General features: G+C 43.8%; 6 non-coding genes across 6 annotated transcripts; all 6 read left to right on the top strand.

The window, feature by feature from the left end:
* The first annotated feature begins 25,856 nt into the window (after nt 1-25,856).
* On the top strand, nt 25,857-25,931 carry Trnas-cga (transfer RNA serine (anticodon CGA)). The gene has a single exon. It is a non-coding gene; the product is annotated as a tRNA-Ser (tRNA).
* A 527-nt stretch (nt 25,932-26,458) lies between these two features.
* Trnas-cga (transfer RNA serine (anticodon CGA)) lies at nt 26,459-26,533 on the top strand. Its single transcript has one exon. It is a non-coding gene; the product is annotated as a tRNA-Ser (tRNA).
* Nucleotides 26,534-26,759: 226 nt separating this feature from the next.
* On the top strand, nt 26,760-26,834 carry Trnas-cga (transfer RNA serine (anticodon CGA)). The gene has a single exon. It is a non-coding gene; the product is annotated as a tRNA-Ser (tRNA).
* A 226-nt stretch (nt 26,835-27,060) lies between these two features.
* Trnas-cga (transfer RNA serine (anticodon CGA)) lies at nt 27,061-27,135 on the top strand. Its single transcript has one exon. It is a non-coding gene; the product is annotated as a tRNA-Ser (tRNA).
* A 226-nt stretch (nt 27,136-27,361) lies between these two features.
* On the top strand, nt 27,362-27,436 carry Trnas-cga (transfer RNA serine (anticodon CGA)). Its single transcript has one exon. It is a non-coding gene; the product is annotated as a tRNA-Ser (tRNA).
* Nucleotides 27,437-27,662: 226 nt separating this feature from the next.
* On the top strand, nt 27,663-27,737 carry Trnas-cga (transfer RNA serine (anticodon CGA)). The gene has a single exon. It is a non-coding gene; the product is annotated as a tRNA-Ser (tRNA).
* Nucleotides 27,738-72,089: the final 44,352 nt, after the last annotated feature.

Genomic DNA, 72,089 nt, shown 5'->3' with positions numbered 1-72,089 from the left:
GAAGTTTCCAACTGCTAGATGCGTGCCGAATATTCTGAGCAACCCAAGTGAATACATTAGTCCTGGGGAAACTTACAGCTGGCTGCCAGCGCACGGAAACAGCATTGTCAGATACTACCGGGAAGTAACGGAAATGCATGTCGTAAATTTTTCCGAATGTTTGATATTCTAGAGTACTAAATCACTACCTTCGCTCTCCTGCAAATATAATTAGAGAATTCGATACTTTATGTTTGAGAAAAATAACTTTTTCTCTCAAACAGGAAACCAATATCAATACACGTGAACTGTTCTTATGTAATGTCACCGGAATAAAATACTCTGACGGGGACTGTTCTTATGTAATATCACCGGAATAAAATACTCTGACGTGAACTGTTCTTATGTAACCCCACTGCAATAAAATACTTTGGAGTGCGAAACTTAGTGAATGACTATAACTTTCACATGAAGTGTCATTGCCAAGTAACATTGCTCGATGAAACTTCGACCATACATAGAAAGAACTGCTACAGTATAGTACAGAAGATAACTGAAAACAAAACGCAACGAGATTATCAGAAATGACATTTTTGTTCAATGAGCCAGCCGCTGTGGCCTAGCGGTTCTAGGAGCTTCAGTCCGGAACAGCGCTGCTGCTAACGTCACAGGTTCGAATCCTGCCTCATGCATGGATGTGTGTGCTGTCCTTAGGTTAGCTAGATGTAAATAGGTCTAAGCCTAGGGGACTGATGACCTCAGATGTTGAGTCCCATAGTGCTTAGAGCCATTTGAAGAATTTTTTTGGTTCAATGTCAATAATTACACTGAAGCCTTCGTCCATTGGAAATGGCGGCACATGATACACAACAGGGCGTGTGACCACCATTGACAGTAACACATGTTCTGTAACGTGCTCCCATAGTGATCACCAAGTTGGTAAGGAAATTTTGTGATAAGGCGTTCCATTGCTCCACCAGCTCATTTGAGTAGTGCTGGATGGTCACTGATAAATGTCGCGATGCTTCAGTACGTCTCTCCAACATATCCCATACCTGCTCGATGGGATTTAAGTAAGGGAGAGCAAACTGTTTCATAACTTAAGCACTTGCTTTTAACGCGATTAGAACCACAAAAAATGGTTCAAATGGCTCTGAACACTATGGGACTTAACATATGATGTCATCAACCCACTAGGACTTAGAACAACTTAAACCTAACTAATCTAAGGACATCAGACACATCCATGCTCGAGGCAGGATTCGAACCTGCGACCGTAGCAGTCACGAGGTTCCAGATTAAAGCGCCTAGAACCGCTCGGTCACAACCGCCGTCGAATACAACCACATGTCGAAACCATTTTTTTCTTCAAAAATGTTTGTTGTCGTTGTTTAATTTCCTTTGAGTTATTAGCCAGCACGGCATTCACTTCAAAGTGAGTGAAGAAACCGCCTAAAAATCTAACTTATATTCGCTAGCAGAACCGATTGAAAGACTGTAGACAAGTTTCAGTTGCAAAGAAACAGCCCATAAGTCAGGGAGTACGTAAATTTAGAACAGATTGTGCCCATTGTTCTAAATCTGTTGCTCGCATAGTCTCGTTTCAGTCGAAGAACTTATATAAATAGTAATTCAGTCGTTACATAAAAACGACAATCACTGAATCGATTGCTTTCATTCGGCTCTCCTCAGACTGATTTAGCCGGAGGAATGAATTCGTAATTCAGCCGACACGTAACACTAGAACAGAAGGACTTGATTGTTTTTCCAACAAGCGACTAAATCGATTGTTCTCATTCGGTTGCTCCATCACTGCGATTTACAAAGTCCAAAACATGTAGCCGGTAGTAAATTCTACATGTTAGCGTCCCTGGTAATGAAACTGAACATACTAGAATGAGAGATATTTAAATAGAATACAAGGAAAAGGTGACTGTATAATAACTTCTTTTGATATAATTCACAAACTGCGACACCTTCCTTGCTTTGCTCGCTATATAAGGCCACAGAAGAGTCTTAGCAGAATGTGCTTCTTACGGAAATGCGATTCTAGTACCTGGAGTCGGCGGTTTTCTGTTAACTGTGCCTTTCGAGTTCTTGTGGCGATATTTCCAAAGAAACTTTTATCCTCCAACACATTTCTCTTTATTTGCAACCGAGAACTCAAATACTAGTTTTCATACATTTAGCTTTGAAAATGTTTTAATAGAATAAACTATTTCACCCCCTTTCCAAAAACACTGAAACCTGTATTTTCTTATTTTCAGCCGAGAAGCAAAACACAAATTTATACAGCCATACCTTCAAAAATGCATTCAAAATAAAATATATTCATACAACCTTTCAGCCGCCATTTTACCCCCATTAGACAGTGAGTTTCCAGAAATGCAGAGAAACACATGGTTTTTATATTTGTGGCTGATGAAACCAAATAGCAATTTTCGTAGTGCTAGGTTATGCATTAATTTAATAGCGACATATTTTCAAAAACCCTTTCATCCGCAAATTCTCCTCCTTACAGGAGGAATTTAGAAAAATTCCTTCTTAAACGATGCCTACAGTATGATAAACACACTCTCCAAATTTCAAGTTTCGGTCCGATATAGAAATTCAAGTCATTTACGAATAAAATAAATAGGAATTGCAGGGAAGCTAAGGAAAAATGGCTGTATGAAAAATCTGAAGATTTTTTAAAAAGAAATGGTTCTCGGAAGGATTGACTCAGCACACATAAAGGTCAAAACGACCTTTTGTGAAAGTAACAGCAAGGAAGGTAACATTAAAACTTCAAAGGAAATTACACTATTAAATGCAGAAAGTACACGAAGATTCATGTGAGGGGGAAGAAATGTCTCATAACAGGAGTCGATGAGGAAGAGATGCGGTAGTCGAATCAGAATTTAAAAGAGCTTAGGAAGACTGAAAAGGTAAAGCAAAAGGGACAGATAACATTCCATCAGAATCTCTACAACCACTTGGGAAAGTGGCAACAAAACGATTTTTCACGTTAGGGCGTAGAAATCCTGAGACTGGCGACATACTATCAAACTTTCGGAAAAACATCATCCACAAAATTCCGAAGATAGCTAGAGCCGACGAGACCTGCCGCACAATCAACTTAGCAGCTCATACGGGTACATCAACGTTGCTAACAAGAATAGTACCTACATGAAAAATGGAAAATAAAAATGAGGATCTGTTGGATGCCAAACAGTTTGATTTTGCGAAAGTTAAAGGCACCATAGAGGCAGTTCAATCAATGTATTTTTATAGAAAGGAAATAAGGAAAGGAGATAAGGATCTTTATTGTCTATAATATATCATACTATCTCCACTGATCTTTATTTTACAATTTCCATTACCAACTTTCGCCCATATAAAAAGGTACTCATCAGCATTTAATTTTTTCTTATTCCTCGTACTCAAAGCAAATGGCATGCTTGGAACAAGAGTACCATAAGGCTGTTTAGCCAACAGTTCTGTAGTCTCCGAAATACTCCATGTCTTCCAAGTGAGAATGTTAGCATCAGGAAAAGCTTCCAGGCCACCATAATCCGCTTGATTGCACCACACAACAGCAAGTGTGAGCCACGTACTACCTCCAAACAGAGCTTATACATCACAGGTGAAGTTGAGATGGAGTCCACGAAAAACATTCGGTCCTCCAATTAATTGCTGTTTATTAAATTGACCAGCAAGGTCAATATCAATTGCCTTCAAACTGCGATACACAGGTACACTGCGCCGCCAGCAACGACGCCATGCACGTCGCAGAGGCATTGCTGTGGCACGTTAACACAAGTGAACGTAGCAAGCCAACGCCCCCCCCCCCCTCCCCCCCCCCCCCCCCCCAGCGGGGGCTCGAGTTCTCCTTCGGGCATGGGTGTGTGTGTGTGTTGTCCTTAGCGTAAGTTGGTTTAAGTTATATTACGTAATGTGTAAGCTTAGGGACCCATAAGACCGTATCACAAATTTCCAAAAGATTTCAAGACATGTTTATAGAACATGTCGATCTGGAAAAAGCGTTCCGCAGTGCAAAATGGCACAAGGTGTCCGAAATTCTGAAAAATAAGGGTAAGCTGTACATAAAGACGGGTAATACACAGTAGAAAGCGGGAACATCAGGGTTGGATGACTGAGAACAAAGTGCTCCAATTAAAAAGAGTGTGAGGTGTAGTCTTTCGCCCTTAATGTTCACTCCATTCACCGAAGAAACGATGATTGAAATAAAAGAAAGGTTGGCTAGTGGGTTTAAAATTCAAGCAAAAAGGGTGCTGGTGATAAGGTTCGCCGACGACATTGGTATTCTTAGTGAAAGTAAACAAGAATTACAGGATCTGCTGAACAGACTGGACAGTCTAATGAGTACAGATTGTGGAAGAGAATCAGAGTATTTGAGATGTGATGCTATAGAAGAATGTTGAAAAACAGGTGGACTGATAAGAGGACGGAATGAGGAGACTGTCCACAGAACCGGCGAGGACAGTCCTAAATGGCTCTGAGCGCTATGGGACTTAACTTCTGAGGTCATCAGTCCCCTAGAACTTAGAACTACTTGAACCTAACTAACCTAAGGACATCACACACATCCATGCCCGAGGCAGGATTCGAACCTGCGACCGTGGCGGTAGCGCGGTTCCAGACTGTAGCGCCTAGAACCGCTCGGCGACCCCAGCCGGCGGCGAGGAAAGTAATAAATGGGAAAACCTGAGAATAAGGTCAGGAGATACGGCATCTGTTAATGTATCAAGGAATAATTTCCATAGTACTACAGGGAAATGTAGGGGATAAGAAGTGTAGAGGAAGACAGACTGGAATACATCGAACAATTGATTAAGGCTGTAGGATACCCTGAAATAAAACGTTTGGCACAGAAGAGGAAATCGTGGCAGGCCGAGTCATGGTAGTCTGACGACTGATAACGAAAACATAAAAAAAAGTCCACGACTGCTTGAGCTGGGCGATGATGAGTCAGTCAATCAGTCAGGACATTTCCGTTTATATATAATGGTTAGTAAATATCAGTGTGAGATTTCGCGCTCTAGAATAACTTTCCATTTGCTGTCGCACCAACTAATCGCATTAAAGGACTAATAAGATGGCGCAATTTCTCACTGAATTTTGCTCGTTGACCTTCTGTGGTTTGCTGGTCACTCCACTTTCTTATATCGTATATCAGCTAATGCATTCTCTCGCAAATATGGAGTGAATCGTGGGATTAAATATCATGGCTCCCAGAGCCAGAAAAGTTACAAGGTTCATAATTTGTGTTGTTATTATTATTATTTGCTATGAAACGACATCGCTATTAATATTCGATGGTGACATTCAAATGTTGTGTGAAAGAGCTTTAGGATTTACTGAATTATCTGTCTACTGAATAAAGAGTACGAACTGATAGTAAACCGAAATATAAGGAAGTACTGACGAGCAGCGGAAAAAGATTCGCAATAAAAATATCAAAGCTGAGGATAATGTCGTAGATGAACTGAAAGCTCCTGTTTTGGAAGGAAAATCGTGTATGACTAACGACGAGAAGAACATATAAGAGAGCAGTTCGTTTTGAACTAAATCTACTGATAAGAAATACGGGCCTCAATTTGACAAAGACTTTCTAAAAATATGCATCTGGGGTCCCGTAGCATATGGAATTGAATCTTAATTTCTTAATTTATCGTTCACATGTTGAACGCTCCACAAGAAGGGCGTTTGCAAAGCAATTACAACCATTCTTTCCACTCCTCTGTATCTACTAAACTGTATACAAAACATTTGCCTGAAGCTCAATATTTAAACGACAGTTAAATGTCTGATCGTTACAATACGAATGATATATGAGATTGTGGAGATTTTTAATAGTCTTTCCACTGCTGAACTAAATTGCGTGGGTAATTATTAATCAATGGTTTTGATTAGAGGAAAACAACTGTAAGACTAATTATTTTTCGGAAGAGGAATGAAATTAGCATTTAGGATAGTGCAGGTCAACATATTACAGTTTTTGTATAGCTGTAATTGCTACTCAGTTTGTACTCTGTGCGTTCTGCTATTACTAGGTAAACTGTAAAGCAATGCCGTATGCGCAATATTATTTCTGTTTTCGTACGGATTATCCTTCTGAGAACCTCAGTCAACCCACAGCGCTCCACAGTAAATTAACACAGCAAACAACGTCATAGTACATGCTGTTACGCAGTTTAATAATATTACGGTTTTCAGTTACTTAGAATCTTGTTAATAAAACATAGTATAAACTAGTTTTTGACCCTGAAATATTTGCGTTATTGCGAGCTTGGAAACAGTGTTTACCATTGATTCGTAATTTCATCGAGGAAGGAGGTGTCTTAGTGTAATAAATATGTTATAATTTTGGATGATCGCTCCTACATCCATCTATATCACGTCATCTTAACTGCTCATCTGTCGGAAACACCTAGCTGTGTATGACGTCATACTCTTCTAGTTGTTCACTTGTGATTGTGACGTGCACCTGGCATTCTCCAGTTGCGTCGCTCCGTACACGAAATCTCACACCTCTATACTGGTGCCTCTCCCACTTTACATTATATCACAGTGCTCAAGCAGGGGAAATACCATATGCACTCCGTTGATATTCGAGACCATGCTGCCAAGATCAGATTTCCCGTAACGACGGTAAGTCAATGTTGGAACTGTTCCGTAAGAAAGGCGCTGCTGCTGCGTTCCCCTACACTTCACCTCAAGATCCTCTTAGTGAGATCTCTTGGTCCCCGTTCCTCCGTGAAGCCTTAGTCATTTTGGCTGGTCTCCCAACCCTTCATACTGGTCCAGTCCATCGTCATTTCTTCTGGTTGTTTCCTCTGGTGCCAACCAGAAACACACGAAACAGCATGTTGCTACCATTTTCCAAATTTTCTACGGCTTTAAGCCTCTTCAGTTGACATGGCTGTCAAATGAGAAATGATACCGTTATCACACTTATGTATCAGCGTGAAGCTTAAGGAAAAGTAGTGTTATAACTCCAGTAAACTATTCTCCTTACCCTAAAACATTAGAAGTCAATCATCCTGCAGATAATTTTGTCTATTATATATAGCTTACGGATTTTACAGAAAAAATGGTTATAGGAAAACAACACATATCAGTAAAGAAGTCTGTGGATTTTCGGCCGTCGTTGGAAGGGAATGGTGTTTCGATATCACTCTCACGAGTATCTAATGACGAGAGCTGCAGTCTTCGAAATGCCTTACCTTTGTCCAGACCGAAATCCTGAGTGTATTTTATTATTTCACACTTGCCTCGTTAAGCTGAGATCTTCAGCTAGTATATTTTTAAATGACAAAGCTAATTACACGTAAGACCTCATAAAGAGTGGTGATGGACATGCAGGGATCTGTATTATATGTCTGCCTATGTTAATGATAGAACTTTAAAACCCTGATGTCTGTATGTTTGTCTGATAAAAGGTAATCCCAGAAACTTCCTTCCCTTTACATGTGGCAAGGTCCTTATCGACCATACGCCTGTTCTCTGAGCCTCTTCCACTTCTGTCTGTCTGTTTGTCCAGTTGCTGTTGCTATTCAACCTAGTTGTGTCCTCCCGAATGTTATCCCGCCATCTGATTCTGGGTCTTCTTCTCCCTCTCGTTCCATATATTGTTCTGCTGACTGCCATTCCAGGTGGTCTGTTCTCTGTCATTTTCGCTATGTGGCCTGCCCAGTTCCACCTTCTCCTCTTGAGCCCTTCGACGATGTTACGGTGTTTGTACACCCCTCTTAATTCTTCATTTCTTCTCATTCTCCATTCCATGTTACTTTCATCGTATACAGGTCGAAAAATTTTCCTTAGTACTTTTCTTTCGAACATTAACTGTTTCTCTTCATCTTTCTTTCTAAATATTAATGTTTCACATCCGCATAACATCACAGGTATAATGGTAAATTGATATAAGCGGACTCTGAAGTTACTGCTAAGTGATCTTTTTCTTAGAATTTTGATAAAACTAAAAAGTGTCTTGTTTGCTGTTGCTAAACGAGCATCTATTTCTATACCTGGTTCAAATGTCTCTGAGCACTATGGGACTTAACTTCTGGGGTCATCAGTCCCCTAGAACTTAGAACTACTTAAACATAAGTAACCTAAGGACATCATACACATCCATACCCGAGGCAGGATTCTAACCTTCGACCGTAGCTGTCGTATTTCTATACCTGTTCTGTTGTTATTACTAAAAACACTTCCCAGGTTCCTGAAGTAGTCAACAGTCTCAAAATCAACGAGGCGGGTTTCTATGGGGTTTTCAGTGGTAGCTTCAGCGAAACAAGGGGAAACGTATAGGGTTCATTTCATCATGAGCAGATCGTAAAGAAAGGTGTCATAATTTAAAGTTTTAGTAAAATTTTATTGTCTGTGTCTCTGGTTGACAAAACTTGTCTCCAAATCTACTAGAAGAATTTTCACGAGGTTTCCATAGGTAAAATGACTGCAGCTTTGGGCACCAAATAGTCTTTATATCACCAACAGCGAATCACGGAAACAGGATATCCATTCATATTATAAAAATATATGCATGTACGCTTATGTGACAAAAGCCTAATGTCGTGGCGAACCTCCTTTCGCAATTCGACGTGGCATAGACTCAGCAACTCGTTGGAAGTGTCCTGCAAAATATGCGTCCATGATTGCGAAACTGTTGGCGGCGCATGATTTTGAGCACGAACTGACCTCTGTGTTAAGACCCATAAACGTTCGATAGGATTCATGTCGGGCTATCTGGGTGTTCAAATCATTTACTCTAACTGTCCAGAATGCTCTTCAAACCAACCGCAAACAATTGTAGCCCAGTGACATAGAATATTGTCACCCATAAAAATCCTGTCGTTGTTTGGGAACGTGAAGTCCATGAATGGCCGCAAATGGTTCAGTAGGACTAAAGGACCCAGTTCGTTCCATGTAAACACAGCTCACACCATTCTGAAGCCACTATCTCTTGCACAGTGCCTTTTTGACACCCAGGTCCATCGCCTCGTTGGAGTCTGCGCTCCACTCGAACACTACCATCAGCTCTTACCAAATGAAATCGAGACTCATCTGACCAGGGTACGGTTTTCCAGTCGTCTAGGGTCCAATCAATAGTACCCGTGGTCTAGGGGTAGCGTCTTTGATTCATAATCAAAAACGTCTTCGGTCCTGGGTTCGATCACCGCCACTGCCTCAGTTTTGATAAATAATAAGCATTGGCGGCCGAAGACTTGCGGCATAAGAAGTCAGCCTCATTCTGCCAACGGCCTTGTCAAAGAGGGCGAAGGAGCGGATAGAGGTTCAGGGCAATCTTTTGTCCTAGGGGTGGGAAATTGCCCCTAAAGGTGGTAGAATCAGTAATGATCAACGACATGAGGATGCAGAAGGATAGGGAAACCACTGCATTAAAGACACGTAACGTGTATCCACAGGACATGTGGCCTGTAGTTGAAGAAGTGTCAGGATGATCTCTCCATTGGCAAAAGATTCCGGAATAGTCCCCCATTCGGATCTCCGGGAGGGGAGTGCAAGGGGGAGGTTACCATGAGAAAAAAATAGAATAATCAACGAAAGGATAATGTTCTAAGAGTCGTGGTGTGGAATGTCAGAAGCTTGAACGTGGTAGGGAAACTAGAAAATCTGAAAAGGAAAATACAAAGGCTAAATCTAGATATAGTAGGGGTCAGTGAAGTGAAGTGGAAGGAAGACAAGGATTTCTGGTCAGATGAGTATCGGGTAATATCAACAGCAGCAGAAAATTGGTATAACAGGTGTAGGATTCGTTATGAATAGGAAGGTAGGGCAGAGGGTGTGTTACTGTGAACACTTCAGTGACCGGGTTGTTCTAATCAGAATCGACAGCAGACCAACACCGACAACTATAGTTCAGGTATACATGCCGACGTCGCAAGCTGAAGATGAAGATATAGAGAAAATGTATGAGGACATTGAAAGGGTAATGCAGTATGTAACGGGAGACGAAAATCTAATAGTCATGGGCGACTGGAATGTAGTTGTAGGGGAAGGAATAGAAGAAAAGGTTACAGGAGAATATGGGCTTGGGACAAGGAATGAAAGAGGAGGAAGAACAATTGAGTTCTGTAACAAGTTTCAGCTAGTAATAGCGAATACCCTGTTCAAAAATCACAAGAGGAGAAGGTATACTTGGAAAAGGCCGGGAGGTACGGGAAGATTTCAATTAGATTACATCATGGTCAGACAGAGATTCCGAAATCAGATACTGGATTGTAAGGCGTACCCAGGAGCAGATATAGACTCAGATCACAATATAGTAGTGATGAAGAGTAGGCTGAAGTTCAAGACATTAGTCAGGAATAATCAATACGCAAAGAAGTGGGATACGGAAGTTCTAAGGAATGGCGAGATACGTTTGAAGTTCTCTATCGCTATAGATACAGCAATAAGGAATAGTGCAGTAGGCAACACAGTTGAAGAGGAATGGATGTCTCTAAAAAGGGCCATCACAGAAGTTGGGAAGGAAAACATAGGTACAAAGAAGGTAACTGCGAGGAAACCATGGGTAACAGAGGAAATACTTCAGTTGATTGATGAAAGGAGGAAGTACAAACAAGTTCCGGGAAAATCAGGAATACAGAAATACAAGTCGCTGAGGAATGAAATAAATAAGAAGTGCAGGGAAGCTAAGACGAAATGGCTGCAGGAAAAATGTGAAGACATCGAAAAAGATATGATTGTCGGAAGGACAGACTCAGCATACAGAAAAGTCAAAACAACCTGTGGTGACATTAAAAGCAACGGTGGTAACATTAAGAGTGAAACGGGAATTCCACTGTTAAATGCAGAGGAGAGAGCAAATAGGTGGAAAGAATACATTGAAAGCCTCTATGAGGGTGAAGATTTGTCTGATGTGATAGAAGAAGAAACAGGAGTCGATTTAGAAGAGATAGGGGATCCAGTATTAGAATCGGAATTTAAAAGAGCTTTGGAGGACTTACGGTCAAATAAGGCAGAAGGGATAGATAACATTCCATCAGAATTTCTAAAATCATTGGGGGAAGTGGCAACAAAACGACTATTCACGTTGGTGTGTAGAATATATGAGTCTGACTTTCGGAAAAGCATCATCCACACAATTCCGAAGACGGCAAGAGCTGACAAGTGCGAGAATTATCGCACATTCAGCTTAACAGCTCATGCATCGAAGCTGCTTACAAGAATAATATACAGAAGAATGGAAAAGAAAATTGAGAATGCGCTAGGTGGCGATCAGTTTGGCTTTAGGAAAAGTAAAGGCACGAGAGAGGCAATTCTGACGTTACGGCTAATAATGGAAGCAAGGCTATGGAAATATCAAGACACGTTCATAGGATTTGTCGACCTGGAAAAAGCGTTCGACAATATAAAATGGTGCAAGCTGTTCAAGATTCTGAAAAAAGTAGGGGTAAGCTGTAGGGAGAGACGGGCCATATACAATATGTACAACAACCAAGAGGGAATAATAAGAGTGGACGATCAAGAACGAAGTGCGCGTATTAAGAAGGGTGTAAGACAAGGCTGTAGCCTTTCGGCCCTACTCTTTAATCTGCACATCGAGGAGGCAATGATGGAAATAAAAGAAAGGTTCAGGAGTGGAACTGAAATATAAGGTGAAAGGATATCAATGATACGATTCACCGATGACATTGCTATCCTCAGTGAAAGTGAAGAAGAACTAAATGATATGCTGAACGGAATGAACAGTCTAATGAGTACACAGTATGGTTTGAGAGTAAATCGGAGAAAGACGAAGGTAATGAGAAGTAGTAGAAATGAGGACAGCGAGAAACTTAACATCAGGATTGATGGTCACGAAGCCGATGAAGTTAAGGAATTCTGCTACCTAGGCAGTAAAATAACCCATGACGGACGGAGCAAGGAGGACATCAAAAGCAGACTCGCTATGGCAAAAAAGGCATTTCTGGCCAAGAGAAGTCTACTAATATCAAATACTGGCCTTAATTTGAGGAAGAAATTTCTGAGGATGTACGTCGGGAGTACAGCATTGTATGGTAGTGAAACATGGACTGTGGGAAAACCGGAACAGAAGAGAATCGAAGCATTTGAGATATGGTGCTATAGACGAATGTTGAAAATTAGGTGGACTGATAAGGTAAGGAATGAGGAGGTTCTATGCAGAATCGGAGAGGAAAGGAATATGTGGAAAACACTGATAAGAAGAAGGAACAGGATGATAGGACATCTGCTAAGACATGAGGGAATGACTTCCATGGTACTAGAGGAAGCTGTAGAGGGCAAAAACTGTAGAGGAAGAGAGTGGAATACGTCAAGCAAATAATTGAGGACGTAGGTTGCAAGTGCTACTTTGAGATGAAGAGGTTAGCACAGGAAAGGAATTCGTGGCGGCCGCAACAAACCAGTCAGTAGATAGTCACAGCCCATTAAGGCCAATTTTTGCCGTACCCTCCTAACGGATACATTCGCAGTACGCCTACATTGATTTCTACCGTTATTTCACGCAGTGATGCTAGTCTTATAGGACTGACAAATCTACTCAAAAGCCACTGCTCTAGGTAGGTAAGTGAAGGCCGTGGGCTATTGCGTAGTCCGTGGTGACAGGTAATGCCCGAAATTTGTATTCTCAGCACACTCTTGATGCGTTGGATCTCGAAATATTGAATTCCCTAACAATTTCCGAAATGGAATCTTCCATCCATCGAGCTCCAACTACCGCTCCGCGTTCAGTGTCTGTTAATTCCCGTCATGAGGCCACAATCACGTCCGAAACCTTTTCACCGTGATCCCCTGAGTTCAAATGACAGCACCACCAATGCACTACGTTCTGCAATTTGTGTACGCGGTACTACCGCCTTCTGTCTGTATGAAGTCATCGTGGTGATAAAAACCACCTACATATCAAAGGGGATGAGCGTGGAAAATAACTGTACAACACGATTTTATTCATACAGTATTTGAGAACAAAAGTAATTAGTGACCTGCAACAAACTTCACACATACTTTCTAACCTTTACGAAACATATTCTCGATGACAGCCCCAACAAAATGATGAAAGAAAACAAGTTTATCACCTACTACATTTTCATTTTTCATTTTCGCATCATTCATGACGTTTTTATGTATTATTCGACACAGATTTTCAGCCGGCCGGTGTGACCGAGCAGTTATAGGCGCTGCAGTCTGGAACCGCGCTTCCGCTACGGTCGCAGGTTCGAATCCTGCCTCGGACATGGATGTGTGTGGTGTCCTAAGGTTAGTTAGGTTCAAGTAGTTCTATGTGACTGACGATCTCAGATGATAAGTCCCATAGTGCTCTGAGCCATTTGAACCATTTTGGAACCGATTTTCATACAGTTTTTCACATCAATAAGCAGCCAGATCGATATCACAACCTACCTTATAGACGGTATGTCTGTCTTTGGCAAGGATGACAGCAGCGACACTTCTTGCCATGGAAGCAGTGAGGCCGTAGTAGGTCGCTGGAGCGAGTTGGGGCCACATCTGCGTACACAAGTCACCTAATTCCTGTAATTCCAGGGAGGATGACGTTGAGCTCTGACGCCTCGTTCAGTCACATCCCAGATGTGTAGGACTGTGTTTATATCTGGCGAACTCGGGGGGCCACCACATTAGTTGGAACTCGCCACTGTGTTCCTCGAACCATTCCATCACGCTCCTGGCATGGTGAAATGGCCCATTATCTTGTTGAATAATGCCACTGACATTGGGAAACACGACCGTACGATACTCCTTGCCCGTCATGGTGCCTTGCACGGACTCCACTGGACCCATTGATGCCCAGACCATAATGCAGCCGCCGCCAGCCTGTTTCCGTCCCGCAGTAAGGATGTCAAGGAGCCGTTATCTCCTGGAAGAAAACGGATTCGCGCCTTCCCATCGGCAGGATGAAGAAATTATGGGGACTCATCAGATCATGCAACGCTCTGCCACAGCGCCAATGCCCAGTGTCGATAGTCACGTACCACATCAGTCGTAGTTGGCGATGTCATGTGTTCACAACTGCTGGGGAAGTCCTTTTTTAGTAGTATTCGGTGGTGTGTGCTCAGACACATTTGTACTTTGCTCGGCATTAAAGCCTGATTTTAGTTCCGCCACAGTCTGCCACCTGTCCTGTTTTACGAGTCTCCCCAACCTACGACGTTCAACATCTGTAATGAAGTGAGACAGCCAAACTCCATGACATCTGGACATTGTTTCATGTTGGTTTCTGCACCTGTTGAAGACACTAACCACAGCACTCCTCCAACACCCAACAAGTAGTGCAGATTTCGAAATGCTTGTTCTAAGCCTTTAGGGCATCACAATCTGCCCTCGGTCAAACTCACATAGATTGCGCGTCTTCCCCATTCTACATACGGACAGCACGCTCACTGATACATGCACCATGCGTGTTTCTGACTAACAGTCATTCCTGGTCAGGTGATGCTGCTATCTCCTGGACGAGCTTATATCTATAGTGTGTCGGTGGTCGAAATGTTCGGTATGTAAATACAAAATTTTGTCATTGTACGACAAAGAGAGGCGGCGAAGCAGATGGACAGAGAAGGGTAAGAGGAGGAAATGGAGATGGGGGAAGAGGAGATAGACATAGAAAGGAAAGAGATGAACAGAAAAAGGGGAAGGAAGAAATGGGCAACGAAAGGAGTGAATAGAAGATTGACCGAAAGATGAGCGAGAGGAGATGGATAGAGACTGGAGTGGGGAGGAGGTGGAGAGAGAGAAAAGAGAGAAGGTGATGGACAGAGAAGGAGCACAGGAGACGGACAGAATCAAGTGGAGGTGGAGGTAAATGTAAATGTCGTGTGACTAGGGCCTTACGTCGGGTAGACCGTTCGCCCGGGTGCAAGTCTTTCGACGTGACGCCACTTCGGTGACTTGGGCGTCGATGGGGATGAGATGATGATGATGAGGACAACACAACACCCACTCCCTGAGCGGAGAAAATCTCCGACCCAGCCGAGAATCGAACCCTGACCCTTAGGATTGACATTCTGTCGCGCTGACCACTCAGCTACCAGGGGCGGTCGGAGAAGGAGATGGACTACTAGAATTGGACAAATACGTACCTTATCAATGCCGGATACGCAGCTACCAAAAAATGAAATTACAATTTGTTGAGTACGGTTTTCCGCTGATTAACAGCCATCTTCATATCTACGAAAATAAATGGATAATTCCCTTTCAGTTGATGTTAGCTCTTAACAATCTCCAGAGTGTACATAACTGAAAAACGACGAAAAATAAAAAATAAAAAATAGGCGTAGCATGCTCATTAAGAATCAGTAAACTCATAGCAACATCATTATACTATATTTCCTTTCTGTTAATGTAAGCATTAACAGCCTTTAAAAACACACATTAACTAGATAAGTATTAAATTTTAAAAATATTTTAAAACCGTACCATACTTACTATGGAACCTGTACATTGTTGTCCACTTTCCGTGTTCATCGGTAAACGTGGAGTACGTGTACAAACAAATGGCTACGGTTTCCGAAAAAAATGGATAATTTATTCAGCAGAAAGAGCTTCACCAATTGAGCAGTTCAGTAATGTGTTGCGGCCCTTATGCAAGCAGTTACTCGGTTGGGAACGATTGACAGAATTTTTGGTGTCCCCCTTAGGGATATAGTGCCAAATTATGTCGAATTAATCGTGCAAGATCATCAAAATCCCAAGCTGGTAGAAGGTCGCTATGCACTCTTCTGAGTTTAAACAGTTCCACTAGCCACAAAACTCCCCATACATGAACATTATTGAGCATATCTGGGATGCCTTGCAAAGTGCTGTCCAGGAGAGAGCTCCACCCCGTCGTGCTCTTACGGATTTATGGACAGCCCTGCAGTATTCATGCTGTCAGCTCCCTCCAGCACTACTTCAGACATAAGTCGAGTCCTTGCCACGTTGTGTTGCGGCACTTCTGCGTGGTCGCGGATATCCTAAATGATATAAGGCAGGTGTACCACTTTTTTTGGCTTTTCAGAGTGATAACAGCGAACACACGTTCAGCACATTTTATTTACAATCCCGCCACAGCGCCAAGATATTAAGGCGAAAGAAAGTAGCGTGGCGACATTTGAAACAGGTGGACATTAAAGCCTTCTTCAGTTCTTATCTCAACTCTTTTTTTTCGTCTAGCGCTTTTAGCTATATTTCTACTACGCAGTAGTGGAGCGAATAAATGTCACTATCTCTATAAACATGAACACCTTGAACTTGTTCGCTTATTTTACGGTTAGCAGTTGTATAATGTTTTATTCATATGTGTCACCTTACACATAGAATGCGTTGTATTACTCTTCTTCACTTTGTGACTTCTCATGAAAGGCTTCAGTCTCTTGTGATCTTTTTTATTTTTTACATTTTCAGGAGGGTACACGCAATATGATTCTTTCATGTAAGTGTAATCCTCTATTTTCGATCTACTTATGTAGCAAGTCGACTGACAGTGCTTTTGTCATTTGCTACGGGGCTCTAAATCTCTAGATATGAATTTAAATCTGCAACTTTTCTCAGACTTTTATTGGTTCCTCTAATTGTTGCAATATTAATATTTTTTAGATAGCACTGCTTCTTTTATGTGTAGGTTTCTCGCAGTCAAAGTCGCAAATTTGAATTTCACCATATTCCAAATCCTATATCCTTTTCTTTCTTTCTTTCTTCTATTTAACCTTGGCGGCTGGGTTCTTTGAAGACTACGAGTAAATTAACTAGTGTAGCATGCCACCTGCAGGCAGGCTAGAATAATGGTGGAAATGCCGCCTTTTGGCCTCACGAATTCCTGTATTCTTTCATCAAAGATTACTTACTTTATTCTTTTCGAAAGCCAGTTACTTGACTGCAAGGAAGCAGCTGTTTAATTTTTCTTCTAGTTTACTTCGTCTAATCTGAAACCCTGCTAGGAATCGCTGCGGACCGCTCTTGTGTATCCCGAAACGAGGCTAACACAGGCCTTTGTAATAAAACATAATAGCTCTATGCATAAATTTTTCTTTCTTATCGGTAATTAACATACTTCATGCACAGATTACCACTATATGAACACAAGTTGCTGGTGCCATAAGCACTAGCTGGTTTGGGAATTTTTCTTCGAAGTGAGACGTGTTATCGTTTGGGAGAAATGTTTTTGTTGCTTCTCGCTTGGATGACATACGATTTTACTTTTGTTGGTGTTCATCTCATAACCTCCCTTCAGGACACTGTACAGTTCCTTCGACAATTCTTCGAAGTCCTTTCCGTCTCTGACAGGATTTATTTGGTGTGCGTACTGTAAGACCTTCGGTACACACATCATCACATTATTTGACTTGTCACTCTAGCGAAGTAGGCGAGTGTCAGCAATATGTCTCGTGGTCTTATCGTGGCGTGTTTATCTTCTGCCGTTAGGTCAGACGATAGAAATGCCACTTGCACGCTTAGAGTAGCAGATTGACGGTGAACAACTTTAAACAGAACTTGATTAATTTTCACACACATTTGTTAAAACAATAAAAAGCATAGATACTACGTAACTTGATTTTGGATGCTGTTTACAATTGACATTCTGAAGTTCCTTTGGTCTTGGTACTTTAATCTTATTCTCACATATCTCTGATACTTGACAAGTGTCTATACATTTCTCTTCATGGCTGTGTACAGGAATATGATAATCTTATTAGACGCAGACTGAAACTTGACTATAGACTGACACAGAAAAATGTAGACTGGTACAGACAGGTGCAGAGAAATGCAGACTGACTAATCAGAGGTCTGTACACTAGTTATAATACCTCGAGCGTTCAGGTATCACTGCACGAGTGTGATCCTCGAGGAGAAAAGGTTCTACGTTAGCAGGAATCTCATTAGCTGAGTTACATATTAATATGCTGATCGGCGGAAGCAGAATTTGGTCCGTCTCGATCTCGTAGGGCGGAGACGGACGAGCGCTGCGACTGCGCTGTTGCGCTTAGCGGGGCGCGCTCTATTGGGAAAGTTGTGTGCGCGCTGACTACGTAGAAGTATATACACAACAACTTAAAATGACATAAGGAATCCGTCGATCCTTAACTTTAATAACTCTACTCCTTGGTTTTCTTCACAACTTACTCAATGTACAGATCGAAAGGCACCAAACAAAAACAAGACGAAGATATCTGAATACAGTCGAATTCAGTCAGATGACGCTGTGGGAGGAATTAGAGAAGGATATGAGACACTAAAAGTAGTAGATGTGATATGCTATTTGGACATAGAAATAACTTATGGTGAACTACTTTGTCATGATATAAAATTGAGACTGGAAATATCGGATCTGTGCCGTCAGAGAGCAGTGGTATGCCAGTAGCATAAATGTAACAAGGGTGCCAGCGAGTAGCGAGATGCAGTGTGCTGAAAGTGAGCAGCGAGATGCAGTGTGGCAATAACGAGCAGCAACATGCCAGCTGTGACGCTTAGTCTGTGCTGTGACTTCTCTATGAAGGCATGTGGAGGGCGCTTTGACATGGGACAGCGTTCATTTCATCAGTGATCGACATACCTATTCTTTTTATTTTATACAAGCTTTATGTTGCAAAAATCTGACTGTAACTGATTATTAATAATTAATGCAAAATATTCTACTGACTCTGACTAAATACAATGCTGAATCCAGGTTTTCTATTTTCACACATGGCAATTCTACTTGCAAGGTGTATTTATTTCATATTAAGTCATCTATAAAAACTGCAATTCATTTAGTTTGAATGACATTGGTTCTTTTGTAGAGGGACGGCTTAAAAACAGATCACAACTGCCAAAGAATGTAAAACTACTTTAAGTTTAGTTGAACTGAAATGACTCAGAAGGCGAAACTTGTGAGTTTTTACTTAAACTGCTCAGTGAAACAATGTGCTGTTACTTTGCTTGTCTTTATCGTTTCAACACTGACCTACAGAATTCTCCCTGACAAATACAGCTCTAAGTTATTCTATTCATTTATGACCCACGATATACAAGGACAACGCAAAATGACTATTAATTAACACAAAAGAATAGCCCTGAATTGGAAGAAATCCTAACAACAGCTGATACATTTCATAAATCACTTACCTCACAGAATACGTCATGGCACGAACTACCGCAAATACAGCAAGTATACAGTCAGATAAATAAAAATAGTCTATCTACTGTAGGCTCTAACTACTAATAGGCATGTGTTTAGCAAAGGAAAGATTTTGTTGCAGAGCAAACAACGTATTTAGCAGATTTTACCTTAATCATGTGACAACCAGTTCCAAAAATTATAAAATCGTTCATCACATCCAGTTCCAAGAATTATATAATTGTCAATAATTCCATGACCCACATTTTGCAATCCAAACCCAACCATACGCACATTTCGCAATCCTTGTCAAACCAATATTAAATCTCCATGACGGTCAACACGTCCAGACCATCCGCTTTCGCTAATACTGCTTCTAACCTCCATCAGTACTAACTATTAACTTCAAAACTGCGAGTCCGACTATCCACAGTGTCTCTTAGAGAGGGCACACAGCGCTGTCAGTGATATTAATGCAGTCTATCGCGCTGCCAACACACACACACACACACACACACACACACACACAAACAGGCTACATTCAAATGCAACCATATGCCTACTTTCCCAGACGAGCCTCCTACACAAAATTATTGCACCATCCAGTCACATTGATATGACCACCACTTACCTTTGACGTCTGTGTGAAATAATGACACACAGACGACGTGTATTAGCACTAACAGTGGAGGATATGTAAAGTGTGTCGGGGGAATGCACAAAACTGTGTAGTCGTTGTCGTAATGTGGAAACACAACTATTTTTCTGAAAGGGCATGATCATTGGCTTTCGTGCCAAGGGTAGCATTTCCCATACAGCTAGGTTGGTAAACAGTTCACACGCTACAGTGGTTGAAATATACCGTGCATGGTGCTATCCGAGACTGGCTCTGAGGCAACAGTGGCGCACCGCAGGCCATAGAAGACAGTGGTGAACGACGGCTGTGGAGATGTGTACGGCGAACAGACGCTCAACTGCTGACCTGACCAACTAATTACCCAGTGTCTCCTAAACGACTATTCAGCGAACCTTGCTGTGTATGTGCCTGTTTTTCATGGTCGTAGATGGTTAGGATTTTAATGCCTATACCTCAACTGAGCGTCCACTGAGTGCCGACACAAAGCCTTTTCAGATAAATCACAGAGTCCAGGCCATAGGATGGAATGTTATGGTCTGGGGAATAATTTCGTCGCAATTATTTGGTGATGACATTATTCTGGAAGGCACAGTGGATTAACACAAGTATGAATCTGTCCTTGAAACCTAACCAGTTCGTTTTCTCCTAGCAACGACGGCATCTAACATCAGGATGACGCAACGTGAAACACAGCTCTCAGTATACGAGCGTGGTTCGAAGAGTACCAAATACCTGATTTAAACCAGTCGATAATCTGTGGGACCACCTGAATCGACCGCCATGGATCCTCACCCGAGAAACCTAGCGCAGATGGTCACGGCACTTGGGTCGGCATAGGTTCACATACCTGGCGGTACCTTCCAGAACCTCTCCTCCTGCACATGTGTGCAGACAAATATAATAATACAGGATTTTTACACATCGTCATATCAATATGACTCAAGTGTGTAGCTAGTGATTACAAGGGTAGTCAGTCATAAAAAAACAAAGTACATTGACTGAGTTTTTACAAATAATAGAACAGGTCTAATTAAGTACTCATTCTCAGAGACAATTCGCAAATAAAACCTCATGTAATCCAGCTAACCTACTGTTTGTTCATGTCGGCTCAGTTCGAATTTAGTTATAAATAATGCAAAGACGTCTATAAATTATTCCGCAGGCCACTGTCCTCTCTGACAATGAGTACTCTCACGAAACACATATGCTGAGATGTGATCATGTAAATACATTTCAGTAAATCGCGAAAGGTCATCCCGTGTACCCCTTGTAATTAACCTTTATGTATTAAGTAATGTAGATGATCAAATATTCACGTTCACTTTCATGTGTCCATTTTCCGCGACTCTTCCCCACATGTTCACTTACTCGATCTCAAGTATTAACTCCAAAATGCTCTCTGCTACAAGCACTGTCAACGAGCCGCGATCATGCCGCAGATAAAAAATAAAATAAGAAAAAGACCCTGTCAAAAAAAAAAAAATACTAGAACTCAAGGCTCTCCGGCCACCGGATAACTCATGCTAAAGCAATGAGTACAAGTCTCAATGACGCTGTGCCTTTACAGGTGCCATAAATATTTTCATTAAGAGATCACGCTCATGTGAATTGCGAAGTGCTAATTATAAAGCGTACCAAAACACACAAGCAAATGTAAACAGGCAGTAGAGGTACTACCTATTTAACCCGAAGTCGTGTGTTGTGGCACTGACAAGACTTTCTGCAAACCTTGTGATTGTGCTCGTAAGGCATATATACGGTGCCATCTTAGACACTGTTATAAGATGGTATGATTCTTTTCATTGTCAGATCTGGAACAATGGCCAGTATGAAACTTGTTCCAAGTTTTATTCCCTAAAGTGCTTTAAACCGTCACTATCTAACCTACTCTAGTCTTTATACCTCCCTTTGTTTAAAATGATTTCACATAACCCCTATACGTATAAACAATGCGCTTGATACTCCAGCTGATGCATACTGTATTACTACATATCGCTATGAAATGTCATTCTGTCTTGTACTGCAGTTGCTACTATTGCTCAAGATATTTCCATCAGTACTACAACAAATACGCACAGCAGCAAAAGACTAGCAACCCTAAGGAGACACCACACTGAAAAGGTGTAAATCTGCCTACTTCCTGAATAATGCCCTCAACTTGTAGATAAAGAGATTAGCCACAACCCTCATAAGCCGCTCCTAGATGATTGGATCCTGCACAGCTACCAAATTCCGCAGATGCTGATTTCAGTGTTTCGCCAGCTGTTCGAAATGCAGCTGTCCTAGACGTTTATCTGTGAGACTAACATCGGGCGAATCAAATGGCCACTGGATTTGCGACAGGGTGCCTAAACGTTCGTCGAACCAGGAAACGTGCAGTTCTATGAACACAGCCACTGACGTGTTGGAGGAAAGGAGTTGAAATATAGCAGCTGGTTACAATTGAAGTCAGTATTCTGAGTGCTGTAGTGCGGGCTGCATACATCATGGGGCACCGAAACATCGTAGGTATTTTCACTAGTAGGTCACTGAAGGATTTTGCTCAACTAACTAATAGTTGCATTTTCTGCTGTCAAGTAAAAATATGGCTCTGTATATAGTCGTGATGTGGTGCTGGTGCAGGAAAAATGTAGGAACGATCAAACACATGATAACGGTGGCTCTGTCACGTTTGTTAAGATGTTTTCACAAGTTCAATATGATCTCCTGACTAAGTAACATGCTGCATTCGTAACACGACATTTTCGACAGTTACTCGCAGTATATCCGATGTAGTCTGAGCGATATGTCAGCGTATGCTATCTTTCAGATCACGAAGAGTCTGGATACATCTGTGATAGAATTGGTCTTTCATATATACCAATAATCGGAAGTCACATGGATATTGGTCAGCGGATCGGGAAGGCCACACGTTTTGAAATTTCCTAGAGATCTGCGGTCGTCAATGAAGGTTTCTCAAAGCAAATCTTTCACCTGGCAAACGGTGTGTGGTGTTGATCCATATTGCATGGAAATAGTGGTGTGGACACATCTGTGTTCTTACAAAGCTGGAGTCAACGACGTACGGATGTCACTGTACACCTAACGGTCCCGCCAGGTGTTTATGTCCTTGAAACTCTCGGGCAAAGAATGAAGGATCTTGTGAAGGCACACTATACAGTCGCATAAGCAGAGTGCAGTGCATATTTCTGCGCAACATGTAGAACCCTACATGCAACAGTTCTGTGCATTCACTGAACCGTGCAAAGTAGAATGTGCCTCTCCAGAGTAATTTCCCCAGCCACATGTCATGCATCTCGAAGCAAGCCAAAAGACAAAGTCACGGCGTTGCAGCCTATCTTGAACCTTCATTTGTTGCACATTCCGAATGTTGTAGCGATAAAAGTGTAAAATGCACTGCAAAATCTTTTCAGCTGTTGCCCAGGAGAGACACAATTCCCATAACACAACTCGAATGTTGGCTGTAGAATGTGAGACAGGTACTCCATGGCTGGCTGTAGATACAGGGAACTTCAACAACTGCCATGGGAACGAGCCGACTCCCACTCCCTGCGGCACCACCTACTTCATCTGTTTCTTCAAATTTCTTGATCGTATCTCTTAGCCCATTTATTGACACGGAGCCTCTCGGCAGCTGCTTCTGTAGACGATATTCCTGCAATAGAGCGCTATTATTGACGAGTTTCTGATAAAACGACTTTACCAAAGTGCACTGTTTCTTCTCAACAGCCATTACGTTTCGTATGGAAAACTTCGAAACAAAACACTTAACATTTTGACTGTTATAGCGCATTATTTCCAGCTGGTGGCAGAAGGTGGAACTACTAATTTTTCAGCATATTCTGCGAGAGCGCCGATTACTGAACAAACCTATGACTTACTTTTAGGAAGTTTTAATAGTCGAGTGCTATTAAGTGTTCCATAGATCTCGTGTTTGTTTTGAATACAGTCAGAGAGTCCCTTTAGTCAGCCATACTGCTAGTAGTGCTAGTGTTTGTTTTGAATACAGTCCAGAGACAGGTAGTGCTATTTTCCTTGTTTTCTACAAGAAGTGGTTAGCAATCACAGTTTAGTCAATAATCAACCGCCTTTAGTGAATTAGCAGTCTATTTAAAAGTTTATTAACACTCTGTAGTAAATTGATTTTTAGGATGGATAGGATGTGTGGCTGCTGTGTACGGACGCAGGAGGAGCTGGCCACTCTTCGCGAACAGCTGAGCGTGTTGATGGCCGCGGTCAGCCGTCTTCAGGCTGCTGCCTCGGAGTGTAGCGGCAGTGGGGAGTCTGGTGCGTCGCAAGGTACACCCCAGGTGTTACATGCCTCACCCACTGTCCCTACTGTCGAGACATCTTCGCGGGTACCGGGCGCGGTTGGGCCACCCTCTCCCCAAGGGGAGTGGCGGGTTCAGCGGCGTTCGCGGCGCACGAGGCGGAGGGTCAATGTGGAGGCTGGCCGTGTGGCATCGCCCGCTCTGCCTGTGATTGGACATGTGGCCGCTCCTTCAGCAAGGTCCGAGCAGGCACACGGGGGGAGGGGTTTATTAGTTATTGGGAGCTCCAAAGTTAGGCGGGTGATGGAGCCCCTTAGGGAAATAGAGGAAAGGTCGGGGAAGAAGGCCAGTGTTCACTCTGTCTGCTTGCCGGCGGGTCTCATCCGAGATGTGAAGGAGGCCCTACCGGCGGCGATAGAGAGCACTGGGTGCACCCGACTGCAAATTGTTGCTCATGTCGGCACCAATGACTCCTGCCGTCTGGGTTCAGAGGTCATCCTTAGTTCGTACAGGCGGTTGGCGGAGTTGGTGAAGGCGGAAAGCCTCGCTCGCGGGGTGGAATCAGAGCTAACTATTTGTAGTATCGTTCCCAGAACCGATCGCGGTCCTCTGGTTTGGAGCCGAGTGGAAGGCTTAAACCAGAGGCTCAGACGATTCTGCGGAGAGCTGGGGTGCAAATTTCTCGACCTCCGCTATCGGGTGGAGAAATGTAGGGTCCCCCTGAATAGGTCAGGCGTGCACTACACGCCGGAAGCGGCTACGAGGGTAGCGGAGTACGTGTGGAGTGCACATGGGGTTTTTGTTAGGTTAGAGAATTCCCTCCCTAGGCTCGACAAGACGCCTCCTGAGACGCGGCAAGGCAGGAGTAGGCAAAATGCAACAAGGAATAACAATATTAATGTGCTTATAGTAAACTGCAGGAGCGTCTATAGAAAGGTCCCAGAACTGCTCTCATTAATAAACGGTCACAACGCCCATATATTACTAGGAACAGAAAGTTGGCTCAAACCACATGTAAACAGTAATGAAATCCTAAACTCAGATTGGAATGTATACCGCAGAGACAGGCAGGACAGTGAAGGGGGAGGCGTGTTTATAGCGGTAAGAAGTGCAATAGTATCGAAGGAAATTGACGGAGATTCGAATTGTGAAATGATTTGGGTGAAGGTCACGGTTAAAGCAGGCTCAGGAGTGCTAGTTCTGCAAGTTTCGCAGAAGAGCTTCTGTAAAGTTTGGAAGGTAGGAGACGAGGTACTGGCAGAAGTAGAGCTGTGAGTGCCGGACGTGAGTCGTGCTTCGGTAGCTCAGTTGGTAGAGCACTTTCCCGCGAAAGGCAAAGGTCCCGAGTTCGAGTCTCGGTCGGGCACACTGTTTTAATCTGCCAGGAAGTTTCATATCAGCGCACACTCCGCTGCAGAGTGAAAATCTCATTCTGGAAGCATCCCCCAGGCTGTGGCTAAGCCATGTCTCCGCAATATCCTTTCTTTCAGGAGTGCTAGTTCTGCAAGTTTCGCAGAAGAGCTTCTGTAAAGTTTGGAAGGTAGGAGACGAGGTACTGGCAGAAGTAGAGCTGTGAGTGCCGGACGTGAGTCGTGCTTCGGTAGCTCAGTTGGTAGAGCACTTTCCCGCGAAAGGCAAAGGTCCCGAGTTCGAGTCTCGGTCGGGCACACTGTTTTAATCTGCCAGGAAGTTTCATATCAGCGCACACTCCGCTGCAGAGTGAAAATCTCATTCTGGAAGCATCCCCCAGGCTGTGGCTAAGCCATGTCTCCGCAATATCCTTTCTTTCAGGAGTGCTAGTTCTGCAAGTTTCGCAGAAGAGCTTCTGTAAAGTTTGGAAGGTAGGAGACGAGGTACTGGCAGAAGTAGAGCTGTGAGTGCCGGACGTGAGTCGTGCTTCGGTAGCTCAGTTGGTAGAGCACTTGCCCGCGAAAGGCAAAGGTCCCGAGTTCGAGTCTCGGTCGGGCACACAGTTTTAATCTGCCAGGAAGTTTCATATCAGCGCACACTCCGCTGCAGAGTGAAAATCTCATTCTGGAAGCATCCCCCAGGCTGTGGCTAAGCCATGTCTCCGCAGTATCCTTTCTTTCAGGAGTGCTAGTTCTGCAAGTTTCGCAGAAGAGCTTCTGTAAAGTTTGGAAGGTAGGAGACGAGGTACTGGCAGAAGTAGAGCTGTGAGTGCCGGACGTGAGTCGTGCTTCGGTAGCTCAGTTGGTAGAGCACTTGCCCGCGAAAGGAAAAGGTCCCGAGTTCGAGTCTCAGTCGGGCACACAGTTTTAATCTGCCAGGAAGTTTCATATCAGCGCACACTCCGCTGCAGAGTGAAAATCTCATTCTGGAAGCATCCCCCAGGCTGTGGCTAAGCCATGTCTCCGCAATATCCTTTCTTTCAGGAGTGCTAGTTCTGCAAGTTTCGCAGAAGAGCTTCTGTAAAGTTTGGAAGGTAGGAGACGAGGTACTGGCAGAAGTAGAGCTGTGAGTGCCGGACGTGAGTCGTGCTTCGGTAGCTCAGTTGGTAGAGCACTTGCCCGCGAAAGGCAAAGGTCCCGAGTTCGAGTCTCGGTCGGGCACACAGTTTTAATCTGCCAGGAAGTTTCATATCAGCGCACACTCCGCTGCAGAGTGAAAATCTCATTCTGGAAGCATCCCCCAGGCTGTGGCTAAGCCATGTCTCCGCAATATCCTTTCTTTCAGGAGTGCTAGTTCTGCAAGTTTCGCAGAAGAGCTTCTGTAAAGTTTGGAAGGTAGGAGACGAGGTACTGGCAGAAGTAGAGCTGTGAGTGCCGGACGTGAGTCGTGCTTCGGTAGCTCAGTTGGTAGAGCACTTGCCCGCGAAAGGCAAAGGTCCCGAGTTCGAGTCTCGGTCGGGCACACAGTTTTAATCTGCCAGGAAGTTTCATATCAGCGCACACTCCGCTGCAGAGTGAAAATCTCATTCTGGAAGCATCCCCCAGGCTGTGGCTAAGCCATGTCTCCGCAATATCCTTTCTTTCAGGAGTGCTAGTTCTGCAAGTTTCGCAGAAGAGCTTCTGTAAAGTTTGGAAGGTAGGAGACGAGGTACTGGCAGAAGTAGAGCTGTGAGTGCCGGACGTGAGTCGTGCTTCGGTAGCTCAGTTGGTAGAGCACTTGCCCGCGAAAGGCAAAGGTCCCGAGTTCGAGTCTCGGTCGGGCACACAGTTTTAATCTGCCAGGAAGTTTCATATCAGCGCACACTCCGCTGCAGAGTGAAAATCTCATTCTGGAAGCATCCCCCAGGCTGTGGCTAAGCCATGTCTCCGCAATATCCTTTCTTTCAGGAGTGCTAGTTCTGCAAGTTTCGCAGAAGAGCTTCTGTAAAGTTTGGAACGTAGGAGACGAGGTACTGGCAGAAGTAGAGCTGTGAGTGCCGGACGTGAGTCGTGCTTCGGTAGCTCAGTTGGTAGAGCACTTGCCCGCGAAAGGCAAAGGTCCCGAGTTCGAGTCTCGGTCGGGCACACAGTTTTAATCTGCTAGGAAGTTTCATATCAGCGCACACTCCGCTGCAGAGTGAAAATCTCATTCTGGAAGCATCCCCCAGGCTGTGGCTAAGCCATGTCTCCGCAATATCCTTTCTTTCAGGAGTGCTAGTTCTGCAAGTTTCGCAGAAGAGCTTCTGTAAAGTTTGGAAGGTAGGAGACGAGGTACTGGCAGAAGTAGAGCTGTGAGTGCCGGACGTGAGTCGTGCTTCGGTAGCTCAGTTGGTAGAGCACTTGCCCGCGAAAGGCAAAGGTCCCGAGTTCGAGTCTCGGTCGGGCACACAGTTTTAATCTGCCAGGAAGTTTCATATCAGCGCACACTCCGCTGCAGAGTGAAAATCTCATTCTGGAAGCATCCCCCAGGCTGTGGCTAAGCCATGTCTCCGCAATATCCTTTCTTTCAGGAGTGCTAGTTCTGCAAGTTTCGCAGAAGAGCTTCTGTAAAGTTTGGAAGGTAGGAGACGAGGTACTGGCAGAAGTAGAGCTGTGAGTGCCGGCCGTGAGTCGTGCTTCGGTAGCTCAGTTGGTAGAGCACTTGCGCGCGAAAGGCAAAGGTCCCGAGTTCGAGTCTCGGTCGGGCACACAGTTTTAATCTGCCAGGAAGTTTCATGGTAATTGGATGTCTCTATAGGCCCCCGGGCTCAGCAGCTGTTGTGGCTCAGCACCTGAAGAATAATTTGGAAAATATTTCGAGTAGATTTCCCCACCATGTTATAGTTCTGGGTGGAGATTTTAATTTGCCGGATATAGACTGGGAGACACAAACGTTCATAACGGGTGGCAGGGACAAAGAATCCAGTGAAATATTTTTAAGTGCTTTATCTGAAAACTACCTTGAGCAGTTAAACAGAAAACCGACTCGTGGCGATAACATATTAGACCTTCTGGTGACAAACAGACCCGAACTATTTGAATCAGTTAATGCAGAACAGGGAATCAGCGATCATAAAGCGGTTACTGCATCGATGATATCAGCCGTAAATAGAAATATTAAAAAAGGTAGGATGATTTTTCTGTTTAGCAAAAGTGACAAAAAGCAGATTTCAGAGTACTTTGTGGCTCAACACAAAAGTTTTGTCTCAAGTACAGACAGTGTTGAGGATCAGTGGACAAAGTTCAAAACCATGGTACAATATGCGTTGGATGAGTATGTGCCAAGCAAGATCGTAAGAGATGGGAAAGAGCCACCGTGGTACAACAACCGAGTTAGAAAACTGCTGCGGAAGCAAAGGGAACTTCACAGCAAACATAAACATAGCCAAAGCCTTGCAGACAAACAAAAATTACGCGAAGCGAAATGCAGTGTGAGGAGGGCTATGCGAGAGGCTTTCAATGAATTCGAAAGTAAAGTTCTATGTACTGACTTGGCAGAAAATCCTAAGAAATTTTGGTCCTATGTCAAAGCGGTAGGTGGATCAAAACAAAATGTCCAGACACTCTGTGACCAAAATGGTACTGAAACAGAGGATGACAGACTAAAGGCCGAATTACTAAATGTCTTCTTCCAAAGCTGTTTCACAGAGGAAGACTGCATTGTGCTTCCTTCTCTAGATTGTCGCACAGTTGACAAAATGGTAGATATCGAAGTAGACGACAGAGGGATAGAGAAACAATTAAAATCGCTCAAAAGAGGAAAGGCCGCTGGTCCTGATGGAATACCAGTTCGATTTTACACAGAGTACGCGAAGGAACTTGCCCCCCTTCTTGCAGCGGTGTACCGTAGGTCTCTAGAAGAGTGAAGCGTTCCAAAGGATTGGAAAAGGGCACAGGTCATCCCCGTTTTCAAGAAGGGACGTCGAACAGATGTGCAGAACTATAGACCTATATCTCTAACGTCGATCAGTTGTAGAATTTTGGAACACGTATTATGCTCGAGTATAATGTCTTTTCTGGAGACTAGAAACCTACTCCGTAGGAATCAGCATGGGTTTCGAAAAAGACGGTCGTGTGAAACCCAGCTCGCGCTATTCGTCCACGAGACTCAGAGGGCCTTAGACACGGGTTCACAGGTAGATGCCGTGTTTCTTGACTTCCGCAAGGCATTTGACACAGTTCCCCACAGTCGTTTAATGAACAAAGTAAGAGCATATGGACTATCAGATCAATTGTGTGATTGGATTGAGGAGTTCCTAGATAACAGAACGCAGCATGTCATTCTCAATGGAGAGAAGTCTTCCGAAGTAAGAGTGATTTCAGGTGTGCCGCAGGGGAGTGTCATAGGACCGTTGCTATTCACAATATACATAAGTGACCTGGTGGATGACATCGGAAGTTCACTGAGGCTTTTTGCAGATGATGCTGTGGTGTATCGAGAGGTTGCAACAATGGAAAATTGTACTGAAATGCAGGAGGATCTGCAGCGAATTGACGCATGGTGCACGGAATGGCAATTGAATCTCAATGTAGACAAGTGTAATGTGATGCGAATACATAGGAAGATAGGTCCCTTATCATTTAGCTTCAAAATAGCAGGTCAGCAACTGGAAGCAGTTAATTCCATAAATTATCTGGGAGTACTCATTAGGAGTGATTTAAAATGGAATGATCATATAAAGTTGATCGTCGGTAAAGCAGATGCCAGACTGAGATTCATTGGAAGAATCCAAAGGAAATGCAATCCGACAACAAAGGAAGTAGGTTACAGTACGCTTGTTCGCCCAATGCTTGAATACTGCCCAGCAGTGTGGGATCCGCACCAGGTAGGGTTGATAGAAGAGATAGAGAAGATCCAACGGAGAGCAGCGCGCTTCGTTACAGGATCATTTAGTATTTGCGAAAGCGTTACGGAGATGATAGATAAACTCCAGTGGAAGACTCTGCAGGAGAGACGCTCAGTAGCTCGGTATGGGCTTTTGTTAAAGTTTCGAGAACATACCTTCACCGAAGAGTCAAGCAGTATATTGCTCCCTCCTACGTATATCTCGCGAAGAGACCATGTGGATAAAATCAGAGAGATTAGAGCCCACACAGAAGCATACCGACAATCCTTCTTTCCACGTACAATACGAGACTGGAATAGAAGGGAGAACCGATAGAGGTACTCAGGGTACCCTCCGCCACACACCGGCAGGTGGCTTGCGGAGTATGGATGTAGATGTAGATGTAGATGTAAGAGTAACAACGTCAGTTTAATTAGAACCACCAGGTAATATGTGGTTCATGTTCACGGTAACAATAACTCAAGGGCAAGAGTAACGGTACGAATGTTTTGTTTTTCATCCAAAGTGTGAGAGATCTTTTCCGTCGTGAATTACGTGGTCCCGTTTCGATAAGTTCGTCGCTAGCCTTATTTCTGCTGCTCGTTGGCACTTCCATCTTTCTTCGGTTTGCTCTCAATAATCAACACACACGTGCCTATGTGTGCCATTAGATGCTCTCTGTGGAGTATTGTTTGTCTCGCATACACGTTGCGCCTCGGCACGTCTTCATTTCTGCTGCCTCAGGGGGTTTCCTACAAGGTGGCTCGCCCGCTTGCCGAAGTCTCTCACACCGAACACATCGTTAGTCGAAGGCAGGGTGAAGGACGACCCTGCCGGGTCGAGGCTTTCTCTTCTAATTACTTCGTTTCTCTCGCTATTAGTTCTGATCGTAGCTCCCAGATAGCATTGTCGCAGCTTACGGGCTTTCCATTGCAAGAACTCCGGCTGCCTCAAATAATGGCTGCATCCACGCAGATAATAACGGACAAATGGCCTTCGTTAGAGAAGGTCAGATGCATCTCTGCTCCTCAGAACATAAAAAGGAGCAATTAATCTCGTATTTTTCTCTGTAAGGAAGACACGTGTATCTTTATCGACGATTCCATGCAATTCGTGGATAATGGAACATGACTCGGTGATCCTTTAAGTGTACAGAGAGAAATTAGACTCTTTTGACGTCAAAATTCCTGTGCCACGTCAATTGAAATTTTGGGAATCTTGCTGAGTTTTGATTATTTATAAAATCACTTACGGTGGCTGGGCACTCTTTTTTAAAGTGATTTACAAAAGAAAGCTTAATTCCAGTTTGAGATCTCTGTAATCCGAAACATTGCATTACAACGATATTGTACCACATTGTAAACGTACTTCGGAGCATTTACGAATGACTTGACCCTCATGCGACATTTGTTATTAGATATACGCCCCAAATTCCAGAAAACTTCACGCGATCTTCTGAATTTAAGTAACAGCCTAACAAGCTACTCGTATTTCGGCGTCGGGACTGGTTGCCATCTTCAGATTACGCAAAATCTCGAGGCGGCCTGTTACCAATATCCTGAATCTCTACCGAGATTTTATGGTACGATCTATAATGCGAGAAAGTTTCTACAGTCAAATTTTTAACATATTCCGACATATCTGGTACGAGGAAACCTTCTCCCTCAGAACCAAATGAAACATCGATTATGCGAAGTCCAACTCGCTGCTTTCACACGTGACACAGTGAATTACATGGAGAAGCGAAAATCGAGTCCGTGATTGTACACCACGGAATTGCTACCGGTTAATTGGTACATCGATAGCTGCTTTGTATTAAATGCTTTACAGCATATCGAACTGGACAGCACGCAGTTTGTTACTTTGGATGGATAGTCATCTACAGACACTGAAGTGCTTTGAGTGTGCCCAAAGGAAGAGTAATATGATTGGTATAGTTCGTGTTATAAATTAATGACTTAGTCGCAAGCCCAACCTATTCCCGGATGATACAGTTTTTTTCTATGAGGAAAAATGCATTATTATCCATTTGAATCTCAGTCAATGTTCAGTCTATCTGGGACTAAGACTGTCAACAAGCTCGTACAGCAGGGAAACGAAAAGTTGTGGCTTTCACAGATTATTAAAGCTTGTTACCGCGTGGCTACAGGAGTAATGAGTCATAAGTACATTCCATAATCTCGTACCAAAGTTTGGCAGGAATATTGTGTCGATCTAACGCGAAACAACCGCATGTACAAAGCTGTAGGTAAAGCAAATGACAAGCTTCGATTCATTGGGAGTGTACTGGAAAACTGCGACATCTCGACGAAGCAGAGTGCATACAGTACATTTGCACAGCCCATACCTGAATACTGTTCAAGGATAAGGAACTCAAAACAGCTCAAGCTAACATGGGAGATACCAATGGTGAAAAGTTAGTTTTACTGGGATAGACGTGATAATTTTTTTTTTTTTTTTTTTTTTTTTTGAGTCATTAGTCTTCTGACTGGTTTGATGCGGCTTGTCACGATTACCTCTCGTGCCAGTCTCTTCATCCCAGTGTATCGCCAGCAATCTACATTCTCAATTATTTTCTGGATGCATTCCAATCTGTGTCTACCTCTACAGTTTTTACCCTCTACAGCTGCCTCTGGTATAATGGGAGTCATTCCATGACGTCTTAACAAATATCCTATCATCCTGTCACTTCTCCTTGGCAGTATTTTTCACATGTTCCTTTCCTCTCCGATTCTGCACAGATCCTCCTCATTCCTTACATTATCAGTCTTCATAATTTTCAACAACATTCTGTAACAGCACGTCTCAAATGCTCCGATTCTCTTCTCTTTCCGTTTTCTCACAGTCCATGTTTCATTACCATAAAATGCTGTGCCCCAAACGTCATTTTCATAGATTTATTCCCGAAATTAAGGCTTGTTTTTCTTACCAGCAGACTTCTCTTGGCTAGGAATGCTCTTTTTGCCAGTCAACATCACTTTGTCTGCCATGCGTTATTTTGTTGCCAAGATAGCACAATTCCTTCATTTCATCTACTTCGTGATCATCAACACTGATTTTTGGTTTCACTCTGTTCTCATTTCTGTTATTTCTCATTACTTTCTACTTTCTTCGACTTACTCTAAATCCATATTCCGTACTCATTAGACTGTTCATTCCATTCAGCAGATCCTGTAATTCTTCTTCGCGATCACTGAGTATAGCAATGTCTTAAGCGAATCTTATCATTGATACCGTTTCATCTTGAATTTGAATTCTACTCTCGAACCTTTCTTTTACTTCTGTCATTGCTTCTACGATGTGTAGATTGAACAGCAGGGGTGAAAGACTACGTCCGTACCTTACACCCTTTCAATCCGAGCACTTCATACTTGGTCTTCTAGTCTTATTGCTTCCTCTTAGCTCTTTTACATATTGTATATTACCAGTCTTTCCCTACAGTTTACGCGTATTTTTCTCAGAATTGAACATCTTGCACTATTTACTGCCTCTCTGGTGCCTTTACCTTTCCTTGAGCCATACTGATCGTCGTCTAACAAGTTCTCATTTTTTTTTTCATCTGTACATTACTCTTGTCAGCAACTGGACACAAGAGCTGTTAAGCTGATTGTGCGATAATTCTTGCACTTGTTGAATCTTGCAATCTTTCGAATCCTACTAAGTTATATGGTATATCGGCAGAATCGTAGCTTCTATGCACCAAAGAAAATAGTGTTTTTGCTGTCATTTTCTTCGATGATTTTTGGAAATTTTGATGAAGTGTTACCTAGCTCTTGTTCCTTATTCGATCTTTGGTCTTCTTTTGGGGTGCAGCATTGTATGGTAGTGAAAGATGGGCTGTGGAAAAACGTTAACACAAGAGAATCGAAAAATTTGAAATGTGGGCTAAAGGCGAATGTTGAAAATTAGGTGGACTGATAAGGTAAGGAATGATGATGTTTTCAGCAGAACTGTCGAGAAGAGAAATATATGGCAGATTCTGCCAAGAAGAAGGGACAGGATGATAGGACATCTTTAAACACATCAGGGAATAGTCTCTATGGCACTAGATGGAGTTGTACAACTGTACATGAAGACATAAACTTGAATACATCCAGCTGCTGTGAGATGAAGAAGTTCACACAAGAGAGGAATTTGTGGCGGGCCGCAACAATCCAGTGAGGACTGATTCTGTCAGCATCAATTTGTAATTTTATTTGAATTTTGTGCTTTATGTCAGTTAAAGCAAATAAATATTTGTCAGCTTCTGTGATGACTTAGATTTCAAGATCCGTTAAATTATTCTACAACTTTTCTATGGTTAGGTTAACCAACTGAGCTGGTTGTTCAAACTGTAATGCTTTTATCATTGTGCACAGTAGCCAAACAGAACGATCATTCTCTTATTATTCAGTGAAGGTAACGAGCATTGCACTCACTTGCCACGATTGATTATAAATCTGTCTCTGACTAGAGCTTGTCTAATTCCCCTAGGATCAAAAGTTGGCTGCGTGTGTTTCATGATTATTTGGCCACAACCTTGCAGTTGTCACAAGTAACAAACAGAAAATTTGCATACATGTGTAGATCATTAAGAAACTTTCAATGTAATATCTTTCGGCTATGTATTTTTACAGGCTAATTTGAATTATGTCCAGCTGTGTTTGTTGTACTACATATTACGATTTGTAACTCCATTCAGTCACTACATAGGCCTACATGTCAAGCATACACTTTCGAAAATCGTCATCTAAATGTGGCATGTTCATAGATTGGACTAAAATAAATGAATAAATAAATAAAATGACGGTGAAAGGTTCTAACTGCTTTTTGTCGATACACTTAACATATATCTGTGACACATTCCCTTGTGTTACAGTTGTTCTTTCTTGACAACCCTAAATAATAGCTTGCCCTCTACAGTACTAATTAGTCAAAAGAACATACAGTCAAGCGCCAATGAAACTAGTATAGGAATGCGTATTCAAATACAGAAATATGTAAACAGGCAGAACATGGTGCTGGAATCGGCAACGCCTATATAAGCCAACAAGGGTCTGTCTCAGTCGTTAGCTCGGTTACTGCTGCTACAATGGCGGTTTTCAAGATTTAAGTGAGTTTGAATATGGTGTTATAGTCGGCTCACGAGCGATGGGACACAGCATCTCCGAGGTAGCGATGAAGTTTGAATTTCCACTTACAACCATTAAACGAGTGTACGGTGAATTCAGGAACGTAATAAAACATCAAATCTCTGACACTGCCCGTGCGGTTCTGGGCGCTACAGTCTGGAGCCGAGCGACCGCTACGGTCGCAGGTTCGAATCCTGCCTCGGGCATGGACATGTGTGATGTCCTTAGGTTAGTTAGGTTTAATTAGTTCTAAGTTCAAGGCGACTGATGACTTCAGAAGTCGCATAGTACTCAGAGCCATTTGAAACATCTGACACTGCCGCGGCTGGTAAAAGATCGTGAAAGAACGGGACCAACAACGGCTGAAGAGATTCGTTCTACTTGACAGAAGTGCAACCGTTCGACAAAGTGCTGCATATTTTAACGCTGGACCATCAGCAAGTGTCGGCGTGAGCACCACTCAAATTAACATAAGAGATATGGGCTTTTCGACCCGAAGGACCACTCGTGTACCCTTGATGGTTGCACGACACAAGGCTTTACACTTCGCCTGGGCCCATGAGCACCTTTATTGGACTGTTGATGACTGGAAACATGTTGCCTGCTCGGACGAGTCTCGTTTCATGATGTATCGGGCGGATGGACGTGTAAGGGTATGGAGACATCATGAATACATGGAGCCTGCATGTCAGCAGCGACTGTTCAAACTGGTGGAGGCTCTGTAATGTTGTGAGGCGTGTGCAGCTGGAGTGATATGGGACCTCTGATATGTCTAGATACGACTCTGAGAGGTTATATGTTCGTAAGCATTCTGCCTGATCACTTGCGTCCATTCATGTTCATTGTGCATTCCCAAGAACTCGGGAAATTCGAGTTTAAACAGTTCCGCTGGCCACCAAAGTTCTCAGACATTAACATCACTGAACATATCTGGGATGTCCACCCTCTCTTACGGATTTATGGACAGCGCTGCAGGATTCATGGTGTCAGTTCCCTCGACCACTATGTCAGACTTTAGTAGAGTACGTGCCTTGTAGTAATGCAGCACTTCTTCGTGCTCTTTGGGGCCCTACACGATGTTAGACAGGTGTTCAAGTTTCTTTGGCTCTTTAGTGTATTTTCTTTGTAGATGAGCTGAGTGGATACTTAAAGACGAATTTTGTAAGGGGCAGTCAAATGAAAAAACCGGGTCAGGTGGGAAGAGAAGTAAGTAAACTGTTTATTATTTCAAAAGTAATGATCTTATTAGCTGATACATTTATCCCACTGTGAGATAAGACAGCCAGTGTCTTTATGGAGAAACGTTTGCGGTTGCCAACAGAACCGTATTTGTATCCTGGCGTGCACCTCTAAGTCCGTAGTTACGAAGGTATTTCTTCACGCTCCAAAAATGTAGAATTCGCAAGGGGAGAGATCGGGACTGTATGGAGTATGTGTAAGTGGTTTCCAGCTAAAGGACTTCACCGAAAGCTGTCGAAGTTGAATGACTGTAGGCAACGTGTGGGCAGATGTCATCCTGCAACAGAATGATACCGTCCTTCAAGTTCTTGAACATCCACGTGAACACTTCGCAAAAATTGAAGGGCGCCATCGAACCAAACGTCCAGGAATGCTGACGGGCGATATGTTTTATTAAGTGTGCAGTGTTCACACGTAGGTAGAAACAATTTTAGCAGCGAATTATAATCAAAAGAACACTGACAAAATATGTAGCTCAGTACTTTAATGTTGCAAAACAGTTCCACAAGAGTATCAAGGACGAAGTACGTAGCATTGGGGTGGACAAATCGTAAGTGCACAACTATCATATGAAAAATTGTATCACACGACCTACTTGACATTGTAACTGATGCAAAACTATCTGCATTCCACAAAGACTGCGGTGTCGGTTATAATAAACAACAAGAAACAGCCTCAAGGCTGTAGAAGACAACACCTGACGTCAGTGTCTGGGCACCCGCTGCCTCCCTCCCTCCCTACCCCAACAGTCACTCCTGCAGCCTAGAGTAAACAAAAAGTTCTCTGTTAATTTGCTTAAGACAATTTATTTCCAAGTAATAATTTTCTGCATGCATAAGCCTGAAGATGGCTGAACGTGCTCGAAACTCGGAGCAATATTTTAAATTAAACATAAAAAAATAGAAGTGACTGACAGCAGAAAATACATGTAAATAATTAGTCCACACCAACGCCATTACCAAACGAAGTTAGTATGGTACAATAATTACTCTGCCATTTCTGTATTTCCCTCACTGAAAATATTCTTAAATACTTTTCTTGATTGATTTGATATCTCTGGTCCAAGGATAGAATGAAGAAATTTTTTCGGGCAATACGTCGAACAATAATCTGATAACGATGGCAAAAACTTTTACAGGTAGCACAGGTTTCGAGAAGTTACAAAAACGAAATCCTGTATGTCCACAGACGCGAATCACAATTTTCCCACACATGTGCGTGGATATACTATCTTCCTAATTCCATATTAACTCCGGATGATAGTGTCTTTCGAGACTATGTTACCTGTAGAGTAATAAGTCTAATAGGAGAGGGAGCACCGTCACGTATGTACAGTGTCCAGGCTGCTTGCCTGGTAGCAGGTTATCACCGGGCAACGTCCACAGCCATCAGCAAGATTAGGATCGAACGCGCCTGCTATGTCCATTCAGGCTGTCACTTCCTGGATGATGGATAGCTGCCGCTATAAGATCAGCATTGTGCATTGTATTAACTGTCAGAGAGGAGGATGTGTAACTATGTTTGGACGATTCTACGTATTTGTTCTATTATTTACACTCGTCGCACGAATCTTTTCAAATAATTCATTTGCTGTTCTGACAATTAAGTATTAAATTTCTGCTTGCGTTAGCTTGATAGCATGCTACAGTACTAGTCTGCTGGCCGCGGTGGCCGTGCGGTTCTAGGCACTGCCGTCCGGAACCGCGGGATTGCTACGCTCGCAGGTTCGAATCCTGCCTCGGGCATGGATGTGTATGCTGTTCTTAGGTTAGTTAGGTTTAAGTAGTGCTAAGTTCTAGGGGACTGATGACCTAAGATGTTAAGTCCCATAGTGCTCAGAGCCATTTGAACCTTAGTCTGAATGGAAATGGTAAATATTTAACCGCTGAGCTGGAAATAGTGAATATTTAATTCTTGAACAAAGTTACCCTCCCAAGGTAATATTTTGATGTCTGGCACTGAGTGCTATATAATTGTTTTAGAAAAACTCTACCCCTTCAGCACAGTCATCTATACGTGTTCCTTGTTTTCCATCTATAGGGCAGTGGCATGACAACCACTAACATTTGACTATGTAAATGTTCATGAATAATGTAGCAGTCCCTTGTGAAAGGCTACGTCTTCCAGTACTGTCACGGTATACATATTTTAACGATCACTGCTGTCAAAGAAGATTCAGCGAACATAATCGCATAGAATGGGTTTACAAACATGGAACGCCAGTTTCCTTACATCATAAATGCGGACAACTGTCAACCTTTGTAACCGTTTCTGGTACGAACTTTAAATACTAGTGGCATTATTCTCAATGCAAGTTAAAGAAAGTTCTTACTACCACTAACCGAGTTATTTCAAAACGTTTGGCAGCTGGGACATACCTAGATAACACTGCGCAGCTATCAGTATCACACCCATGTCCGTTATGCGGTTTTGGGACCCCAGGGAAACCTTTGTCTGCTGTTGACGATTTCTGAACTAAGCAGTGGTATTGACAACACGTTGACGTAGTGTAACTGCAATAGTCTTGGCTGTTGTGTTTCTCAGTGATTGCCGTAGCATTTGGAACATAGATTTCTAAGTCTGGAAACTAAGGATCGGTGCAGACAATATCACTGGTGTTATCACAACATAAATTGACTAACCAAGGACACAGTCGAGACACGGCTACAAGGAAACAAATCTAGACGAATTCATACTCGATGACTGACGGAATGTAGAAGAAGGTGAGTTGGTAGATAAGTCTTCTGGTTTCTATAAATACGTCCGGCAATGATCCATTCCATCTGATACTGACGAAAATAGAGTATTTTTACAGATAAGCTGTTAAGTCGGTGCACTTTAGAGTAACACAAGCCAGTACCTCATATAGGACGGTGAGTATTAAACATAAACGAAACTATCATCAAAATTACTCCAAAGAAATGCAATAGGATCACTAACACTTCAGCGATTCTTCAAATAAAATGGTTCAAATGGCTCTGAGCACTATGGGACTTAACTTCTGAGGTCATCAGTCCCCTAGAACTTAGAAGTACTTAAACCTAACTAACCTAAGGACATCACATCCATGCACGAGGCAGGATTCGAGCCTGCGACCGTAGCGGTCGTTCGGTTTCAGACTGTAGCGCCTAGCACCGCTCGCTCACCGCGGCCGGCGGAATTCTTCAGACAGGCCATTCAGAATGTACAGGATATTCCCTAATGATTGCGTTTTTTTTACAGGAAAGTATGATCGCTGGACGATAGTACGGAAATGCATAAAGACTTTAAAAAATTTCATGTAAGGAACTGCAGTTCTCTTTAAATATGGATAAATGCAAAATAGTGCACATGACAAACAGGAAGAATCCGATGCTACTCCGTTAGAAGCACAAACATATGGAGTGAGACACATCAACTGAATATTAAGAAGAGTCTGTCGCACGAGTCAACCTCATACGTATAATTTGTCACTCCGAAACAGAGATTGCGCCATTTGGAAATTTTCTCGAGAGTTAGAACTGTGTGCAAGTCAGAGACTCGAACCTGCAACCGATCCTTTCGTGAGTAACGATCTTAATTGCAGTGACAACATCGCACGCCAAAGACGGGACACTAAGTTTGAGTTCAAGATTGGTGAAATGTTTCAACCTAGCACGTAGTCGATGCTGGAGAATGAGGTACCTATGTGTAGACGAAACTATTAGCGCAGGCCGTAAGTTGGACTAGGAAATAAAACCAGTCTACAGACGAGTGAGGAGGAACAAAAAAATCGGTCGGTACCGTATACAGGTCTTTTTACAGTCTGTGACCAAATTCACTTCCCTCGCTCTCTGCCCTCGCCCGCTTTCCCACCAGTCGTTTCTTTCTAGTGTAAAATGGTAGAAGCCGATAGGCTGGAAGATAATATCGAGCCCCGCAGGAATGTAGGATCACGGGCGGGGAAGGGGAATAACTGACCATATGACTTATTTTAGATGGTGTATTGAAGAGAGAGAAACGTAAATTTACAGCCTTTGTAAATTTCGGAAAAGTTTTGCTTATGTCGAGTGGAATAAATCCTCTCACTATTTGACACTGTGAAATAGGGAGACAAGCTACCTGTTATGTTAATCTGCATGGGTTAAAAATCGTACGTCATGCTAGCGAAATGTCTTTATTGCTATCTAGTTTCAGTTGATTGATGAGCCATTTTGAGATGAATATGAAATTATTACTTTGTTCAGTGTACAGTCGTGGACAAAACGAGAGAGACCCCTAGCCTTTTTGTTATGCCGATCCGCACAGCTTTAAAGTCTGCTTCACAGCATAACAGGTAAGGCGACGAAGTGCTATCAACATACTACGCACAGGCGTGAAATTGAAAAACTGTCCGAACTTTGTCAGTGTGTTCTCAATCATGGTTGTGACTATATTAAGCTGATTCGTGTGTTAAACACAACACGTCAATATAAGATATAAATGGAAGAAAAAACGCTAAGTAATATGAACCGTACTAATAAAAAAGAATTTCAGCTTATTCAGATAACATAACTCTTTTAGTAATACAAAGTACCTGAGATCGTTACGAAGTAGCAAAATATTATGCGCATTCGGCCACGAAATGGTCTGTGTCAATGTCCAGACCACTCATACTTGATTACCGTTGCTGACCTACCATGAAAGTGTGCAAATTTAGTAATGCGTGAAGATTCGTAGCGAAATTCAGTTAAAAATCATTTAGTGCCACACGTAAGTCAATTCAGTTATTGACAGAAGCGGAAAAAGTAGGCAGTAACAAGTATTAAATTCTACAAGATTTTCATATATACACTCCTGGAAATTGAAATAAGAACACCGTGAATTCATTGTCCCAGGAAGGGGAAACTTTATTGACACATTCCTGGGGTCAGATACATCACATGATCACACTGACAGAACCGCAGGTACATAGACACAGGCAACAGAGCATGCACAATGTCGGCACTAGTACAGTGTATATCCACCTTTCGCATCAATGCAGGCTGCTATTCTCCCATGGAGACGATCGTAGAGATGCTGGATGTAGTCCTGTGGAACGGCTTGCCATGCCATTTCCACCTGGCGCCTCAGTTGGACCAGCGTTCGTGCTGGACGTGCAGACCGCGTGAGACGACGCTTCATCCAGTCCCAAACATGCTCAATGGGGGACAGATCCGGAGATCTTGCTGGCCAGGGTAGTTGACTTACACCTTCTAGAGCACGTTGGGTGGCACGGGATACATGCGGACGTGCATTGTCCTGTTGGAACAGCAAGTTCCCTTGCCGGTCTAGGAATGGTAGAACGATGGGTTCGATGACGGTTTGGATGCACCGTGCACTATTCAGTGTCCCCTCGACGATCACCAGAGGTGTACGGCCATTGTAGGAGATCGCTCCCCACACCATGATGCCCGGTGTTGGCCCTGTGTGCCTCGGTCGTATGCAGTCCTGATTGTGGCGCTCACCTGCACGGCGCCAAACACGCATACGACCATCATTGGCACCAAGGCAGAAGCGACTCTCATCGCTGAAGATGACACGTCTCCATTCGTCCCTCCATTCACGCCTGTCGCGACACCACTGGAGGCGGGCTGCACGATGTTGGGGCGTGAGCGGAAGACGGCCTAACAGTGTGCGGGACCGTAGCCCAGCTTCATGGAGACGGTTGCGAATGGTCCTCGCCGATACCCCAGGAACAACAGTGTCCCTAATTTGCTGGGAAGTGGCGGTGCGGTCCCCTACGGCACTGCGTAGGATCCTACGGTCTTGGCATGCATCCGTGCGTCGCTGCGGTCCGGTCCCAGGTCGACGGGCACGTGCACCTTCCGCCGACCACTGGCGACAACATCGATGTACTGTGGAGACCTCACGCCCCACGTGTTGAGCAATTCGGCGGTACGTCCACCCGGCCTCCCGCATGCCCACTATACGCCCTCGCTCAAAGTCCGTCAACTGCACATACGGTTCACGTCCACGCTGTCGCGGCATGCTACCAGTGTTAAAGACTGCGATGGAGCTCCGTATGCCACGGCAAACTGGCTGACACTGACGGCGGCGGTGCACAAATGCTGCGCAGCTAGCGCCATTCGACGGCCAACACCACGGTTCCTGGTGTGTCCGCTGTGCCGTGCGTGTGATCATTGCTTGTACAGCCCTCTCGCAGTGTCCGGAGCAAGTATGGTGGGTCTGACACACAGGTGTCAATGTGTTCTTTTTTCCATTTCCAGGAGTGTATATAATAAATGGCCAAAGTTGTGGAAGTCGATTGTAACCAGTGAAACCTTTTACTTTAATATATTCAGGCCTAGACGATCCTTCAGTTTGATAGGAGGTATTCAGATCTATAGATTATGACGATGTGTAAAGCCTGCGCCTGTTGCACACTGAACGAAATAATTATTTTATATTGATCTAAAGATGGGTCGTTAACGAGGAAAAACCAGTTACCTGTAAAGATATTTTGCGATCATGACCTTGAATTTTTAATCCATGCATTTTTGAACAAATTACTTGAAATTCTGCAGTGAACAATAACCAGACTGCAGTTATAAAAGTCGAAGGAAATGAAAAGAAAGCAAGGAAACAGTGATTGAGAAGGCAGTGAGTCAGGGTTGCATCCTACTCCCTATGTTGCTAAAAGAGTGCATTGAGGAGACAGCAAAAGAGACCAAGAAGAAACTTGGAAAAGGAATTAAAGTCCAGATGCATAAATAAAAAGTAAGGTTATTTATAGTAATATACTATAGCTGAACACAGCAAAAGCATTTTCAAGTAATTAAATGTACGCAACGGTCGCAGGTTCGAGTCCTGCCTCGGGCATGGATGTGTGTGATGTTCTTAGGTTGGTTAGGTTTAAGTAGTTCTAAGTTGTAGGGGACTGATGACCTCAGATGTTAAGTCCCATTGTGCTCAAAGCCATTTGAACCTTAGTCTGACTGGAAATGGTAAATATTTAACCGCTGAGCTGGAAATCTAACGTAAATTTAAGTGCTTGGGACTCTTCTCTGGAAGTATTTGGTTTGAGTGTACTGTTATATGAAAGCAGAACGTGGACGATAAGCAGCACAGACCAGAGGTGAACTTGTGTGAATACGGGAGAATACTGAAGACGGAGTTGGGATATCGCGTAAATAATGAAGAGGTGCTGAGCCGGGTGGCACAGAAGGAAGTTTATGGCACAGCTTTAGTAAAAGGAGGACTTGGTTAACGGCAGTCATGCTGAGATATCAAGAAAATGTGGAATTCACAAATGTAGGGAGTGCAGGAAAGTGTGTGGGGGGGTGTATGTTAAAGTTTTAGATGAAAGTAGGTTGCAGTACTTCTGCTGGGTTGCAGAGAATTGAAAAGCAGGGAGAACTGCATTCTACTGAGTAAAGACTACTATTTCACTAGCAACAACAAAACTCAAATAAGCTTTAAAAGTGTTCCCTTCGTAATATAATTGAAGTCATAATTTTTTTTCTAACAATTCACTTAAGTCTGCAACAAACACTGTATTCCGCTTGAAAATTAATTTCCATTCAAGGTGTACGCAGCAGGCATTTCGTCAGTCGCTAACGAGTGAAGTGTCACCCTGTCACACCTGTCGGCCTACAAAGCCGCCCATGCGCCTAACGAAACTGCGCCGCCGTCGCTACAGCCTCTGAAGCTCGCGCGTGTGGTCGTTAACAGTTATTTGGTTACGCTCGTTTTCGCTCTGAGCAGTCATGATCGTTGCCAATAAAAGCGACCGCAATCATAAAACCCGCTAATGGACCGCATTAATTTGCTGTGCTTGTTAACGTTATTGTATGCTGCTTGCGTAATGACAATCACTCTTCGACACCAATGCGCTGCGTAAAATCGAATACATGTAACATTCTATCAATTCCTCTCCCTCCCCCCTCCCACCCCCCCTCCGACCACCACTACCTATTTTCATGCATAACAGTTTTTAATACATTCATTGCAGTAAATATCACTCCACGAATATATTACTGGCCTCGATTGTTAGTAAAGCATAAACTGTCTGCAGTTGGATGTAGGTTGCTATTCCAGAACGCTTTACAACGTGTACCTTACCAAACTTTAGTGTAAGCGTATCATTGATAAAGATCTCGCAGAATGGTTAGACCGTTCGAATTTTAGGCATTTTGAAAAATGTACAGCCCAGCATGAAATATCTCTTTAGGCAAACTTGTTTCAGACGTATAAAATGGACTGTAGTGCACGTAATACACATCACCTCGGTTCCGAGAGTTCCGGAACCTGCACCGAAAATTGGAATAGAGATCAACATAAACATCATTTCTACCCTTTTTATTCCATCATGAAAACCATCCATTGCATGTGGTACCACCATACAGCGAGATTGGTCCAGATTGCTGTACACTCTGGTAACTTTAAAACCCAGTAGCACATCCTCTTGCATTGATGGATGCCTGTATTCGTCCTGGCGTACTATAGTTCATCAAGGCACTGTTGGTCCAGATTGTCCCATTCCTCAAAGGCGATTCGGCGTACATCCCTCATAATGGTTGGTGGGTCACGTCGTCCATTAACAGCCAATATATCCCAGGCATCTTCGATATGGTTTATGTCTGGAGAATATTCTGGCCACTCTAGTAGAGCGATGTCGCTGTCCTCAAGGAGTCATTTACAAGACATGCACGATAGGGACGTGAATTGTCGACCATGAAGACGAATACCTCGCCTATATGCTGCCCATATGGTTGCACTATCGGTAGGAGGATGGCATTCACATATTGCATAGCCGTTACGGAACCTTGCATAGCCACCAGCGGGAACGGCGACTGACATAATGTCACCCCAAAGCAGCAGGGAACCTTCACCTTGCTGCACTCGCTGGACCGTGTGCCTAAGGCGTCCAGCCTGACCGCTTTGCCTCCAAACACGTCTCCGATGATTGTCTGATTGAATCCAAATGCGACACTCATCGGTAAAGAGAACGTGTTGCCAATCCTGAGCGGTCCATTCGCCATGTTTTTGGGCCCATCTGTACTGCGCTAGATGTTGTCGCGCCGGCCGGAGTGCCCGAGCGGTTCTAGGCGCTACAGTCTGGATCCGCGCGACCGGTACGGTCGCAGGTTCGAATCCGGCCTCGGGCATGGATGTGTGTGATGTCCTTAGGTTAGTTAGGCTTAAGTAGTTCTAAGTTCTAGGGGACTGATGACCTCAGAAGTTAAGTCCCATAGTTCTCAGAGCCATTAGAACCATTTTTGATGTTGTCGCGGTTGCAAAGATGGACCTCGCCATGGACGTCGGGAGTGAAGTTCCGAATCATGCAGCCTATTGAGCACAGTTTGAGTCGTAACACGACGTCGTGTAACTGCACGAAAAGCATTACTCAACATGGTGGCGCTGCTGTCAGTATTCCTCCGAGCCATAATCCGTATGTAACGGTCATCCATTGCAGTATTAGCACTTGGGTGGTCTGAGCTCGGCATGTCATCGACAGTCCCTGTCTCTCTGTATCTCCTTCATGGCCTAAAATCGTTACTTTGGTTCACTCCGAAACGCTTAGACACTTTGCTTGTTGAGAGCCCTTCCTGGCGCAAAGTAAAATGCGTGTGCGATCGAACCGCGGTATTGACTATCTAGGCATGGTTAAACTACAGACAACACGAGTCGTGTACCTCCTTCCTGGTAGATTGGCTGGAAGTGATAGGCTGTCGGACCCCCTCCGTCTAATAGGTGCTGCTCGTGCCTGGTTGTTTACATCTTTTTGCAAGTTTAGTGATGTGTCTGAACGGTCAAAGGAACTGTATCTATGATACAGCATCCACAGTCAACGTCTGGCTTCAGGAGTTCTGGGAACCGGGGAGATGCAAAACTTTTGTGATGTATGTAGCCTCATAAAATTCAAACATTTCGAAGAAAGTATCCATATCTAGATGATAGAAAGAACTACTACTGTGTAGTACAGAAGGAGTATCCGGAAGATAAAGGCAACGAGGCGAATAGAGATGACAGTTTTATTCGGAGACAATATTTACTTTGAAGTAACCGAAATTTATAATGGCCTTCCGGACATCGCAAAAGGCGGGACTGTATGTGTGATCTCGACGATCGACGGTGCGAGCACTGATATGTGTTACCATGCTGGACACAATGTTGATAAGGAGTTCTTGTAGTAGGCCTCTCCATTACTCTCACTAGCGCCGTAGACAACTGCTGAATGGCCGTTGGCATGGGAGGACGTGCCGCAATTCGTCGAGTTAAGTACGCCCATACAGCATTATACCTGCCAAAACCAAAACATCTGGATCACCAAAGCGACCATGTTCAACTACTTTCCTGGGTCCATCATGTGATCACACCTCTCACCATACGAGAGTGAAACGCCCGCTAAATCACGCACTGCTAACGGTTAATTAGGTTTGTGAAAAGGGCAAAGGGAGTTGCGTTCGGATTCATTTCACAATTGTAATTTACTATCATTTAGTTCACAAATATACTCATGAAAGAATTAAATTTGCTCCGCGGCTGAAGGCCTCCAAACTGATGCTTTATAATGAGTTCAATTTTGAAAAGACGTGACACACAGTTAAATTTACGAATAAGATAAATCGTATACATATATGAGTTGAGCAGTCGGAGCGGCTCAAGGGAGCCTGATTCAATCTCCAAAATTCGAAATATACTATGGTGATTACTGAAGGCAGGAGACCACAATGTTTTAAGATGCTAACAGGGCTGATGGCCCGCAAGGTGCACAGAAAGAGATAAACAAACGCAATAAGATGGCTGAGCGCCGCAAAGTTAAATTTTGCCAATTAAGGAAATATACACTGCAACAATCGGTAAAACAGTACATTTAGTTTAAAAACTTCATTTTTGCAACACCAGCGGTGGAAGGCCCACAATAACTTGTAAAATCTTTCAGAGGAAATTTCAATACCTTTCAAGGGCGATATTGTTTGGAGTTGAAGGAAACTCTGAGAACATGTTTCCAAGGCTGAAGGCCCACAACTAACCTCGCCAAATTTAAAATACAAAATACAGTTACATTACAACAACATTAACACTGCCAAAAGGATAACTAAGAGAACGGCACTCAGGGGTCTCCAGTGGATCGGTCTGCCCTCGTTCACTTAGGCGAGACAGGTGGTGAGTCCAACTACGCTTCATCCGTCAGAACCAAACCAGAGGAGAGCCACGGACCGATCGACACAACGACTTGCTTGCCATCAATCAGTACAGGAGAACTCAAACAATAAAGGTTACGAACGTGATAATCCACAATTATGTATGTACTAGCTGTCAAAATTACATACCATGTTGGACAGCGACAACAGGTGAGGAAAGGATGCTGCCTGAAATTACTTTAGTGGCCACGGCAGGCAACCTGAACACTAACAGCCATACGGCAGAAAATTCCGCTGGTACAGCTGCATTTTAAATACGGTAATATAGTTAACTTTACCCAAAAGGAACACTGCCTGAATTTACGTCATGACCAGGGCAGGTAACCAGAACATTAACGGCCACAAGGCAGAAAATTCCGCTGGTGCACTCGACTGTGGATAAATTAATTTGATCAATTCCGCTTGACGGCGGCTATCTCGAACACTTCACCCGAACACTTCACCCGTTGTTGCTCACAGGAAAACCTCCACAACAGAAACGCCGAAACCAACAAGGTAACTCTCAAAACCACTCAACCTTCACGGCCTGGGTCGGTGAACCACGAAGATCGTAGCGTTCAGACAGCTCCACACACGCTCTGACACTGCACAGGGACCACCTGGGGGACCCAGCCGACTGCACCGCGCGGAGATAACTTCCCGGTGCAACCGACCGACCTGCTTCAGAATGCCGACATTTTAAATACTCGTCAGTGGAACTGGCATCAACTACACACACAACCTGCCAAACACTTGCACGAAGACCTAAATGATACCCAACAGTGACTAAGCACGCACGAAGACAAATCAGGAGTCGATGTACACACACACACACACACACACACACACACACACACACATATAGCATACCCATGAGCGATCGGGGAGCCAAAGCGCGTCGTCCGGTTGGAAGACCGACTGACGATCCACCAAGACTGTTGTCCGGCTCAAGTGATGCTTGGCGGCAGCGGTCGGGCGAGCCATGTCGACGCAGACCTCACTGCTACTCCAACCCTACTGCACTAGTGCCGCATTGCAACTCCCCATCTGGCAGGTCCGGACTGCACTCTACAGGGTGAAAAGTATTTAAACCGACAAACTCTGGGAGGTTGTAGAGGACATCAAAACAAATATTTTTCCCTAATGTCATTTTTGCCTATGAGGAGTATTTAAACCGGTAGAGGAAGGTTTCTCTGGCGGCAAATTAATTAAACCAGCAAACATTTTTCCATTTTTTTATGACCAAGAGATAACACATTAACACAACCCAATTTCAGTTCCAGTAGATCTTCAAACATTCCTACACTGACACGTAAACAAAGGTTACACCGTCGGATCACGTTCTGCCTGACATGGGCAAAAACCTCAAAAGTATCCTGAGTTGTTCCTGCTGCTGCTACTACTATCCAGGCAATCAGATCCCCTTCTGATGCAACAGGAGTTGCGTAAACAAGGTTGCGCATCCCTCCCCACACAAAAAAGTCCAGAGAGGACATGTCTTTCGATCAAACAGGCCGTGGTACAGGACCACCTCTGCCAATCTACGTTTCTGGGAACCGTCGGTTCAGGAACCGACGCACACGACGACTGAAATGTGCCGGCACCCCGTCTTGTTGGAACCACATACGTTGCCTTGTAGGGAGTGGAACGTCTTCCAGCAATTCTGGCAATGCTCTGGCGAGAAAATTGTAATAAGGCCTGCCATTTAATGGCCTAGGTAGCAGATACGACCAAATTAAACAGCCCCTAATAACAACCGACCCACACACTAACGGAGAACCGCTCTTGATGAGGGCTAGTAACTGTGGCATGTGGGTTACACTCACTCCAAACATGCGTATTGTGCATTTGGAGACTCCATCACGCCCGAATGTTGCTTCATCGGTAAACAACACAGAGGATGGAAATGTAGGATACATTTCACACTGTTCCAGGTACCACTGTGAAAAATGTGCTCTGGGTGGTTAATTAACTGTTTCCAGGTTGGGGACACGCTGAAAGTGAAATGGACGTAACAATTGCTCTCGAAGAACTGTTCTTACATTCGTCTGATTCGTCCCCATGTTACGTGCAACTGCACTAGCGCTGATTGAAGGATCCCGCTCCACATCCTGCAAGACAGCTTCCTCAAATTTTGCGTTCTTACCGTGCGACGGCATCCCTGTCCTGGTATTCTGCTAAATGTCCCGGTCTCACGCAGACGTTGGTACACAGCAGCAAGGGTCGTATGAAGGGGTTAGGATATTGTTGTTGATAAATCGGCTGTGCAGCTCGTCCATTGTGGTGCGCTACGTAGTATGCACGAACCATATCCGTGTACTCACTCCAGGTGTATCGCTCCATTAGCAAACAGAGACAGTGCACTACTACACTGGTGGACAGCAATTGCCTACAACTGAAGAGCGTAATACGCTCTCTAACAACTGAAGATCGTAATACGGCCTCTAGCAACTGAAGAGCGTAATACGGCCTCCACCGGTTTAAATAATCCTCATAGGAAAAAATGACATCAGGGAAAAATATTATTTTTTGGGGTCCCCTACAACCTCCCAAAGTTTGTCGGTTTAAATACTTTTCACCCTGTGGACGCGATCCAACCTACTGGCAGACACGAACTCGCAACCCGAACCCCACTGCTGGCACCTTGCAACTGTCCGCCGACGGCAGCCGGGGAGTAGTAGCAGTCGAGCCAAGATAGAGAGAGGGGATATATTGATAGGCTCTGCTAGCGCCGGTCACGGTCAGGCAAAGCAGCAACTCAGTGACAGCAGTAACTTAAATTAACGTAGTGAGGTGGAAGTATGTTAAAAAAAGGGTGTAAATACATGAGGGCGGGAACACGAACCACGCACGACTCAGACGGTAGATCCAGACACACTATTCTGATTTAAACCGCTCTCATCAAGGACGAACATATGAGTCCACTCCTCGTTGGTCCAATCCTTACGTTCTTGGCAACACCACGAGCTCCGCCACCGAGGTGAGGAGTCAATAGAATACAACGAACTGGTCGTCGGGAAAAGCGCCCACCCCTGTAGTCGCCGTGCACCTGTAGAGCGTGACAGAGCATGCTTCGCAGTCCTGTTAAATGCAGTTGCAACTCCACCACTTGTTTAATGTGGATCCTTTCTCACCTGTTCCACAATGTAGCGGTCATCTGCTGATGTAATTGACCGTGGTCGACCACCTACTCTCCTTCGGGCAGCAGTACCTTTGCTTCAGAACGCTCCTTATGCACGTGAAACAATGCTTTAAGCATTATCAAATTCCTGGGCTACAAGCATCATACTTTACCCTTCTTCCAGGTCCCAGATGAATCTTCCATATGTGGTGTCATGAGATGTCTGTGGGCCATGTCATAACACCATCACACTTTCTTTCACAGTCCCTTCAACTGTCTCGTGTTGTGGACCCCACCCCATGTAGCGTCAGTGTGTACGACGTCCAGCATCCTGTGCACGACAGAGAGACCTCTGGCAACATTTCCACCGACTAGTTAATATGTTATGTTGCTTTGTCTGCGTCGCAATTAAGATTTGTGGAACAGTGTATTTACGAATTGTTTCTACGAGATGCGTGCAACACTTGTGTGTTAAAGTAAAACTCCAAACCTAGGTTTATTGTTAGTCGACGGCCTTGCCGCAGTGGTAACACCGGTTCCCGTCAGATCACCAAAGTTAGGCGCTGTCGCGCTGGGCTAGCACTTGGATGGCTGACCATCCGGTGTGCCGAGCGCTGTTGGCAAGCGGGGTGCACTCAGCTCTTGTGAGGCAAACTGAGGAGCTACTGGATTGAGAAGTAGCGGCTCCGGTCTCAGAAACTGACATACCGCTGGGAGAGCGGTGTGCTGACCACATGCCCTTCCATATCCGCATCCAGTGACGCCTGTGGGCTGGCGATGACACGGCGTCCCGTCTGTACCTTTGGTCCTTCATGGCCTGTTTGTTGCTAATCGGATGTTAAAAGGCCTTTCGATAAGTAATACAATTCTTTTTTTTTAGTAACATGTTAGTTTTATTCCGAATTCCAGTACTAGTCTTCACTCTTTTGCTACAAAACAATAATTTTTAACATACACTCCGTTCAGTGCGATGACCTTAAGCCACCATACTGGGAGGGTCAGTGTGCGCATGGTACCACTCCACTGGTCGACGTTGGAGGCAATGTCTTGCTGCATCAATAACCTCCTCATCATCCACGTACTGCTTCCAACTACATACATTCACCATTGGGCCAGACCAATGGAAGTCGGAAGCTGTGAGATCTTGGTTCTAGAGTGGATGAAAATGAACAGTCCAAAGAAGTTTTGTGAGCTCCTGTCAGGTCCGCAGTCTTGTGCAACGTCTTGCGTTGTCTGGCGAAATTCGTTTGAGTTTTTGAGGCGACGAACGCGCTGCAGACATTTCTTCAATTTCCTGAAGGTAGCACAGTACACTTCAGGGTTGATGTTGCACTATGATGGAGGACGTCAAACCGAATAACCCCTTCAGCGTCCCATGACTTTATCGGCTGAGAGTATGTGGTTGAACGTTTTCTTCGGAAGAGAGTTGCGGTTTCACCACTCCATGGAATGCTGTTTTGTTTCCGGTTCGAAGCGATGAATACATGATTCAACGTCTATGAATATGTTCGATGAATAGACTGTCACGATCAGCCTCGCAAAGAGCAAGCAATTTTGCACATTTCTCTTCACGATCTTCTGTTAGGAGGCGAAGAACCCTGCAGGCACACAGCTTTGAGTATCCTAAATGGTGGACGAGTGTTTCGACATTGCCAACAGAGACATCCAGTTGTGCAGCGAGGTTGTTGATTGAGATGTGTCGATCACCTCGTGTGAGAGTATGAGAGTGTCTGCACGGTCCAACACTGCAGGTGTGACAGCTGTGTGCGACAAACTGACACGCTAGAGATCGGATAAGTTGGCACCACCTTGTTGCGAGATGACAGACGCCTCGCCCAACGACTCACCGTGGTTTTACTTGCTGACAGGCCTCCGTAGACATTCTGGAAGCGGCTATGAATATCTGCGAGAGTCTGGTTTTGCACAAAAAGAAGCTTAATGGCGACTCTCTGCTAGGACCGCAGCTCCGTTACAGACGCTATTGTTAAGGCTGAGTATAGAGGAGCCAGCTGTCAGAACTAAATGAAACTATACAGCGTGAAGCAGGAATATTCCAATGTGTGCCACAACAGATCCGCATTCTTCAATGGAAGTTGGCCGAGAAAACAGAGTGTTGCATTACTTATTGAGCGCCCCTCATAGTGCCCGCTGAAACGAGCACTGGATAAAAAAAATCAGTCACAGTACACTCTCCATGGTTATATAGAAGAAAGGACAACACTTGGTTAGAGCGGATGCTCAAATAAACTTCTCCTCTTCAAATAAACTTCTCCTGATTGACTTGGCCCAAGTCCTGACAGGAAAAAAATCCTATGACATCACAGAACTACTAGTCTGAAGTGCATCTGCTACGCATTGGGGTTAAGTGCCTCATTCGGCCATCGGTCCACTCGACGGCTCGTAAAGTGAAACACGATAACTCGTCGGGCAATATTACATACATACAGTCAGCTACCACCAAATTCCGCTGTTTTTTGGCTCACTAAAAACGAGCTGTTTCCCTTTTCACTGGGAGTTATGTCCTTGGGTGACGTACGGAGCTCCCTTTCCTACGTTTACTCGCCATCTGACTGAGATGGAGCTGCACTGCCTGAGACCAGAAATTACTGTTGGGGTTGAAGCATTTCGTAATTCACTGACAAGGCGGGACATTCGCCAATGCTCCCCATTGACAAGGCGGGACATTCGCCTATGCTCCCCATTGGATAGGATCTTTTTGTCGCCACTGTTTTCTGTTTTTAAATTCTAATCACTGACTCTCCCCAGACCCCACCAAACCAAAAACAAATGGTTCAAATTGCTCTGAGCACTATGAGACTTAACATCTGAAGTCATCAGACCCCTAGACATAGAACTACACTCCTGGAAGTGGAAAAAAGAACACATTGACACCGGTGTGTCAGACCCACCATACTTGCTCCGGACACTGCGAGAGGGCTGTACAAGCAATGATCACACGCACGGCACAGCGGACACACCAGGAACCGCGGTGTCGGCCGTCGAATGGCGCTAGCTGCGCAGCATTTGTGCACCGCCGCCGTCAGTGTCTGCCAGTTTGCCGTGGCATACGGAGCTCCATCGCAGTCTTTAACACTGGTAGCATGCCGCGACAGCGTGGACGTGAACCGTATGTGCAGTTGACGGACTTTGAGCGAGGGCGTATAGTGGGCATGCGCTTGCCCGTCGACCTGGGACCGGACCGCACCGATGCACGGATGCACGCCAAGACCGTAGGATCCTACGCAGTGCCGTAGGGGACCGCACCGCCACTTCCCAGCAAATTAGGGACAGTGTTGCTCCTGGGGTATCGGCGAGGACCTTTCGCAACCGTCTCCATGAAGCTGGGCTACGGTCCCGCACACCGTTAGGCCGTCTTCCGCTCACGCCCCAACATCGTGCAGCCCGCCTCCAGTGGTGTCGCGACAGGCGTGAATGGAGGGACGAATGGAGACGTGTCGTCTTCAGCGATGAGAGTCGCTTCTGCCTTGGTTCCAATGATGCTCGTATGCGTGTTTGGCGCCGTGCAGGTGAGCGCCACAATCAGGACTGCATACGACAGAGGCACACAGGGCCAACACCCGGCATCATGGTGTGGGGAGCGATCTCCTACACTGGCCGTACACCTCTGGTGGTCGTCGAGGGGACACTGAATAGTGCACAGTACATCCAAACCGTCATCGAACCCATCGTTCTACCATTCCTAGACCGGCAAGGGAACTTGCTGTTCCAACAGGACAATGCACGTCCGCATGTATCCCGTGCCACCCAACGTGCTCTAGAAGGTGTAAGTCAACTACCCTGGCCAGCAAGATCTCCGGATCTGTCCCCCATTGAGCATGTTTGGGACTGGATGAAGCGTCGTCTCACGTGGTCTGCACGTCCAGCACGAACGCTGGTCCAACTGAGGCGCCAGGTGGAAATGGCATGGCAAGCCGTTCCACAGGACTACATCCAGCATCTCTACGATCGTCTCCATGGGAGAATAGCAGCCTGCATTGCTGAGAAAGGTGGATATACACTGTACTAGTGCCGACATTGCGCATGCTCTGTTGCCTGTGTCTATGTGCCTGTGGTTCTGTCATTGTGATCATGTGATGTATCTGACCCCAGGAATGTGTCAATAAAGTTTCCCCTTCCTGGGACAATGAATTCACGGTGTTCTTATTTCAATTTCCAGGAGCGTACTTAAATCTAACTAACCGAAGGACATCACATACATCCATGCCCGAGACAGGATTCGATCCTGCGACCGTAGCAGCATCGCCGTTCTGGACTGAAGCACCTAGAACCGCTCGGTCACAGAGGCCGGCACTGCCAACTGCTCTAACGTCGTTTTACACGTCTGGCACTCCACATTATTTTGAAGTACTTCATTCAATCTAATATAATGTTGTAGGCTTCTGCGGCCAGAGTGAGTTGACATAAAAGTTTTCTACCTCATTTAAAAAAATTATACTGTGTGGGCCAGCCTTCTGACCACGGTTACAGTGGACTTCTTTTGGGTCTACTGTCCAGTTTTGCACATCATGACGAGGCACGGTGCCCAGAAGACTTTTATAGCAATTAATTCAGACAAGAGAATCAGAAGGGTATTTTTCCGAACGAGAACAGGGCATTGAATCGATTTTGTTGGAAGATCGCCTGCCCTCACTCGAAAGATTCAAATGTTTATTAATAGGTGAAACGATAACAGAGACTGAGTACCATAGATCCAGCAACATATAGAACTTTTTCAAGAGTAGAACTCTTGAAGAATACTCTGATTTTTATTTAAAGATTGAGTTTCTACTGCCTGCCGACGTCTTCGGAAACATTTGTGTTCTTTGCCTTAAGACGTAAAAATTACACCCTGCACATTATATTACCTCACTTGGCTTGGCATAGACGCTTTGCTAAAAATTAGTTAAGCAGAACCGCCGCTTATAACAGACATCTAACTACTCCAGTCTGTTCAACGAGCTAACAGAGACTGAACTGATGGATGTGCTTCCAGACGTACAGTTGCCGACAACAGACGCGCTGATAATTGCAATAATGAAATAGACGAATCTCCCATCGTATATCTTGATTTGAACCAGAAAATCCAAAAAGTCATGTAGTGGTGGACATACCAGATGATTTGGTCATATTGTACATATAGGAACTAGATCTTTATCACCTAAAAAGTTTCACATTCAGATTTACTCAAATAAAAAATGAAGACTTCATCAGACGGTTAGAAATAAAGCAAACTATTTTAAAACTTGAATGACAAGGAAACTATCTCATTCATTGTAGAAATCTGAAAAGATGTTTACAAAATCAATTGGTCTTTTAAAAAGATTTATCGTATGTTATAATTCACCCAAACTCCTGGATGAAGCCATACTTTGAGGGTAACGCACAGAACAGCTCGTGTGCAATCAATGACTTGAGAAGAACTTTTTCTGACGTGAATAGAAGTGTGTTTGGAAAACCATGAAAAATGTGAAAAGACAGCAGAGTTGGGGCAGCTGCATTGATTTCCAAACCGAATATTCAAAGGAGCATCGTTTTTAACGAAAATGTAGTTGCTTTTGAACTGAGCAGTCTTTATGTAGTCTTGAGCAAAACGGTTTCAGCTGGAATGAACGTTCTGAATGTTTCCTACAAGTTTCTGTACGATATCCATTGTAGTTCTATGTTTAAAAAAATTACCGCCAAAGACCTATAAAATGTGCTACATGGAAACAGATAGCCTCCATATGCCGCATTAAAACGAATATGTACGAGTGTATTAGAAATGATGTGCATACGAAGTTCTAAACATTGGGTCTCCCTGTAATATTCTTCAGGTGAATAAAAAGTAGTTGGGTTAATGAAAGACTAACTGAATGGCAAACCTATTGCAGAATTTGTTGCTCTACGGCCAAAAATGTATGTTCTCGAGACTGAGTCTGGGTGCATAATGTGCAGGGCAAAAAACTTAAAACAGTCTTCTGCAAATGAGTTAACTGTAGATGATTACAGGTAATGAATCATAGATTCGGAAGTAAAAACAACTCTGCAGTTCGTCATTCATTGACAGCAGCGTATTCTTTTGACTATTAAACAACATAAACTGGGTTTGTCTCCGGAGGGTGACAAATGTTATACATATCTGGATAAAGTAGATCCAGTAGCCTAGGGTCACGACTACATCGAAAATTATGTATTGTAAATAATGCAAAATGTGTGGTAAACTGTAGATTGTAACTGAAAATTGTAGTAGTATGTTTTAGCTTGAAGTTACTACCTCCTTTTATAAGTGAAGTAAACTGATGTTCTCATTTCTGATTGACTATATTAAACTGAAGGAAAATATGGTCTCACTAAATTCAGTTCATCAAATTTCATTTATAAAGTACGCTCTAGGGTAAATCGAAAATTTATACGATTCAGTTTGTTTGTGATCAAGAAATGTTCATCATAATTGTTCATATGATTAAAATATTCCTTGTAGTACCTAAACTATGAAATACGTTATGGTGAGTGGTGTATATTACTTTTCTGTGGAACGTAATCTTTTTTACATCTCGATTATTTTCTGGAGTGTGAAAAAATAGAAACACACATAATGTGTGAAAAATGTAGAAGATTTTAAATGTGAAAACAATTATCCGTTGTTGTGTTAAAAGAGCACAGTCAACCAAGTGTGCATCTAACTTCTTAGGAGTGTAATATTTTTATGTAAGAAATGTTATGTCTATTCTTTGTTTCATTTTTGTCTGTCTCTTGACAGAAATATATTAATACAAATATATTTTAAAATCTGCAGTACAGCATTTGACATAACTAGAGGGATATGAAATCATACGGCACTGCAGTATTTTGGCGTTAACATTAGGGCAATACGAAAATAGGGAGATGAAATGTACTGTCAAGACACCACAGTATTTGACATAAACATTAAGATTAAAAATGAAACAATGAAATTTACTGGCAGGACAATACAATACTTGAGATAAAAGTTATGTGTGTGTGTGTGTGTGTGTGTGTGTGTGTGTGTGTGTGTGTGTGTGTGTGTGTGTGTGTGTGTGCATGCATTGTGATGGGTTGAAAAAATAAAAGCAATTTTGTAAATTTGTGTAAGTTTTTTTTTTTTTTTTTTTTTGGCCTTTGTGAAAAGGGGTGCAGGGGAGCGAGCAAAGCTCAGTTGTGCTATTGCCACTATCTTGGATTATTTAATTTATTTTTAACACCCTGCCATCTTGTACTTTCTTGAATTTACCACTAGCGCCATTTTTAATTTTTCCGCTAATGTTTAAATTTTCTGCCATTATCCACCCTCCATTTCCGAAGTTCCGACACGACTACAGAACTGACAAGTTGTGGAAAGTTGAACCCTGCTATCGCAGTGCACGGTGCTGTAAAACGTATTCATATCCTACCACATTTAGAGCTTTTTTGAGCGCAATAAGGGGACAACAGCCTATCCACTAAAACATCATCCCTCCCTGTTGTAACTCCACTGCATTCTTACTTCAGTGTTGGCACTACACATGATGGCAGGTAACGTTCTGGAGACATTCACCAAATTGAAATCCTTTCATAGGATTGTCACGTGATATAGCGTGATTCATCAACTCAGACCATTCTTTTCCGTCATGAACTGTCCAATAGCGTCGTTCTTTACAGTACCCCAAGTGTCAGCACTGATTACAGATATATGTAGCCGACGAGGTGCTGCCCAATCGTTATAGCACAGTCTTTTAATTCTTTGTTCACAGTCATTGTTCTAGCTGGGCTGGCGGCAGTACTTTGGAACTCATTGGTGCTTCCTTCCGCTGATTTCTCTCTCGACTTGTACGAGGGTCGGTCAAAAAGTAATGCCTCCCATTTTTTTTCTACTTAAAAAAATTAAGTTAAGTGAAAAATTTGAATTTGGCGCCATTCCTCAAACCTCCTTCTGCAATCCACTGCAGTAGTAAGATGGCCGACATCGATGTTCGTTTGAGACAGCGTTGTGTGATTGAATTCTTGAATGCAGAAGGTGAAACGCCCATACGCATTCATGAAAGACTGAAGAAGGTGTATGGTGCTGTGACAGTGGATGTCAGCACTGTTAGACGATGGGTTCGTCGTTGTAAGGAAGCTGAAGGGCAAACACCGTTGACTGACGAAAAGCGGAGCGGCAGGCCGGTGAGTGCAGTGACTCCACACAACATTCAGCAACTTGATGACATCATTCGTGGTGACCGTCGGGTGACTGCAGATGAAGTGTGTCGCATTATTTCTCTTAGTAAAGGCAGTGTGATCACGATTATTAAACAATTGGGGTACTCAAAAGTTTGTGCACGGTGGGTTCCAAGAATGTTAATCGATCAGAATAAAGAGGCAAGGAAAACAATAGCCTCCCAACACTTGCAGCGCTTCCGTTTGGAGGGAGATGAGTTTCTGAAAAAAATTGTGACCGGGGACGAAACATGGGTGCATTTTTTTGAACCCGAATCAAAGAGGCAGTCAATGGAGTGGCGTCACACAAGCTCGCCGAGGAAGAAAAAATTCAAAACTGTGCGATCGGCAGGGAAAGTTACGAGTATGGCAACAGTTTTCTGGGATACAGAGGGTGTGATTCTGGTTGATTTTTTGGAGCAGGGATGCACAATAAATTCTGTTCAATACGTCACAACCCTCAAAAAACTTAAAGCACGTCTTCAGCGAGTCCGCCCAACAAAATCAATGGCAGATGTTCTTCTTTTGCATGACAATGCAAGACCACACACCAGTCGTCACACCTCTGACGAGATTGTCAAAATTGGATGGGAAGTTTTGCCTCATCCCCCATACAGCCCTGACCTGGCACCATCAGACTTCCATCTGTTCGGGCCACTAAAAGAAGCTCATCGTGGGATTCATTTTGAAGATGAGGAGGCCGTCAAAACATCCGTGCGTCAATGGCTTAGGAAGCAGAGCTGTGATTTTTACCGTGCTGGGATACATGCCCTTGTTCAAAGATGGACCAAAACTGTAGAGATGGGCGGAGATTACATTGAAAAATGACAAAATGATCCTCAATGTTGTGGTTTTCAACCTATGTAATTGCATTTAAATTTCCTGACAATTAAACGTAGAAAAAAAAATAGGAGGCATTACTTTTTGACTGACCCTCGTATATGTTTCCATGGGTTGCTATCTTCCCATTCTTCCTCTTGTTCTTATACATCGCTTTCTCTTGTCGCCTTCTTTGAGCCATCTCAGCAGGCAATCTTCGGTCTTTCTCCTCTCCTTCTTCCCCGAGGATGATACACCAAGGTCTTATTTGACCACCTATCATCTGTCATCCAATTTGTATGTCCATACCAGGCGACCCAGACACCATTTCTACAACTCTGAATTTGTTTTATTTTTGCCAGTACTATCCCAGAATTTGCATCTATAAGATGTTACAGGCTCTACAGTACTTCTTTACAGTATCTTCGTTACTTACCAACTTACAAGACCATAACAGAGCTTCTAGATTGCTCATTCCGAAGGGGTAGTCGTTGCTGTACTTCTCTATTACTTGCTCTATCTCCCAAAAGGATGCTACCCAAATATTTAAAATTTTTACATGACTTGATGTGATTGCCATGTATTGTTCCGTTTCCTATATTTTCTCGACTGAATAGGTATTCAGTCTTTTGAAACTTTATTTATTCTTCTAATAATATCCTTAGCATAATTTCACTACCCGCCACTCCCTGTTACCTGAATGCCCATTCATTCACACTCCATGATCAAGTATAAGGCTTCCTAGATGTATATTTTAAACAATATACGCTTTATGATCATAAGTATCTGGACACCTGGCTGAAAATGACTTAACAATTTCGTGGCGCCCTCCATCGGTATTCTGGAATTCAATATGGTGTTGGCCCAGCCTTAGCTTTGATGACAGATTCCACCCTCGCAGGCATACGTTCAGTCAGGTGTTAGAAGGTTTCTTGGCGAATGACAGCCCATTCTTCAGACAGTGATGCACTGATAAAAGGTATCGACGTCGGTTGGTGAGGCCTAGCACGAAGTCGGCGTTCCAAAACACCCTAAAAGTGTTCTACAGGATTCACGTCAGCACTCTCTGCAGGCCAGTCCATTACAGGGATGTTATTGTCATGTAACTAATCCGCCACATGTCGTGCATTATGAACAGGTGCACAATCGTGTTGCAAGATGCACTCGACATCCCCGGATTGCTCTTCAACAACGGGAAGCAAGAAGCTGCTTAAAACATCAATGTAGGCCTGTGTTGTGATAGTGCCACGTAAAACAAAAAGGCGTGCAAACCCCCTCCATGAAAATAACGACCACACCATAACACCACCTCCTCCAAATTTTAATGTTGGCGCTACCCACGATGGCACATGACGTTCACCGGGAATTCACCATACCCACACTCTGCCACTGGATCGCCACATTGTGTACCGTGATTCGTCACTCCACACAACGTTTATCCACTGTTCATTCGTCTAATGTTTACGCTCCAGACACCAAGTGAGACGTAGTTAGGCATTTATTGGCGTGATGTGTGGGTTGTGAGCAGTTGCTCGTCCGTGAAATCCAAGTTTCCTACCTAACTGTCATAGTACTTGCAGCGGATCCTGATGCTGTTTGAATTCATGTGTGATGGTCTGGTTAGATGTCTGCCTACTACGTATCACGACCCTCTTCAACTGTCAGTCAACAGACGAGGTTGGTCTGTATGTTTTTGTGCTGTACGTGTCCCTTCAAGTTTACTTTCCACTATCACATCGGAAACAGAGGACCTAGGGATGTTTAGTAGTGTGGAAATCTCGCTTACAGACGTATGAAATAAGTGACACCCCGTCACCTGACCACGTTCGAAGTCAGCGAGTTGCCCGGAGCACCCTATTTTGCTCTCTCACGATATCTGATGACTACTGAGATCGCTGATATGGAGTATCTGTCAGTACCTGGCAGGACAATGCACCTAATATGAAGAACGTAAGTTTTTGTGGGTGTCCGGATACTTACGATCATATAGTGTAGGGGACAAGCATCATCCCTGCTTTGATTCATCTGTATTTTTGATAGATTTCTTGAAGAAATTTTATTCCCATCTTTGAATACACACTCTGCAAACTTGTATAGGCTGCACATACACACATCAAAAAAGTTTTGCGTCACCCCGATTTTCAGAACTCCTGAAGACAGACGTTGACTGTGGATACTGTATCACAGACGAAGTCCGTTTGAATGTTCAGAGATGTCAGTAAACCCGCAAAAAGCAACAATGCATGAGCAGAGCCTATTAGACGGAGGGGGTCCGACAGCAGATGATTTCCAGTCATTCCACCGAGAAGGAGGTAGGCGACTCATTTTCTCTGTAGTTCAACCATGCATAAACGGTCAATACCGCGGTATTCTCACGTCTGCATGGTTACTTCTTGCCAGGAAGTGCTCTCAATAAGGATAGTGTCCAGGCATCTCGGCGTGAAACAAAGAGATGTTCGGAGCAGCATGAGATACAGAGAGACAGGAACTGTCGATGACGTGCCTCGTTCAGGCCGCCCAAGTGCTACGACTGCGATGGATGACCGCTACCAAGGAATTATGTCTCGAAGGAACCCTGAAAGCAGCGCCACCATATAGAATAACGCTTTTCGTGCAGCCTCCGGACGTCGTGTTACGAGTCCAACTGTGCGCAATAGGCTGCTTGACGCGCAACTTCACTCCCGACGTCCATGGCGAGATGCATCTTTGCAACCTGCAGCGCGGTACAGACGGGCCCAACAACACGCCGAATGGAGCGCTCAGAATTAGCAACACGTTCTCTTTACCGACGAGTGTCGCATATGCCTTCAATCAGACAATCATCGGAGACGTGTTTGGAGGCAAATTGATCAGGCTGGACGCCTTAGATACACTGTACAGCGAGTGTAGCCGCCTGGAGGTTCCCTGCTGTTTTGGGCTGCCATTATTTGGGGCCGGCGGAAGCCACTGGAGGTCATGGAAGGCACCGTAACGGCTGTACGATAAGTGAATGCCATCCTCCGACCGATAGTACAACCATATCCGCAGCATATTGGCGTGGCATTCGTCTTCGTGGACGACAATTCGCACCCCCATTGTGCACATCTTGTGTATGACTTCCTTTATGATAACGATATCCCTCGACTAGAGTGGCCAGCATGTTCTCCAGACACGAACCATATCGAACATGCCTGGGATAGATGAAAAAGGGCTGATTATGGACGAAGTGACCCACCACTCTGAGGTATTTACGCCAAATCTTCGTTGAGGAGCGGGACAATCTGGACCAACAGTGCCTTGATGGACTTGTGGATAGTATGCCACGACGAATACAGACATGCATCAATGGAAGAGGACGTGCTACTGGGTATTAGAGGTACCGGTGTGTACAGCAATCTGGTCCACCGCCTCTGAAGGTCTCGCTGTATCTTTGTGCAACATGCTTTGTGTGGTTTTCATGAGTAATAAAAAGGGCGGAAATGATGTATACGTGTATCTCAGTTCCACTTTTCTGTACAGGTTTCGGAACTTTTGGAACCGAGGTGATGCCAAACTTTCTTTGATGTATGTATTTATACTATATGTCATTTCAATCCCGCTCCACCTCAAGACTTCAGTTTCTTAAGCGGCACTGTGACATACACCTTTTCGAGATCTATGTATACTGAATGGCTACTCACATTCTTTCCGATCGCTTTGACACCAGTTGTCAATGTTGTCATTTCAACAATTCCCTTCGGAATCCACTTTGGTTTTCAACGTCCATCAACATCCCCACTACGCTCTCTTCTAGAATCCAACCATACCGTTTACAAATAGATTTTGTAATAATGAATCTGCTTTCATTGCTGGACATCTTATTACAACCTTTCTCATAAAGTGTGTGCATGTGTAAGCATTAAACAAATTACTGAAATATTACCATCACATTCTCAATTCATACTTCCCTAATTTGTTGGTGTGTTTCCTGTTCCGTGAAATTCTTCATTTTACGTTCCTTTCACAGATCTTCCTCCGTCCGCTGTAGTTACTGTGACTACCTCTCCCACAGATAATTTGTGCTCGAAATCCAGTCCTGCGTCTTAATATCGCATTCTTTTCTCCATATGTAATGTCTTGAAGTATTTTCCCATTCAAGGAGTTTTTCATAACCACCCTCCGCAATGTACAACAAACCCTGACCGTAGTTACCTGAGACCTCCCTGATCTCTTTTTTTTCTTTTATCTGTGTTCGTTTCTTCGAGGCTCCATTTCACATTCACATCAAAAATGGTTCAAGTGGCTCAGAGCACTATGGGGCTTAACATCTGTGGCCATTAGTCCCCTAGAACTTTGAACTACTTAAACCTAACTAACCTAAGAACGTCACACACATCCATGTCCGAGGCAGGATTCGAACCTGCGACCGTAGCGGTCGCGCTTTTCCAGACGGAAGCGCCTAGAACCGCTCGGCCGGCCTTAGTCACATCAACAACTGCCGATTTGGTCTGGGGCTCGTAATACCCCTGATGTATTTTTCTCCTCTGGGACATCATGTGACTAGTTCTCACTCGAAGTCACTAAGCTCTCGTGATCGACACATTCTGCTGTTACTGCATCTCTTATAATACAATAGTCATAGCTTCCAATACTCCCAATCACCTTTTACACCAGCGTGCACACCTCTCGTGACATCTACTAGTAGTCTCCACATTACGTAGGATAACGCCCAGTAATAGCGTAGCCGGACATATGAGGAACACGTATCGGTATTGTTATAACAACAGTGTTAGATCGATGCGCGGTTCGCCCCTGGTGGCTGACTGGTCAGCGCGACAGAATGTCAATCCTAAGGACCCGGGTTCCATTCCTGGCTGGGTCGGAGATTTTCTCCGCTGAGCGACTGGGCGTTGTGTTGTCCTAATCATCATCATTTAATCCCCATCGACGCGCAAGTCGCCGAAGTGCCATTCTAAACATTCATGGTGGTGTCTGTTTGTTCTATATCGTGTCTCCCTACCACTTTCGCGCAACGACGCTCTGAGCGTGTTTTTCAGGGAATTGACTAGTTTGAACCTGGGACCTGTTGCTGGTAAGGAGACGCCAAACCACACATGACATGTAGAATTCAGAAGAGTTCAGTGAGACTGGCGATGATATAACCTAATACTTAATGATTTCAGCGTCAGCTCCATTGCACTCCCTGTAAAAGAATCTTAATAGTAACTAAATTTAGTGGAAGGGGTTCAAGGCTTTCCTATTTTTAGTTACCTGGTAAAATAACGTCGAAAAAGCAGATAAGTTTACCATTGGAAATTTTATTCTACTCACAAAACATCGTTTATAAATTGCACTATTGATAAAAGGAAATGTTTTAATACAAGATGGTAAAAACCAACTGCTTTCAACAAAAAATGTGAACGAATATTCTCTGAATGGGTTTCCAAGTTCTACAATGGATTGAGGGATGACCTATGCCATATCACATATATAATCTAGGCTTAAATTAAGTTTCACAAAAGAGCAAACTATCAAAATGGTCTACAGTGACCCTCAATTATCTTTAATTACTTACCTAACTTGTAGTAAATTACAGTGGCTGATGTGGCTTCTCAATAATTATGTAACAGAGAAATCGTCGCTTTTCAGATTTTTACTTCAAGTGGCAAATGTGAACACCATGAGTTTTAATTTACGATCGACACTAGTATTACGCAAAAAAGGGGGTGTAACAGATGAGACTTCTGCAGTTCTGAGTGAAGCCTTATGCGCTCAAAAATGCGGCATCGGGTGCGTTCATTACCTTGTCGGTGTTTAGGCAGCGTCAGGGCGGCAGCGGCCGGCGCAGCAGCCATCCAGCTCGCCGTATCGGAACTATCTCTCTCCCAAGTTCTCCTTACTACAATTTACCGAAGTTGGTTTAAAAAAAACTATCTGGCTGTATTTTCATCTGACCAATCAGGGTCTCAATGTTAACCTTAAGCTCCGCCTACAAAAATTCTGTCTATCCAATGAGAAACGTTATACTTTTCGTGGTGGGGCAATGTTTTTAAAGTTTGCAACGTATCTGAGACGCGAAAAAGTCTCCGCTAAAACCTGCAGCTGGTGTGGTCCTTATAGCGTTATCGTAAGATCTATACTGTTCTTTGGGAGGGCTCTATCTTTTAACATGGGCTGATGGGTGGTCCTAATGTAACAGAGACGCGAAAAAGTCTCACGTTAAAACTTGCGGGTGGTGTCGTCCTAATAGTTAACTGGCGACGTGGGTGTCCAATCCGTCCCTTATCGTAGGGCCTTCTTCCTTAACACGGTTCTGCTCTCAGCTTCTGTTCTCGTTTCTCCCCTCGGAACTGCGTCTGTCTCATGGTGGGAAGGTATGACATGCATTTAGGTATTCTTGTGGTATTCCATTTGCTAACTCGTTACTCGTATTACTTTGGTTAATTTAATGTCACGATTTATTCGGAGCTATGTGACATACTACTGGATTTGCTTATCATATCAGGGTTTTCATGGAAGGTGTGGGATTTGCCTGACACCTTACAGCGTCAAATCGAAATACTTGCACCCGGCGAACGGTCTACCCGACGGGAGGCCCTAGTCACACGACATTCATATCGATGTACGAATATCGGTATCTTCCCTACATTAGAGATTTACGCTCGATGTATCGAAGCCGCCTCGTATTTGCGACGTGGAGCGACAAAGTAGTTTGGGTACTTGAGTGCGGCAGAATAGAACGCGCTCTACTCAGCAGCGACGAGTTCTAGTGGTGCCGCAGCTGGAGGCGATAAGACGCCACCTGCATTATTCACTGAACGAGCGGGGCGCGCCGCGACGCCGCGTTCCGGAGAGCGGGCAGCTGATGCGACGCAGACGCCGGCGCCGCCGCCGCTTGCGCAACCGGTTCGCCGCAGTCCGCGGCCCGCCTAGTGCTCCCGCGGGCCCCGCCGCGCCGGCTTTAACTGCGAACTGCGCGGTCCCGAGGATGCAACGACCGCCGAAACTGCGTCTCTCCTAATGCGACGACACTCCGAGAAGGGAGTTTCTCCGCCAGCGGTGCGGAATCAATTCCCGCGGAATCAGAGATGCAAGGAACGAGCTGTTTTCACGCATCCGTACTATTGACAAAATTTTTCTGCTCTAAAGAGTTGAAAACGTGTGAGCCTTACAGCACATCTTATAATTTACCGATAACCGCTCCCCCTCCTCCCCCTGCCCGATTCGTTACAGAATCGAACAACATCACTCATTTCCCCCCATCTCGATGTTGATGATGTCATATTTCCTGAACTATGTGTTGTACGCTTCCATAATTTCGCAGCTACGTTCAGTGGTGTATGTGGATACCCTCTGCAAATTGTGTTGTTGATACAGAGCTAGCTTTAAGGAAGTAATGGACGAAAATTTCATGTTCAAATGATTCAAATGGCTCTGAGCACTATGGGACTTTACATCTGAGGTCATTAGTTCCCTTGAACTTAGAACTACTGAAACCTAACTATCCTGAAGACATCACACAGATTCATGCCAGAGGCAGGATTCGAATCTGCAACCGCAGCTGCCGCGCTGTTCCAGACTGAAGCGCTTAGAGCCGCTCTGCCACACCGGCCGGCTGTCATGTTTGATGTGGAAGTTGCACTGCATGGAGAGCGAATGTATAGTAACGATATACCATTTTCCTTTCTTTGTTTCGTGACGATAGGGGAGGGTAAGAAAAAGTTTCGTTGTAGGTTTTAAATTATGTGGAATGTCTGGGAATTTGTGCACCATGACTTATGTTGCCCAAAGAGTGTACTTGACTTACTATGGTAAAGCCTTATTTTAAGAGTATAAACTTTAATGAGTAGGTTCTGACAGTATTTCAAATTTTTAAATCCAGTCAGTAATTGCATGAAATACTGAAAATCTAAGTTGTGTGGGCTGTGGAGACAGTTAGGGTACCTGAAAGTGGAATGGATTATTTTTACCAGTTTCAAAATAAACGTTTTCTTTTTAAACTCGCCAATAGTTAAGAGAAGCACTGAAGTTAGTAGGTCACTGCACACAAGAAGAAAATGTCGGCTGTAATATAATAGGTTTAAGGCAAATATACAAATATGATTTCATTTATGGCATGGTTCACAGCACCGAAACATTCACCAAATAGGTTTCACAGCAGTTCAACGTGCCATGATCCGCCGTCATACACGACTATGATATCACGGAATCGATAAACTCGAACATCGATTTGTTAGAACATTATTTATTTATTTAGCTTGCGGTTTAGCAAATCTCATATGATCACATGTAATATACGAACAGTAGTTGTTCCATAAAAACACGGGAGAACTGCCGGATATCAGTAACGTCCAGCCACGATATTTCGGCACATAGTCTTCTGGCCATCTTCAGGTGAGTGCCACTGTAGTAGTACTGGCGAGAGCGCTGAGCTCCATACGAACAGCAGTTAAAAAGGCCAGAAAAGCATGAAAACGTAAAAGTTTAGGCAGAAAAACTAAAGGATATAAACTGTAAATGTAACAGGTAATTAATTATAACTGTAACAGGTAATGAGAACTTGATCCATAGGCTTAGTGATAGTATTCAGTCAAGACATTCGGATCACACACAATCCAGCCAATACAGCCACCCAAACCTTGGAGCAAATTTACACAGTCTTCACGTCTGACAGAGTTGTGAGCAAAGGTCAGTCTGCTCGTGGCGTTAGCTGGCCACCCATGTTACCGGATCTGTCAGAGTGCGATTACTTTGTAAGGGGAGCCCCTAAGTCTAAGGCCTATCGTAACAACCCTCATAGTCTTCAAGAACCGCAGCAGAACTTTTTACTGAGGTGTCAGCCGTGGCGGCTTTAATTTTGGCGGCATGGCATTCCGCTGACGCCACTACCTTCTTGCGTTGGCGACATCGATCTGATCGTATGTCGCGAGCTATGGTCTTGTTGTTGGTTTGTTGGGGTCTGGGGAGAGTCAGTTGGCTGGAGGGCACGTGGCTGGCAAGTTATTGCTTTTGAGGGCCTCTGGCTGTGCGGTACAGGCCTCAAGAAGCTGTGAGTGATTAAATCCGCAGGAGGCAAGACTTGCCGGCTCGCTTCAGGACTGGTAGCGCGATATGCAGGAAGAGCAGCCGCGTAAAACCTAGCGACAGGTTCCTTGCCAACTTTGCAAGTTTAAATTTTACAGCGCCGCGAAGACCGAGGCAGTAACACCCCGGCTGGAATCCTGCAAATCATGACTCATTTACGCCTGAGTGCAGTTATGTTTTCTTATTTTTCTGGATACTTCATATTGCAAGACCACTTCTGTGTTATGTGGAACTGGACCTGTTGTATTAACGAGCCTGCAAGGATTGTGTGCATGATCATCGGTCAGTGTTACTGATCGCAGTTTGTGTTGCAGGCCATATGCAGTGTAAGTGTGAAAGAATTCCCTGCTATAACTTCAATGGACGTAAATAATTAAAATAGTAACATAATCTGCACTGGAGGCGAAGCACCCTTTGTAGATGAGCATGCTTGGTCATCGCATCTGCAGGCACTGATACCTCCGCTTCTACATAATAAGTAATTTTAAAGAGCGTTAAATTTGTAACTTGTATCGGTAGTCGCTTGCGCGTTTAGTTCAGATTTTCTGCATCTTATGCATTCTCGTCATTAGCCTTATTTACGCAGATTAATGTTCCCTTTTGATGTGTGTTGGCAGGGTTGCTTTGGCAGCAGACGACGCTTTCCTGTTTGCTCGGCCAGAGAGAGAGGCGTGTTTGTTTTCTGCCGCGGCGGCGCTTCCATCGTCGCGAGGCGTCTGGGTTGGCCCGCAACCTGGTGTCTCCACCATCCGAGTAGAGGTGGCTCAAATTAAGTAAAGTTGATCGTCTGATAGTCTGATACGTTTCACGGTGGAGTGTCACCCATTAATCGGGAACCAGTAGTCTGCTCTATTTCGTGAATTTAATAAACTCATGAGGGTTAAGCGTGTTTCGCATGCCCCAAGTTCCTCCTCGCTGTATCTCTCTTTAATTATTCATTGAAATCTTGCACCATTAGTACTACTTCTCAGTGCGTTAAATTTAAGGCCTTCTACCTATCAATATAAACTGTTGAACTCTTCTTTTGATCCGCAGTCATTAGCTAACTCCAGTCATTGTGAAACTTGCCTCCTTGTTCCTTGTTGGCTGTGACATCCATTTGCTACAGTCCTCAGCTTACCTTGGATTTTGGGCAGTTGTATGCTTATCAAATGTCATTTTTAACGTTTCTGCTGGTGGTTACCAGTTGGGAGTCACATTTAAACTGCATATCCTCGAAACTTATCTTGTCTTTTGAGCAACTGTATTTATATTCCAGGGTCATTAACAATGTTGATTGTTTGATTTTATGGGAAGGCACTAAACAGCTATGAAGGAAGGGTGGGGAAGGAACTCAGCCGTGCCTTTTCAAAGGAACCATCCCATCATTTACCTGAAATGATTTAGGGAAATCACGAAAACATAAATCAGGAACCTCGTCCTTCTGAATGCAAGTCCAGTGTGCTGTCCAGTGTGCCACCTCGCTCGACGATTATCAATGTTTTGTTGGTGTGTACCAGTTGCGATTTACTTTTAAATTGTAGGCCTTCCCAGTTTTGTCTGTGTTTTCTTGTATTGTGTATTTTATTGCTTAAAGGACTTTTATTAAAGCTTATGCTTTGTTAAACGGCTTTCCAACAGCCACAATGAGTAGCGTGACTTGTGCTCCTTTCTATATTTTGGATGGTCGTTATCCACTTGTGTTACGGTTACCTAAGCTTGGAAATTGTTAGTACATTTAGTGGCTGTCATTTTCATTCATTGTGCTAATAAAATTGTTTGTTGAATCTACTTGCAGATATGCCTAGTTGGTGTGACTTCTTTCTTGGATTTCAGAACTGCACGCTTCTGGTTTCAAGCCCTGCTCTTAATGGAATAAAATGTTAGAATCTGATTTAGTGAATCGAGCGTGTTCAAGCTTTTTTAAAGACTGTGAACATTGTGACTCTTTAAAGAAGGCTTTTTAAAAAATTGTAGTGATAATATTGTTGTCATGTAATAAAGTGTATCCAGTGAAACAATAAATGACGAAATATTTTGGTCCAGCTTCTATTTGTTTTCCTTAAACCTATCACAAGCCTAGTTGTGGGGTATCAACGAGATTTCAGCTGTTACACCGACACAACTTCGATTCGCCTTCAGCAGCTTGCTGACCAGGACCAAAAAGTGTCAAGTGATGGTGGTGGTCACTTTCAATGTCTGCTATAGACAAGATAGTACTGTATTTCCTTTCCTCTGCAGTGTTACTTTGTACCATGGGACACTGATCTACAGGCCACTTCTATTCGTTCCACGCAATATAAAAAATGTTTCTTTCTACTATTTCATTCTCTATGTTACCTAAATAGTCACTGACTTCTTAGTAAGCTATGAATTACTTAAGAAATGAGTTTCAATTGACTTTTTATGTAATTAGATTCAGTTGTCCCTTCAAAGCAATTTGACAATTTAAGGTAAAATTTCATTATTTGTTTGTTAACTCTTTATGACTAACTTGTTAACTCTACCTCTTGTTCCATAATCAACAGTTCTACTGTTTGTGAGATAACTGTTGATGTTGTTAACACGCGTAACAGATTAGTAGATCTACTCACATGGTGCAGTTCGAACCAGAACTGTGTAACGAGATCACATAGGGCGTTCTCTCGCTATTTTTAATTATTATTCTGATAACCCTTTCCTGTAAATTGAAGGTCGCTTCCACTTTTTGTGTATAGTACACTCCAAATATAATTCCATAGCTACATACAGAGGGTTGATATCAATATTATGCACTTGTAAAACATTGACTTGTACATAATGAATGAATAATTCTAAAGTGGTCGGCAACCTTTTAGTAAGCAAGCGACTTACAGTTCCAAGTCGCCGGGCCACACTTGCTAATAATTTTGTGTGCCTATTATTATCTAGATGGTACTAGAAATGGTAAAAACCTGATTTTTTTACCTTATTCGCCAAGGTTTATTAATAATTAGGGGCAACGATAAGAAGAAAATGAGGAAAAAAGAAAAATTAGATGAGAACTTCGATAAAATTATATGCACGTGGGAGTCGAACCAAAATTTAATGTGATTTTTGACACAGTGTTTGACTGCCTATTCGTAGAATGTTTACTGCCATTTCAGTCGTAGAAATTCGTAGAATGGCATTCAAAACTCATCTGTGAGAGTGGAACAATATTTTTTTTAAGAACTTTGCTCACAGAAGTAAGTGTTATTAACACTTGTTACTAACTGATGAGCAAAAATAGCTAGACAATGCTTTAAAATTCAGCAACATTTATTTCATAGAAACAGCTCGTAGTCATCTGACTGAACCTGAATCACATTCATTTGTAGATTATCGG

Source organism: Schistocerca gregaria, chromosome 4 (assembly GCF_023897955.1).
Source record: "Schistocerca gregaria isolate iqSchGreg1 chromosome 4, iqSchGreg1.2, whole genome shotgun sequence".
NCBI lineage: Eukaryota > Metazoa > Arthropoda > Insecta > Orthoptera > Acrididae > Schistocerca > Schistocerca gregaria.
Note: the sequence above shows the minus strand (reverse complement) of the source record. Positions and strands in the feature narration are given on the sequence as shown.